The following is a 72,089-nucleotide window of genomic DNA, read 5'->3' as shown; positions in this document are numbered from 1 at the left end:
GATAAAACGACAGTCCAAGGCACTCGGTGTGTACAGCTCTATTTAATCTACCTAACCTAACTGATAGTTAACCGGAAATTTCCCCCTTAATGGCGGAGCCAATCAGCATTAGGCACATACATTGTCGCAACTCTCTTTATACCAACTCTACTCTAGGCTGCGTTCAGATTCTCCACCCGGTGAGTGATTTCTGGGTGACTGGGTAAATGGGCGGAGCTAATGAAAAGCTCCCTAGTGGTTTATGAAATCTGAACGCACTCTCAAACATTGGGTGTGTTTAGCAAATAACGCTGAGAAATAGTAACATAAATATCTCAGATTCAGAATAAATTACATAATAAATTAAGATAAACGATAAAGATAATACATAAATATTTTACTATGAATATTTTTATCAATATAACTAAAGTAGATGAAAATTAAATGTTAGTAGAATAGGACGAATCAATTTAAACAATGAAAATAAATTTTTATTTTAACAAATTAGATGAAGATATATATTGCGCATATCATCTATTATATGTATAAGCTTGTTTTCTATTCCTGCACTAGACTGCACTGGAACGTTCCTTCTTGTTTTCACTAACTTTCAAATATATATCTATTTCACTTTAAGTGCACACTAATTCAGGGAGTTCAGGAACAGAAAACAAAGAGTATATTTTATTAGTATCAGAAAATATTTAATAATACTAAAAATCTTTAACATACTAATCTCAAATATAAATATTTATATAACGATTTTGTGAGACTGTAGACCAAGAAACCTTACATTAATAGAATAAAAGATTAATATTTATTAATCTGTAATTACATAAACAGAATAATAAACAAAACGTTTAAACTTTACTTGGTTATTAACGTTTTCCTTTATTATATTTATACATTTTAATTTTTATTTACTATAATATTTTAAATTAAATTTATTTTTTTATTTTAAATTTGTTTTAAATATACGAGCTTTATCACAAATATATAGAAATTTTTATAGCGATACATTTTGGAACGCACCTTTACGTCACCCACCCGTTTCACCCGGCTCAAGGACCCATGTGGTTTATCCACTCTCTCGGGATAGACAGAGTGATAAAGTGAACGACCCACCTAATGTCCGGTAGGGGCACTCTAAAGGAATCTGAACGCTCTTTAGGTGCCTGGGTGCACTCGGGTGGGGAATCTGAACGCAGCCCTAACTGGAATGGGCACTGCCATATAACGTCCGCAAGCGGAAAACGTGATAGAAATAGCATGATGCGAGGAGCTACCTCTCTTTTTCTAAGCGTTCTCTGCGCATGCGTCAGCATTCATCTTACATTCCTACTCAAAAGTTAAATTTCTTCTTTGTTTTCATGTTGATACAGCATGTAACGGAATTCGTGGTAACGAGGAAAAAATTAATTTTTACTTAAAAAGTTACTTAAACACTTAAAAAAATATAATACAATTTTGCTTTTGTTTTATTTATGTATGTCATTCAAGTCGCTCGTTTACCTATTCTCATGTGCCGGTACTGCAAAACTTTTTAACGTGACTGTACTAACAAAGAGAGGTGGCCCTTCGAAATGGCTCTCTCTCGTCACGTTTTCTGGCGGCTAGTGCCCATTCCAGTTAGCGGGGATTCACACCTTGACGGAAAAGCAGAAAGCAGAAAGCAGAGAGCCAATTAAAACTTGCGCTGGTAGTATATAATTTCAAAATTCTGCTACAGACTGTACCTGTTTACTACCAGCGCGAGTTCTGATTGGCTCTCTGCTTTCTGCTTTCTGCTTTTCCACCAAGGTGTGAATTCTCCCTTAGCGGGGATTCACACCTTGGCGGAAAAGCAGAAAGCAGATAGCCAATTAAAACTTTCGCTGGTAGTATATAGTTTCAAAATTCTGCTACAGACTGTACCTGTTGACTACCAGCGCGAGTTCTGATTGGCTCTCTGCTTTCTGCTTTCTGCTTTTCCGCCAAGATGTGAATTCTCCCTTAGCGGGTATTCACACCTTGGCGGAAAACCAGAAAGCAGAAAGCAGAGTGCCAATTAAAACTTGCGCTGGTAGTATATAGTTTCAAAATTCTGCTACAGACTGTACCTGTTTACTACCAGCGCGAGTTCTGATTGGCTTTCTGCTTTCTGCTTTTCCGCCAAGGTGTGAATCCCCGCTTAGAGTATAGTTCAATGGGGGGTGCGCACGATTGGACACCGCACGATTGGACACCACCACTCACAGCGGCCGATGCCTAGAGTTTTTCCGTTGGTTTGGTTAGATAAGTCAAGATAATTGGTTGGTGTCCAATCGTGCTGTGTCCAAAAGAGTGTCACCCGTTCAATGGCTGTAAGTAGAGTCCTATATAAAGAGAGAAGCGACATTGATGTCCGAAGCTCTAATTGGTAATCTGATTGATACTTGATTGGCTAAGCGAGCAGCCATATTGTGACCACAACTGTTTGTAGAATAATACGAATGGTGTTTGATGACGTTAGAGCGGTCCCAAAATCGTGGTGGAGGACTCAATTGGATACTGAAGGTTGTGGTGGGGGTTCGATGTCGCTTCTCTCTTTATATAGGACTCTAGCTGTAAAAAACATCTACAGCGCCATCATCTCCTAAGCGACGATTTCAAGTATAAAATAACATATGGTGTGGTGTGTGGCTTTTATACGCGACAGTAATAAACATTTGTACGATTGAGTGATATAATACAATGGTAGTATATTGTTTTATAAATGGTTGTAAATTAACCAAATATAAAAGCGTAAAGGAGAAACACATTCCTGTACCATTTTTTGGGTAAGTTATTAGTTAATTGCATTGTAACCTAAACTTTTTAAATTTTTTTAAATTAGAAAATAAATTAAAAATGAGAAATATAATTCCTACAATGATTCAAGAAACATTAAGAAATCTAAGATTAGATACATTATTTATTAACTTTGACACACATATTAAAGATCTAGAAATATTAGAGAATCATAAATATGTAATAATAAAACTAATTATTACGTATTATTTGAACGTTAAATTAACTTATGAAGGTAAAATAATTACGTTGAATGAACACAAAAACTTCATAAGACGTAATTTAATTAAAACTGTTATTTTCATCGGGCAATAATTTATACTGTACACTTTATTACCTGAAAATGACGGTTCTCTAATAAAGCTTCCTTTTATTTATATGACATCACTTAGTTGGTTTTATTTTTAATTACTTTCTATTTTTTGCTTTATATATTTTATTATTATATATATATTAATTATATAATTTTTTAAAATATATCTTTAATAATAAAATGTGTATATTTTATATTTATTTCCTTTTAATTTAGTAAAATTAATTCTTATTTTACAAAAATATAATCGCATATTGGAGTGAACGTATAAATTCAAAGCAATATATTGTATTCCGTCTCTTTCTTTTCTGATCTTCTACTATTGCTGTCTCGCTTTTTTGTTTCACATTTCTGCCACTTAGGAGACGGAAGCGTTGCAGATCTTTCTTACACGAAAATATAGGAAAGTGGGGGGGGGGTACTACCAGTCCATATTTATATAGTCAAAGGTCGCAACTATAATGAACAAGACTGTACACGTTTTAATGTGTGCGATCTTTAAAACCAATATGGCGCCCCTCCCCCCAGACGCAAACTAGAGTCTCTAGAAGTAGAGAGTCTGTCTGGACACCTCGAGGTTCCACGTGATTGGATTGCACCTAAAATGACGGGCCGATAGCGCACGGGACCGATAGCCCATCACCACTCACAGTGGCCGATGCCTAGAGTTTTTCCGTTGGTTAGGTTAGATAAGTCAAGATGATTGGTTGGTGGGCTATTGCACCGTGCGCTATCGGATCCCGTCCTAAAATGGGAGCACCAATACGGATCCTTGTTTAATCCTTTTTAGCCAATGCGATAACAGCATATGACACGTTTAAGTAAACACTGACATATTCATCACCGACATTTTATGGCTCTGACAGACCAACGCGATTTGCGACACGCGACGCGCGATTATCCAATAGGCGTACGTTTTTTCAAAAAATTGTAAACGCCTATTGGATAATCGCGCGTCGCGTGTCGCAAATCGCGCTGGTCTGCCAGAGCCATTAGGGAGAGATGTCCAGACTCTCTACTTCTAGAGACTCTACCACAAACGTGCTTCACCTCTGTAGGTTATGCACCGTCCCTCTCTTTCTAAGGCTGGTATTCATAGTCAATTCTTATATTTAAGATCATCTTAAATATCACCTTAAGATGCCATCAACCAATCAGAAAGCCGTATTAGCATCTTAAGACGTTACTTAAAACAATCTTGAAATAAGAATCGACTATGAATACCGGCCTAAAGGGCCTCGCACATGAAATGCATAACGTAAGCACAACATGAGACCAATGAGCCAATGAGCATCTAGCATCAAGCCGCCATATTGATTTACATAACATTTTCATTGGTCCGTCGGTCTTATGTTGTGCTTATGTTATGTTATGCATTTCATGTGCGAGGCCCTTAAATCTGTGCATTAATACACACTAGCCGTTCGGAAAACACGGTGTGCACTTGGGTGAGAGCCAATTTCCCAACTACCGATTAATAGCGTTTTTGATTGTGAAAAAGTTAGTGCGCACCAGTGCGCACTCAGTTCACTGGACACTGGACAAGTTCCATGAGTTGCACTGAATAGTGCAAATGCAAAAGAACACGCCCAAATTTTCAGTGCAAGTGTCACTTGAGTTAATTATAATAGATCACGCGAAAAAGAAAAAATCAGTAACCTCGAAAAAGTAATCTCGTGCTCAGTAAGTAATGATTTTTGCTATATGTAATTAAATAGTATATAATCATTTTAAAAATGCTATTATATTACATAAAATAATTAATTATATTTTAAAAAAGGTATAAAATCGATGTGCTTGTATAAAAGATATAACACTTATGCCTGTTTCCTCCAACGTGGTTTAAAATTTGAACCCAGTTTAAACTCCGATCAACGACATTTTGCGTTCCACAAAGTTTTTACTGAAGGTTCAAATGAGTTAAACGGCGTTCACTTTGAACACCCATTTTTGGCCGGTTAATTGATCGGCGTTTAAGCAGAAGACAACGCAAAACGCCGACATTTGAGATTGTTTGAAGTTATGCATATTAAGCCTGTTCGTGTTGCTGCCCTTTTTGAATTAATTTCTTTGTTGTCTCTCTCTTTCTTACGATCGAATATATATTTATCTCATCTCGAGTGCAAAAATTTTTGGGGATTTTAAGCAACTCGAACAGACCTATTGTTATCTGTATTTATTCTTAGTTTTGAAGTCATTATGGCATATAATATTTTATCATCATTTGATAATATAATAAGATATATAAATAGGAGACCCAAAAGATTTAAATTATGTATGAATTATTTCGAGGATTCAGACAAAATAAAATTTAAAATATCTTTAATATTTATCTTTAATATCTTTAATTTTTATCTTTAATATTTCACAATATTAAAGATTATTTAAATATTTTTTCAACTTTTTTACTTAATTACCTCAAAATTTATTGCTGTCCAGATTTTTTCCGGAGTTCGTTACCTATGCCGCCGCGGTTTCAATGCCAGTTACCCAACCTTGCCCAACCTTTCTCTCTTTCCGTCACAATCATTAGCTGTGCACCAATCACATTACTTGACACAAATTTGATTTGAGTTAACACACACGAAGTGTACACCCAAGGACTTTGATTCTGTCCATGGGGAAATTTTCCAAACTGAGAAGTCGCTATCTTTCTACATACTTATAGTTCATGATTAACGTAACGACTAATAAGCTCTAGTCGTTACGTTAATCATGAACTGTAAGTATGTAGAAAGATAGCGACTTCTCAGTTTGGAAAATTTCCCCATGGACAGAATCAAAGTCCTTGGGTGTACGTTCAGTTGATCGGAACAAAGGTAAAGTTGAAGGAAAGCAAAACGAGTTGACCGAAGATTAAACTGCGTTCAAAATTGAACGAAGTTCACATGAACTCTGATAGCGAATTCGATTGGATGCACTAATGCGCACTGGTGAGCACTGAGTGCGCCCTCTTCTAGTGTGTTGTATTCGGTTGGCGTGCACTTCACTGGTTCAGAAACTATGGTGTGTTCAATTGATAATGCACTGAAAAGGTGCTAGTAAAAACGTGTTTGATTGAATTGCACTACTCTAGTTCAGTGATACTTTTATGTTCGATTGAACGCACTACACTAGTACAGAATGCACTAAACCGCACCGAGATTTTCGGCAGTGCGGTTCAGTGCGTTCCGTACTTATAGTTTAGTACAAAATTGATACAACGTATATAATAGTAGGAGATGGCAAAAATATGATGGAAAAAATATTGTTATTAGACGAACTATTAGATAGTTCAAGCAGTTCCAGCAATGAAGAGATAATGACAATATTAATGAAATGTGAAAATATTCCAAAAGTAAAAAATATGATGGAAATTATTAATAAATAATCTGACAAGGAGGTATGCTATAAGAAATTTCAACATATTTTAAATATTTGTTATTTTAGATTTAAAACATCTGTTATTAGTTTCAACATTTTCGTTTGAAACAAAGCACGTTTGATATATTGAATAATATGTATTTAAATTTGAAAATTTATAATACAACAACAGAGTATGGTGGGCGTAAAACAATAAATAGTGATATACAGCTGTATATCACTTAGCCCTCTTATGGTATGTTTTTTATATATTTATGTAATTAATATGTATATACATAAGTATTTAATAATATTATATTTACAGGTTTGCAGGAAACAAATGTGTCAAACGAGACATTGCATCTAGATTTAATGTAACAGAATCTACTTTTCATTCTATCATAACAAATGTTATAAAATATTTTAATTATATTGCTCCAAATATGATAAAGATGCCAGATACAAAAGATAGAAAAAGATTAGTTGCTCGTAAATTTGAAGATGTGCGTAATCTTTTTATGTTTAAAAAAATGCATAACAGTTGACTAATAATTTATTAGTGGTAGTAATCAATAGATTAATCAACTAATAATTATCAATAAATAGCCATAGTTATAATTCAAGTTACCAGTTGCATTGAGTTGGCTCAGAGTAAATAACTTCACCTAGGTTAGTGTAAATACCCGCACTCAGTTCAGTATAAAAATACACACTCCGAGCAAGTGCGCCTAGTAACAAAAAGTCACCAGCCACTGGAACGGGACAAGTGCACGCCAATCGAATTTGCTATGAGTTGAACTACATTGGAGGAAACAAGCATTACGGTGTTATTATCCATTTTTTTTACACATGCTACATAATTTACAGTTTTTGGAATCATTCTTCTAGTTTGGAAGATTGCAATTATTTCTTCTTCCTCGCTTAAACTAGAAGAAGATTCTAAAAATGTCTCCAAAATATTAAAAAGATCCAAATCCGGATTGCTCATTTTTTCAAATTTGAAACTTCGTTCGTTATTGCTTACAATAATGCACTGATGCTTGCATGCATCCAGTGCACTGAACTGGCACGGTCAAAATATCTCGTGCCACTTAGTGCGCACTGAGTGCGCACTATGCGAGTGTCGTGCGTTCAAACGAACACGTGACACTGGCCAAGTGCGCATTGGCGCTGCCAATCGAACACGCGCTTGACACTGAGTGCAGCCAGTGCATCCCAATCGAAAACGCTATTAAGTGACTGGTTAAGGGCCACTTTCACCAACGTCGATTAACTTAATCGCTGATTAGTCTATCGGAATTGACCAATCGCATTTATCGTTTTTACTTAACGACAAATACGATTGGTTAATTCCGATAGACTAATCAGCGATTAAGTTAATCGGCGTTGGTGCAAGTGGCCCTAAGTGTCAACCGTGATTGGTTATTTCTGGTCAATTCTACTTAACAACAAATACAATTGGTCAATTCCGATAGAATAATCAGCCGATTAAATTAACCGATGGTTGTGAAATCTGCCCTGAGACTGTTCAGAAAACATCGAGAAAGGTACACCGTGTGCCACCAAACCACCTGACAAAAAAGCAACTGGAGTCGGTGTGCGTTTACTATTTTGAAATGGTTCTTATTAAAATTTAATAATTACTTTAATAATGACAAATTTTTTGAATAGGATTATATTTTATCTATATATCATATGTAAGATTATATTTTACATTATACGTAACCTTGTAATTTTTAATAGTTTAATCATGAACTGTAAAAATTCTAAAAGAATATACGTCTATATAAAAAACAATATTAGTTTTTTATTTCATATAAATTTAAATTATAAATAAAAAAAAAATTTATTTGATACTTTATACTATAATTGTTTTGTTATTTAGAATGTAATTTTAAAAAATTACAATATTCTAATTTTATAAATAATGATTTTTAAAATTAACTTCTATTTTAACTTAAGTTAATTTTTTCTTAATAAAATTTTAACCGAGTTAAATTTTTATTCATATATCTTTTGACGTAACTAAATTAATTTTATGTGCTGTTAATTTTAATTTAATTTAATTAAAAGAATTTATTAACTTACCCAGTCTCTAATGTTTACACACTGGTACACAGGATAGCTTTCGGAAAGACACAATACACGAGGGCACACTATACCCCTACTACTTCTCCACTGAAATCACCAAAAGGAATTGCTCACAAATGGTATTTCCGAAGTCATACACTCGCGTATATACGCGTGACGTCCGCCCGCCCGCCCGACGCTTCCAACGACAAATGAGGATTGTCCTGGAACTCATGGCAGTGGCCGGAGTGGCCCCCCGTTCAACGACCTAGGCGATAACACAGCGACGGAAACGGAACGCCCACTCTCCCACATGCCGCGTATAGTCGTGAGCTAAAAGGTTGCAACACATTTTCTTTGATGATAGATGGTTCGATGCTTAATTGGTTGGATCCACAGGTAAGGACCAATGACGTTCGCCGTTTGATGAGCAAGTCTACATTTCAAAAACAATCGAAGAAAATGTGTTGCAACCTTTTAGCTTACGACTATACACCCATGGAATTTGATTCTGTCCATGAGAAAATTTTCTAAACTGAGAAATCACCACTTTCTACGTACTCGCAGTTTATGATTAATGTAACGATTAGAGTTTATTGGTCGTTACATTAATCATAAACTATAAGTATGTAGAAAGATAGCGACTTCTTAGTTTGGAAAATTTCCCTATGGACAGAATCAAATTCCATGGGTGTACACTGCCCGTTATTGATTCAAAGGGTCATAGTAGATGGCTGACTTAGAGACGTCATAGTCTAGCATATACAATATATGGTAGACCTTTGACTATATAAATATGGACTGCTAGTACCCCTCCACTTTCCTATGTTTTCGTGTAAGAAAGATCTGCAACGCTTCCATCTCCTAAGTGGCAGAAATGTGAAACAAAAAAGCGAGACAGCAATAGTAGAAAATCAGAAAAGAAAGAGACGGAATACAATATATCGCTTTGAATTTATACGTTCACTCCAAAATATGCGATTATATTTCTGTAATATAAGAATTAATTTTACTAAATTAAAAGAAAATAAATATAAAATATACACATTTTATTATTAAAGATATATTTTAAAAAATTATATAATTAATATATATATATATATATATATATATATATATATAAAATAATAAAATATATAAAGCAAAAAATAGAAAGTAATTAAAAATAAAACCAACTAAGTGATGTCATATAAATAAAAGGAAGCCTCATTCGAGAACCGTTATTTTCGGGTAATAAAATGTACAGTATAAATTATTGCCCACTGAAAATAACAGTTTTAATTAAATTACGTCTTATGAAGTCTTTGTGTTCATTCAACGTAATTATTTTACCTTCATAAGCTAATTTAACGTTCAAATAATACGTAATAATTAATTTTATTATAACATATTTGTGATTCTCTAATATTTCTAGATCTTTAATATATGTGTCAAAGTTAATAAATAATGTATCTAATTTTAGATTTCTTGAATCATTGTAAGAATTATATTTCTCATTTTTAATTTATTTTCTAATTTAAAAAAATTAAAAAGTTTAGGTTACAATGCAATTAACTAGTAACTTACCCAAAAAATGGTACAGGAATGTGTTTCTCCTTTACACTTTTATATTTGGTTGATGTACAATCATTTATAAAACAATATACTACCATTGTATTATATCACTCAATCGCACAAATGTTTATTACTGTCGCGTATAAAAGCCACACACCACACCATATGTTATTTTATACTGGAAATCGTCGCTTAGGAGATGATGGCGCTGTAGATGTTTCTTACAGCCAACTAGCAGTCCATATTTATATAGTCAAAGTGCTAGACTGTGGCATCGGTAAGTCAGCCATCTACTATGACCCGTCGAATCAATGGGTCATAGGGCCGTATTCATAGTCCAAGCTCAAGGCAGCGCTTAAGATAGTCTTGGCCAAGACCATCTTATTCAATCAAGATCGTCTTAAGTCATAAGAATTCATAGTCGCCAAATAAGGTGACCTTCGCGAAGAAGATTTTGCTCAAGTAATTCTTATTTGATTTGACATCGACTTGACGAAGATGATCTTAAGATTGTACTTATTTGCCGTTTGGCTATTTTCGTAATATTCCCTAGGACTCCTCCAATAGAAACGTTGCATTTAAGTAATTTGTATATTGTAATACTATCTTATATATTATTAAGCTATGATTTTAATTTCATTTGAACTGAAGAGTTAACGGAATCGGCAGGTAATTGTTAAGTATTATTAATTAATATTAAATATTGCAAATATACCAGGGATGGCCTAGAGTATTTCGCTCGAGCACAAAGAAATCCTTATGATAAGCATATTTACATTCGTCTTTCACCGTGATGTCTCTCAGTTTTTACGAGTGATCCACATTTTACACTGCCTGATAAAATTGCCAATAAAATAGCCTCCAGCACAATTCGTTTCTAGTTAGCCGATATTATTTCTGCATGAGTAGGCGCTCAAGATAAACCAAGGTGATGATGACAATTCAGCGACTAGCTGACTAGCTGAGCTGTATAAATATATATATATATATCTACTTATGTTCACACCGTCCTTCTGAAAAATAAATTTATTGTTGTAATGCAATGTACCACATGCAGAACAGTTTTTTCTGATTTGTGTCATTATTGATATTAATAGTTTAAAATTTAATACTACACTTAAGGTTTATAATAGCCGTAACCGTAAGAAATTGGTTAATCGTCGATTATTTTCTTATAAATTAACTATGATTGGTCAATTTCTTACGGTTACGGCTATTATAAACCCACTTTAAGTAATTATAAACCAGCCTTAAGAATGCAGAACTTTTTTATTATCACTACAGATTTTACTTCAGATCAATTAAAAGTATGACCTTGGCCTAGTTTACACCGAGTACTTGATACACGTACTAACTAGTAATTTTCTATTAAATTGTTTTGATTTTGGCAATAAATTTAAAAAATAGTATATTAAGTTGGTATGATATGAATCAAGATAATTAAATATATGTATTATGTATACACGTATTGTCGACAGTAAGATAAATTAATAGAAAGTTACGAGTTAGTACGCGTATCAAGTGCTCGATGTAAACTAGGCCTATGACCGGAGCACGCGAACCACTTAACCTTCAAAAGCCTTGCTTAATACGTCCTCGGACACGTCTTCGCGAAGATCGTCTTATTTATAAATGTGTGCGTGAAATAAGACAGTCTTAAATGACTATGAATTAATGACTAACAAGGTAGCCTTAAGAACATGCTTAGATGTGTTTATGAATCACATTAAGACATTCTCAAATAAAATCATCTTGAACAAGGCAAGCCTTGAGCATTTGCTTAAATCCTACCTTGTTTTTCGACTATGAATCTAGAGGGCACCTTAAGATTAAACTTAAGGTGATCTTAAGAATAAGTTCCGACTATGAATACGGGCCATAGTAGAGTCCTATATAAAGAGAGAAGCGACATCAAACCCCCACCACAACCTTCAGTATCCTATTGAGTCCTCCACCGCCATTTTGGGACCGCTTTAACGTCATCAAACACCATTCGTATCATTCTGCAAACAGCTGTGGTCACAATATGGCTGCTCGCTTAGCCAATCAAGTATCAATCATTTTACCAATCAGATCTTCGGACATCAATGTCGCTTCTCTCTTTATATAGGACTCTAGGGTCATAGTATAGTGTACAGTGCGTTGCATTGATGCCTGGGGTACCAATTTTAGGGACCACGTTTCTTTCTTGATTATTTTTATGTTCATGATTGAATGCTGCGATAATCGTTGACGGCAGCATTTGGTCATGAATGTAAAAATAACTAAGAAAGAAACGTGGTCCTTAAAATCGGTACCCCAGGCATCAATGCAACGCACTTTATATACATACCATCTATCCTGCTGCGAGTTCAACTAAATATTTCTCTGCTCTTTCCCTCTTTGCTCTTTTTTCTCCATCACTGCTTCGTATCCTTCTCCAAAATATTTCTTTTCATCTCTTTTGTTTTTTAAATTTTTTTTTTAATTTTTTTATTTTTTTTATCATAAAACAGCCTTTAATACTTCTATTTCTCTTTTGTATTATAAGATAAATTTCGTTTTTTTCTTTACAATTGATTTCAGGATTAAAATTCGTATATTCATGGCCAAAATTATTTGTTGTTTATTAGGGAATAAAATAAATCTAAGAAATTTGCAATTTTTAAATGTTGATAATTTTTAGTTTGCCTAAACAACACTTTTAAAACTTACATAAGATAAAATGAAATACGCGAGAAAAGCGCATTTTCCAGAAAATATGAGGGCCATTTGAAAAGTTTCCGGCCTCATTGACATAAAGTAACTGTAGAAAAAAATTTCTTTTGCCGTTCGATAGATGGCCTTGACATATGTAAACCGTAAAAATTTGAAGTCATTTTAATCATTACTTTCTCTATCGCAATTCTTCCAAAGTTGTCAGCTGACATTCTCTATTAACAATGGAGAAAATTGAGTATCGCGCAGTGATAAAATGTCTTTATTTGAAAGGGAAAAAGACTTAGGAAATAAAAAATGAGTTAGACTCTGTGCACGGTGAAGCCTCCCTTTCATTTACAACGGTCAAACATTGGGTGGCCGAGTACAAATGTGATCGTATGAGTATTTTAGACGAGGAAAGTTCCGGGCGCCCGAAAATTGCTACAACTGATGAAATGGTCGATTTAGTGCATCAAACTATAATGGCAGATCGTCGATTGACTGTTAAGGATATTGTTGAGGCTTGTGGGATATTATCTGAACGGATGCACAAGATTTTACATCAAGAATTGAATATGAGAAAATTATCCGCGTGCTAGGTGCCGCGCTTGTTGAGGATCGATCAAAAGCGCATACGGATGGACATGTCACGCGAGTGTTTTAGCCTGTATCAAAAAAATCTAGCGAAATTTTTGCGGCGAATGATAACCGTTGATGAAACTTGAGTATACTACCATACGCTTGAGACCAAACAACAGTCAAAGTAGTGGATTGCGGTGGGGAAATCACCTCCGAAGAAGGCAAAGGTCGCTCTCTCTGCAGGAAAAGTGATGGCAACAGTTTTTTGGGATAATCGTGAAATAATTCTTATCGATTACCTTGCAAAGAATGAAACAATCAACGGACAGTACTACGCTGCATTGCTGGATAAATTGAAAGCTATAATTAAGAAAAAACGTCCGCATTAAGCCAAGAAAAAAATCTTGTTTTACCAGGATAACGCTCGGGTTCACACGTGCATGGTCGCAATGTCAAAATTGAACGAATTGAAGTTTGAATTGCTTCCGCACCCACCTTATTCGCCAGATCTAACTCCCAGCGACTTTTTTCTGTTTCCAAATTTGAAAAAATTTTTTGGGGCAAAAAAATATAAATCAAATGCTGAGATGAAAAACGCTGTAAACCAATATTTTTCAAGTTTAGACAATCAATTTTTTTCTGACGGTTTGAAAGGGTGGAAGAAATGTTGGACCAAATGTATCGAATTGCAGGGAGACTACGTTGAGAAATAAATTTTGTTTTGCTTCGAAATATGTGTTTTTCTTAAAAAAGCCGGAAACTTTTCAAATAGTTCTTTCCAATAGTTACAGCTGATTCTTGAAGAAATGATTATTAAAATCGTCTTTACATTCTTTATTCTTCAAGCTACTAAATTTACAGATTTTGATACGATACCAGCAAAGTATAGTATTCCGCTACAAAAAGTTCTTTATAAGATGTATCAAAATTAGAGTAGGGGAGACCGAGGCAAATTGTTAGACCTTTTTTTCTTTTGTGTCTCCTGAGTCCTGTATTAATTAAAAAAAAAGCATGATCCGGTTTGAAAGATTGAACCTTCCCCTTCACAATGCCGATATAAATAGAACATGCAAATGTACTTGCTTTAAAGTACATATAAAAATGTCGACCAATGTCAAGAATTAAGAATAGCCCTAATATAGCCCGGGGTAATTCGTAACTAATCCGGGAATATTCCAAAATTTGTATTTTAAGTTGAAAGTCTGTAAAAAAGCTGTTGTTAAGACTTTCTTTTATTTAAAAAAGGATGTAGGTATACAAAAAACAAATGCAAACATACACGATCGCATGTTCTTTTATTCCATCGGTGTGACAGATTTTGTAACCTTACAAGTGTCAATCTTTAACGCTTTATAACTTTTTACCTGCTTAAAAGCGACAATTTTATATTTATATTCATGTTCTATGTACTAAAAGACACAATATTATCAAGTTTGAACTAAATCAATGAAGAACTTTACCTCAATGTTTAACTTTGCGTAGCGCAGACGTTCGTAACACAGCCGAAAGGTTAGGGTTACCCAACTTAGGTTAGGCGCTGCAATCATATTAACGAATCGCCCCGGTGCTCGGTATTACGAATAGCCCCAACATCAACTGTGCGCATTATTGCATATGATCGACAAAAATAGACATCACACAGCAAAAAGTAAACACGAAATGTTTCAAATACGTTCAACTAGACACGATACATTCAAAGTTTTCAAAAAAACCTTATTATCTTATTTAAATTTCGAAGAAATGCCGACTATCAGAAATTACTTCGACTGTCGCAAAACACATTTTTCACTATTATGACTTTAATATGACGCCGTTACCAACAAATCTTTATTAGCAACATCGTTACATTAGGACGTGTTTACAGTATTTAAAGTAAATTTTTATTATGTACCCATAAAAAGATATTTCCAATTATCGAATTACCCCCTCTAACGATTTGCCCCGGTCTCCCCTATATATAAAAAAGAAAATATGTACACGTTATTTGTTATCATTTTGCTAAAATATCACTGATTGTGAATGCATCTTAACTGAAACTATCGTTCTTCTTCAGTATGAAAAAAATCGTTATTACTTTTATTACGATAAAAAATTTTATAAATATAGATTAATTGTATTCTATGTGTGCAGTTGAAAAGTCTAACATTTCAACTTTGAAACTATCACTGTTCGAGTAATTAACGACCAGTACGTCTCGTATTTGTTGCTTTAACTTGGGTGTGCTAGCTTCTTTTTGCCGGAATTCTCCTTCCAGCTTCCAGAGAAAAGATTTACTCTCAATTTATCGATATTTTGACTGCTTGAGCTGATGCCCACGTTGCTGGAATTTTCCACAGACAGTCTAACTTCATTAATTTCAGATAACCTTTTATTTGTCTCAGATTTATATTTTGGTACTTCTGTAGGCGTATCTGAAAAATTTAAAAATGTTCCACAATTCTATTTTAAATTAAATTTTTGGACTTTTATTATGAATTTTAGATTAGTACAATACATTAAAATTAAAGGCTACTTTAATTAAAGGCAACTTTAATTAACAATTGACTCAATCGACAGAGTTGCTAACAGAGTTGTAAAAGAAAACAGTTTATTTTATTATAAAAAAGTAAAATTCTTTTTTTTCCTTTATCTAATAATATATTTGATCAATTACAGTATCTGATATAATTTATTTTAATTTTAATATAGATGGAATTATTTTTTTATTATAATGAATACGAGTTGTTGACAGTATTGCTGATAAAATTAATCGTCGATTAAAGTTAATCAAAGTTGGTTAAAGTAGTCTTAAATCAATCATTACAGAAGAGACAGTGAAATTATTTTGCAAAGATTCAGGAGCATTAATTAGTATTTTTTTGATAAAAAATTTGAAAATAAAGTTTCCACATAACAATTTTTTTTTTAACATTATTCTTTCTGTAATATTAATTTAATTGTATACATTGTGACGTGGCTGTTTTATCTGCCTCGCCGCTTCGTCTTCCACCTAAGCATAGCTCAAGGAAGTATGACCGGGTCGAGCACTCAGCAAGAGAGCGAAATCTCCGGCGGGACTGCGTAGCGTATTATTTCCATTTACTCATTCGCGGTTTATTTCATGTAACCGCAGGCACCTCGACGAACGTCGCCTAAGGACCAGCAGCGGCGAAGGAGACGGACAGCGGCCAGAAATGGAGAAGGCGGTCGTCCAAGGCCGGCGCACAGGAAACCGCCGACGGAGAGGAAGACGAGACAAGACGTAGCGACAGATAAGCGCCACGCAAAAGAGGCTTGCAAGTGGCATAGCGGATGGACAGGCTGGGGCGGACGAACGGCCAGGACTAGGGTCGTCGAATGCCGGCTGTCCATCAAGGAGGGTAGCGGCGTAGAATCGTCGCAGGAAGATTCGGCTGCTGTCAGCCGCGAGAACGACGAGAGCGGCGAGGATGTCGAATGCCGACGGGGACCACACAACACCTGCGGAGACCCAACACTGTGCTACCGTGACGTCACGGCTAGATAAGGGCGGCCGCTGATAGGCCGCGCTGCTTGACGCAAAGATATCGCGCACCCTGTGGGAGGGGTAACGCTCATCGATCGCGTATCGAGCGCGATCCTCTCGGCTTTTGCGTGCGACCCGGCGTTCGGCGTACACCCAAGGACTTTGATTCTGTCCATGGGGAAATTTTCCAAACTGAGAAGTCACCACTTTCTACATACTCGCAGTTCATGATTAATGAAACGACTAGAGCTTATTGGTCGTTACGTTAATCATGAACTGTAAGTATATAGAAAGATAGCGACTTCTCAGTTTAGAAAATTTCCCCATGGACAGATTCAAAGTCGCTGGGTGTACATGGTCAGAGAGGAACCTGAGAGGGGACAGGCTTCGAGTTTAGATGGAACCTTATTTTGAAGCGCCTCTATGTTTCGTGAAAAATGGACATTGAACTACGTAGCCAATGTCCATTTTCCACGTCGGTAATGTCCACGTTTAGGTGGTTCTCAGCGGTGCTATGTCCATTTTTACGGTTCTCTTCTGTGCTATGTGCAGGAGTAAGAGATGCATCAGTTGGATAAAGACGGATAATGGATCTCTGTCTGTCTTCTGTTTAGACCATCGGTTAGAGAGAGAAAGTATCGCGGTAGCAAACACGGAGCGAGCGGCGATGTTATCTCTACGGATACCCTCCTCTCCACTCCCCTCTCGCCTATCTCGTTTTCCGCGCTACGTTTTGGCCGTAAAATTCAGAAAGTCCTCTTCGGACGATTTCTGGGCAGGGACGTAGAAAGGCCAGAAAGCGCCTACTCTTTAAAAATGTTTTATATTTTGTTATATTTGTTGTAATGACGTACGCGCATATGTATGATTTAAAAATGACAATATGCGCGTGTTTAATATTGTACAAAAAAATAATAATGTAATAAAAGAATTTATGGATACCTGAGAATCATATTTTTATTTTCTTTCAAGTGCGATTTTACGTGAAGATAATCGATCTAATTTCAATACAACGTTACGAGGGCGACAATTTAATTAAATATATACCTTTTTAAAAATAATTATTTATTTTTATTAAAATATTTTGTAATTATTATAATAATTTTAATTATAATAAATAATTGTGGACTTGTATGCCCCTCCCCCCTCCTCTTATTATCGTCCCGCGACCACCTCTACCTCTTCCTCGTTCTCGTCCTCTTCCTCTTCCTCGTCCTCTCCCTCTTCCTCTGCCTCTCCCTCTTCCTCGAGCGAATGCCGCACTAATTATTTTCTCTAGATCTAAAGTCTGAAACAAAAAATTTAAAGAATGTGTAAAAGCATTTATTGAATACCGAAGAAAGATAAAACGATGCTTATATGTCAACTTTGTCATTAAAAAAAACCACATTTGCCTGTGTAGGTGAACCGTGGCAAACCAAGATCATGTTTCGACAATACGCTCGTTTTTTAATAGCGAAACTATAGCCGCATCTAGAAACTCGTTTATATTTAATTAATACTTACAATGTTACGAATCCTGTCGTCGCCGTTTCGGCTGACGCCGTTGGGGTCGTCGTCGCCGCCGCTGTCGACGTCGTCGTCGACGTCGTCGTCGTTGCCGCCGCCACTGTCGACGTCGTCGTCGACGTCGTCGTCGTTGCCGCCGCCGCTGTCGACGTCGTCGTCGTCGCCGCCGCCGCTGTCGACGTCGTCGTCGTCGTCGCCGCCGCTGTCGACGTCGCCGCCGCCGCTGTCGATGTCGTCGTCGTCGTCGCCGCCGCTGTTGACGTCGCTGCCGCCGCTGTCGACATCGTCGTCGTTGTCGCCGCCGCTGTCAACGTCGTCGTCGCCAATGTTTGTTCCACTGAAAAAATAGAATTTTTAGAATAAATAACAATATTTTACTAATATAATTGTTATAAGTAAAGTACATAGACGTGTACTTACTGGTTCCTGCTTCACAGTGCTCGTCCTTACGGTTTACGGTGCTCTGCGGTGCTCGCAACAGCATGTATGATCTTTTTTAGATGTGAAGTGTACATTAACTTACAAGAAAAAATATTTAATGTTCTCTTATATTTATCTTTTAACAAAAATTTCTATGTTACACAACACAGACACACACACACACACACACACACACACACACACACACACACACACACACACACATACACACACACACACACACACACACACACACAGCACGCGCGCGTGCGCTCGGAACGTGTATGATGCACAGATTGAAATCAATATGGCTACGATTTTATTGAAATAATACTCATAACTTGTATAATTTTTAATAAAACATTTATATACATGCGCGCGAATTAACTTATATTTGCATCATACTCACGTAAATGAGAATCTTAGCAGCTTAAAAAGCTGAGCCCCTTCACCACGTCAAGGTGATTCTCACGAAGGGGAAAAAATGGGAAGCAACAATCAGTTGAAAGTTAAATTTGTATTTTTTTTTAATTATAGAGAAAGAATATGCAAAAAGTTAAAAAGAGCGCATCTCTTAGTTTGTAAAATATATAATCTATATTTGATATTTTCAACGTAGAACGCATGTTTATAAAAATCGAAATTCTTTAAAACTATAAAATTACAATTATTGTTGGTGTTTTTGTTATTAAGCATGTCACAAAGATCGCAATCACAATTGAAATAATTGCATAAATCTGAGACTAGCAGATGTTATCACAGAGAAGTTTACGTAGTAAACTTCTTTGAAATAACTGATATAATATCAGTTATTTTTTTTTCTGAAATATTTTGTATATTTTAATACACATACGTGTATTAAAATATTTTTGTATCTTATTATAAAATACTGTGATTTTTAAAAATCACGGTACGTAATATATGTATATACATATATACATATATATTATATGTATATATAAACATATATATATATATATATATATATGCATTTATGCATAATTTATTGCCAACATATTTAATGTATTTCCTTTCATTCTTTTTTGCTTTGTGTCTTGCATTACATCATTAGTAACTAGTAAATGTATGATTTCACAATGTCGTAGCATGACCACATTAATCTTTTATTTGTCCTGTGATAACATCTGCTAATCTAAGATTTATGCAATTATTTCAATTGTGATTGCGATCTTCTACGATACTAAAAAATGCATATTAATTTTACACATTACTCGAAAATAATACTTGCTGCACAGTAATATGATTTGTAAATATATTTCACTCTGTTGAACTATTATATAAATACAATATCATAATATACATGCAGCAATTATTTTTTCTACAATGATGAAACTATGAAGAAACAAAGAATAAAAATAAATGGAAGGAAATACTTTGAGATATATAAAAATTATTTGTTTTTTATTTTCATGCGTTTTACGTCATTTTATTTGTTCAATAATTTCTGCATCTTTTTACGAGATTCCTTGTCCGTTTTTTTAGCACGATTATTGTATCGTGTACGTGAATATAGTTTTACACGGATTAAAAGTTGCAGTGCTTCCAATCGATGTTTATAACATGAATTATCTTCATAAAACCATTCTGAATACGTATTATTCGTTACGTTTATGCATTCCTTTTTAATATTTTGTAAAACTGCTGTAGATAAGCGTTCCCAGTTACAATCAATTGCATGTAATTGAATTTCGATCACTTTGGCAAAAAGAGTTGTCGGTCGTATCAACTTTGTAACTGAAGGAGCATCTTCATCAGAATTTGAAAACTCTCGCAGCTCTATATATTTTTCGTTTGCTGTGGCGTCATCCATTGGCGTTTTCGTCATAATGTTACGACAATTATCGCATTTAGTTTGTGCAATGCTTTTCCGTGCTACGTATCCAGCAAAATATGCAATAGCATTGTTATCGTAACTACTCAATGAACTTTTATTTCCAGTAACATTGGTATTATCATACTCTTCGACAATATTTACATCGTCATTAAATAATTCGTCCTCGGGATCAATTTCGTGTTGTACAGAAATATTATTTGCAGTCATAGAAGTGTCAATTGATTTAATTAAATTTGTGGGTGAATTAATAAGGCACTCAGCTTCTGGACACTGCACATTTCCTTTGTCACTTGTATGGATATATCCTATGCATATAATGTGTCTTACATTACATCGGATTATTCTTGCAGTTGGATTATTATTAAATCCACCACGTTGTCTGAATTTTGAAAATAAGTGTTCAACAGAATCTTGGTTACACAATCCTGTCGCAAGTTCAAACGTTTTATTTTCTATTTTTATATCATTATATGTTCCCAAGAGAGCTTGTATGGTCACAATAAATCCTTTTAAGCATGGAATTTTCAAAATTTTATCAGGTGACGTCGACCATCCTGAACACCATGTGATAAATTCTCTTAACAAATTTTCAATATCCGGATTTTTATCAGAAAGTAATCGTTTTCCTCCAAATTTCATATTATAACTGTATGAATTGCAAGCATCAATTACATTGTTCATGCATTCTGTGAAATTTGCCGTCGCTTCCCATGTATCGCTTTGCAATTCTTTTCCATAGCCCGCTGTTCTCATTGAGGCTGTAAATCTATTACTCAATACTTGGAATGGTTTTTTGACGTTCATTAATTGAAAATTATTGGGGTAAAGATGCGCTTCTGTAATATGTGACAATAAATTTGATCCTCCTTGTGCAGCATTATCAATGCGCCATGTCTCTTCATAATCGTTAAAAGATGCTACAACTTCTGTACCGCAATATAAAAATTGGTGTGTTCTTAGTAAACTCATTAATCGTTTTACTAAATGTGGAAAATCAAATGACGCGTAATATTTTTTTCCTTTATGAATAAAAAATGGATTATCTGTGCTTACACCAAGTTGATTATAAGCACTTTGATTAGATGATCCTTGACCACATGTCAAAATTCGTACATCAGCATCTGTATTGCTTAGTCTGTGTAAACATTCTTTCAATAAATATATTATTTCTTCCGCTTTCATGCATTTTCCAGGAAGAAAATATGCCAATGGTTGACGCCACGGGTTACGCGCGTTAATACTATCTAAGCAAAAGACAAAAACACATTTAGCATTTTCGTTTCTTCTTCCTAAAGGCCCAAGATCTACAAGTCCTTCTACTTGATCTAAATGAGGTGAATATTCTTGATATGATTTTATTGACATCTCGTCCCATTTCGTCGCAGACAAGTCTGCGAGTTTCTCTTGTAGTTTAAAAAAAACAAAATCGCAAAATCCTGGCACAATATTGTATTCTTCGTGCCATCTTCTAATAGTTCGTTCACAAGGGAACGTGCAACCTGCCTGTCGTAAGCGGCGCAATGCAGAAGCAGAGTAATAAAATAATTGTTGCGCAAGACTTTTCTCTTCTTGCGTATACGGTGCATTAGGTGTGTGCAGTTGCAAAGTTATCATTGCTTGAGCAACAGGATGTAAATTTTGATTTTCAATAAAATTTTGTATAATTTTTTTTTGGCTCTTTTTACTTGTCGTTTTTCTATTTGAAATTTGTCGAGTACGCAAACAAAATTTTAACTTTTTAATAATTTTACGCAAACGAAGATTTTCTCGCTTTAAAAGTTCCACTTGTGCTACTTCTGATTTTGATTTCTCGCTTGCATGCTTCCCCCTTTTTTCTTCAATTACAGGTATATCCACATTACACACATCTTTTATCTCCGATGGTTCCTCATTAATCCATTCACTTACATTTTCTTCTTCATCCGAAGAATAAAAATACATCTCTTTTGCACGTTGGTACGTTTTAATGTATCGGTAATTTGGAACATTAATTTTGACGTTATCATTATTAATTGTTTGGGACACTATTTCTGTGTCATTATTGAAATTTATTTCGACGTTGTCAGTAATAATTTCTTGTGACACTATTTCTGTGTCATTATTTATATCTATTTCTGCCGGTAACGTTAAATTTTGGTTCGTACCTGTATTTTTTGTTTCCAATTCGTGTTGTGAGTAGCCGTTAAATTTCACTGGAACAGCATCTCTTTTTAACGTCTTAAAATTTTTCTTCTTTGTTGGTCCTTCCTTGAAGGAACTTGGATCGAAATGATCTTCACACAGACCGGCACGACGTAGTGAGTTGGCAGTCCATTTTGCCAAAGTAGTATTTCCTGAAATAAAATTATGAAACGAGATATTAGTATTGTAAAATGTTGTACAATCGGTGTGCCGCGAAAATGTTACCGAATTTAAAAGTAAGCAAAAAGAGTTAAATTAATAAAAATACATGTACCGCACAAAGTAAAAAACATATTATTTTTTAAAATCTGAAAAAATTTGAGATAAATAATATTGGAAAGACGTTGTAACCAAAAAGTATAAAGTTAGTCATTTAATAAATTCACTTTGACAAATTAACAATTGACAATTTTTAACTTCTTAATTATCTCTTCTCAGTTTTTTGCTCATTCTTTTACTTCTTTGCTCGCTCTTTCGCTTTCTCGCTCGTTCTTTCGTTCTCTCGCTCGCTCTTTCGTTCTCTCACTCGCTCTTACTCTCAGCACCATACCGCTCATGTGTCTATTGCTGCTTGCAAACAAATCTTCCCGCGTCTTGCACGTAGCCGAGTAGTCTTATCTTGCCACACGCTTAAGGTCTCGACATAGGCTTTTGCATAGCTTCATAACCGTATCTATAAGGAAATTGATTGGTCCGTTAGCACATGCATAAAGAAATGGACCAATCAATTTCTTTATGCATACGGTTATGCAGCTATGCAAAAGCCTGTATCGCGGCCTTTACATTTGGCTCAGCTAAATCGGCAATTATCAGTAATTATTATCTCGTTAATTATAGAAAAATGGTAAACGACTTGTTTGGGCAGTTTGACTTGCTCTATCAGCTCGAAAGGTGATCTGGTCATTACCAGACACTCTGTACTTTAAACAAATGTCTAGTAATTTATATAATAAATATGATAAGGAACTTACCGCTGTTACGTATCCATAATTGACATCTAGCATCAGTAATTGCAGGAAATCGAAATAAATGTGTTCCCGTTGAATGTCTTTTATTACGACAATTTTTATACATACACTTGTCGTATACGGTTTCCACACGCTTTTCACTCATTGTTACACTTTTTCGTTTAAAGAATTATTTGCACAAAAAAATACTTTAATTGAAGAAATATAAGAAACAAAAAAAGAAAAGAATACGAATTAGAGACAGAGCGTTAACTGAAAAGAATAAGGGTAACAAACTTGATTTATTGAATAAATCAAGAAGTGTTACTAAATAAATAAAATAAAAAGTATAAAAGAACTTATAGTTGCAACCAAAAACGCGATTTGGTACACAAGCAAAGAACTTTAAAAACACGCTATCGAAGTACACTGTCTCACTATGAAACGCGGACTGCGTCGAACAATAGCGAGCTTCGTCGTCACATAACGTCGTCGCGCTATTTTGTTTTTCTTCTTTTCTAACGCTTAATTTTAAACGTTTACGAGAAAGACGAATCGAACTGATAAGATTCTTTGTATCATAATTTATATTTCAAAAAATACAGCTTCAATAGGCAACTTTTTATAATTCGGGAGTCTTAAGAAGTCATATCTGAAAATAAATTTTCTATACACATCTTATGTTGCTTATAAGTTTATTATAATTCACCAAATTTTTGTATGATAATTTTATAACAAATTGTATAGAAAGCAATGCTGGAAAAGAGGCAAATGTTTAATAACCGTACACATAATGTTATTTCTTAATAATACAAATGTACGAGATTATGCTTATTATTTATAATAAACCCTGTTGCAAAATCTTGTATGTTCTTGTCTGAAGTTCGTATGAGAAATTTTTCCTACAAAATCTCACAAGACCTTCCTTACAAAAATTATACAAATTCTTGTGAGATCTCTTTCAGTATTTATAAAAAGGATTCCAATTTACTTAAAAATTCAGTGAAAAATTTTCACGATGCAGGATACTCTTCAATATATGCATAAAATAAAAAATCGTATACAAATTATGATTATTATAAATATACAACGGCTATGTGTATCAACAACGTACACATGTTTTTCTACAAAAAAAGCATTCACAATCTACCGATCGAATCGGTCCGTACGTGGTTAAAAAGCGACAATACTATAAGACGACGCGAGCTCGGCGAGCGCTCTATTATTCCGATCATTCAATGTTCGACTGTGGTTCAACGATCGAGGCAAGACGCAGGACGAGCACCGCAGATCTAGTAAGTGTATCTATATACTTATAAAAATATATAAAAAACATATTATTACAGTAAAACATTGTTAATTATATTGTAAAAATATTATTTTTTTAGTACAAAAAACATCGGTGACGACGACAACGATGCCAACACCGACGACGGCAGCGACGACGACGACGATGACAACGACGACGACGTCGACGTCGACTGCGATGCCGACGACGACGATGACGTCGTCTGAGGCAGCGATGACGGCGACGACGACGATGACGACGTCGTCTGAAGCGGCGAGGACGACGATGACGTCAACTGCGGTGACGACGACAACAACGTCGAGTGCAGCGGCGGTGACGACGACGATGTCATCTGCAGCGGCAGCGACGACGTCGACAGCGACGGCGATGGCAGCCGATAAAGCGACGATGTCGACGGCAGCAGCGGTGCCATCGGCCACGAATTTAATAACTATAAATGTAAGTGTTTATTAAATATAAAACTAAACATGTTTTTATATGCGGTTACAGGCTGGTTTTCATAGTCTATTCTTATTTTAAGATCATCTTAAGTAATAGCTTAAGATGCTAATACAGTTTTCTGATTAGTTAATGACATCTTAAGATAATGCTTAAGACGATCTTAAATATAAAAAGCGACTACGAACACCGGCCACAGTTTCAGTATTGAAAAACGAGCCTATTGTTTTTCATGATTTTGGAGTCGATCATGAAACTTTTTCCTTAGGGCGGAAACGTGAAAAGTGAAAATCTTTACCATTGAAGTTAATGGAGAAATTTTTCACTTTTCACGTTTCCGCCTTAGGGTAAAAGTTTCACGATCGACCCCCTTGGTTCACCCACACAGAAAACTGTAGATGCTTTTAATGATACAAAGTTAGCACAAGCATCTTTTTATCTTTCTTTTTTTTTTGTTTCAGACTGCCGATTTGCAAACTATAATTTACGCCGCTATTGCGGGCATGCGTACAAGAGGGAGAGGAAGAGGACGTGGAAGAGGACGAGGAAGAGGAAGAGCAGGAAGGGGTAGTGGCAGGGGTAGAGGCGGTGGTTGCGGGACAATAAGAGGAGAGGGGAGGGGCATACAAGTCCACAATTATTTATTATAATTAAAATTATTATAATAATTACAAAATATTTTAATAAAAATAAATAATTATTTTTAAAAAGGTATATATTTAATTAAATTGTCGCCCTCGTAACGTTGTATTGAAATTAGATCGATTATCTTCACGTAAAATCGCACTTGAAAGAAAATAAAAATATGATTCTCAGGTATCCATAAATTCTTTTATTACATTATTATTTTTTTGTACAATATTAAACACGCGCATATTGTCATTTTTAAATCATACATATGCGCGTACGTCATTACAACAAATATAACAAAATATAAAACATTTTTAAAGAGTAGGCGCTTTCTGGCCTTTCTACGTCCCTGCCCAGAAATCGTCCGAAGAGGACTTTCTGAATTTTACGGCCAAAACGTAGCGCGGAAAACGAGATAGGCGAGAGGGGAGTGGAGAGGAGGGTATCCGTAGAGATAACATCGCCGCTCGCTCCGTGTTTGCTACCGCGATACTTTCTCTCTCTAACCGATGGTCTAAACAGAAGACAGACAGAGATCCATTATCCGTCTTTATCCAACTGATGCATCTCTCACTCCTGCACATAGCACAGAAGAGAACCGTAAAAATGGACATAGCACCGCTGAGAACCACCTAAACGTGGACATTACCGACGTGGAAAATGGACATTGGCTACGTAGTTCAATGTCCATTTTTCACGAAACATAGAGGCGCTTCAAAATAAGGTTCCATCTAAACTCGAAGCCTGTCCCCTCTCAGGTTCCTCTTTGACATGGTGCGTTAAAGAAAGCGACCGAGGGATATCGGCCTAGCTACCGGATAGCGAGAGTGCCCGGCCCTAGCGAGCGTGTCCAGCAGGGAATCCCCGAGGGCCCAAGGAACCAGGAGGAGGACCGGAGTCGTCGTCGAGGTGACCCTCTGACAATTGTGTAAAGCCACGGGCTGTCGGTGTCGATCGGCTCGCGTTCTGAGATGGAGCCATTAGGTTAGTGTGTGAGTGCGTCCGCCGCGTGGCGATTGAACGCACCTTGTTTCTTGGTGTTTGGCTGGCTCTCCGCCTCAAGCACGAGATCTCGTCGAGGCACCCAGCTGTCGGCTGCCGCGTGTGTTTGAGCCGTCCCGCCGTGGAAATTCACGGACGACCGGCTTCCCGGGAAGCCGCAAAACCCTCGCGCACGTGCGCGAGTTGTGTTGCGGCCGTGATCGCACGACCGCCCGAGCTATCGGTGCGTTGTTGTCTCGCGTGTGTTGGATTAATTTCGTAGCGCGGTTCCGGCGACTGCGTTGTCGCCGGCACGAATCTTTTACCGTACCTATTTTGTCTTTAAGTTATTCGGTTTGCCCTAGCGAGGGCACAGTATATACAGTAGCGACAGTGCGAGAAAAGTATGGGTCAAATTTCTTCTGCGCATGCGTTGGCTATACAATCAAGAATATGGCTGACTGTCATAACAATATCACATGATATCATATATGTAGTCAAGCTGCACTAAACTGCGACGATATGTAGTCAAGCTGCACTAAACTGCGACGATATACCGGCAAATAAAATAAGTGTAAAAATTAGTAAAGCTGAGGAAAATTTTATATCATAATTATAATTTTATTATTATTATTTAAAATGAATGCAAGAGGAGGCTATTCTTGTGTTTTTGCTACATGCAAAAATATTTCTGGACGGACAGAAAATAATTCATAATCTTACTACAATATCTATTGTACTTTACTTCTTATTTTTTCATTTATTTTGCTTTCAAATTTTTATTAATTAATTTATTTATTTCTGAGTTTTAACTGATATATGTCAACTGCTAACCCCATTTGCAACATCCTATACTTTCGTGCAATGGGAACTAAATGTTTATTATTAACAATTATTAATTATGATTAATTTATTTGTAACAAACCGCCTTTCCGCTCCCCCCTCGGACCGTCCACCGTTCCAGCCTGTCCGGCCAAACAACCGCCGGACAGCGAAAACACGGTGCACAGCGCCAATAAGAATTCAAACACCGGCGTAGCGCGCGTTTACGCATCCGCGCGTCGACAGATCTCCGCGCGCACGCGCTCGACCGGAGTGGCGGCCGTTGGACCGATCTCGAGCGGCGGGGAGTCCCCCACCGATTCCGTACCGTTCCGTACCCCCGCACCGTCTCTGCCCACGAGACTCGGGTATGTAAGCGCTGCCGCTCCTAGAGTCGAGGCTTCTTCTTCTCCGTCTGATCTCCCGTCCGAGAAGGAAGTCTATCCCGAGCGCTCAACGGAGTTAAGTGCCTTAGCTTCAGTCAAGCGATCTTGACACGAGCCATTCGCTTTCCTAGACCGCCGGTTCACGGGCTTAAGGGAGACTTCTTGTGTGACGGGCCGTTTTCAATGCAATTTTTAAGAATTAATTTAAAAAAAATGGTTAGACCTACAGATTTAATGTTTTATACTTAAACTTATTCATCTTTTAAAAAGTACCTCAATTTTTTTCAAACTTTTTTACTCAAAATTATGGAAAATACAAATTATTTAAAAAAGTAAGTTTTAAAATTCTCCTCCATCGGGCGCCACGATTGATACGGTCCTGGTCATCTGAAATACATAATTTTTTTTTTATTTTTTTCGTAATGAATGTGGCTATCGTGTGAACCAAAAGAAATTAATTTGAAAAAAAATTGACAAAATGGCGGCACTTAAAGTGTAATGGTCTGATTTTTACTATAAAATTCTAACATTTCACAGTCCAAAAAAATAGTAATTTTAAAGATATCGAAAATATTTTGGTTCACACCATAGCTACATATGTGCACAACATTTCTGTAAAATTTGAAATCGATCAGCCAAGTAGTTTTTGAAAAATCATGGCGCCCGATTTGCAAAATGTCGTTTTGAGAAAAACGCGTTTAAAGTTTTGCAGGCCCTTTTGAGGTAGATAATGAATAATTTCTGTAACTTACCCTTAGTCAGCTATGCCAGGGCCACATAAGAGACCTTCCTCAACTTCAAAAAATTCGTGTTGATCTGTTTTTGCCTGTCTCTTGGTAATTCTGGCCTTCTTTGCCTCATGTGATGTGTGCTGCTCCGAACGTTTGACGCGCTCGTTGTCTCTATTATCGACGAAAGTTTTGGCATTTTGGCCGATTTTTAATCCCATTATGTTCATGATTTTTAAAATTGAATTAAAACTTTTATTAAAAATACATACTGCCAAAAAAGTAGCAATTTCCACCGTTTTGGTCCCGCAGTGCAAATGTTTTGGTGCAATTTTCCAAATTAACCAATTCAGACTTTCATTATGACTTTCATTTTTTCTCTTGTAACAGAAATTTTAAACGATATTCCCCTAAGGGATCACAAAGAATCGTCCTAAGCACCATCTGACTAGGTGTGAGAACACTACCTGATACGCAACGATGTGCTCGCCGCATGGAAAACTCGGTCGGCGCGCCATATGGAGGCTGCGTCCTTTATAACTTCGTCAATTTAATGAATTTCGTCTCAATATTTTAAAGATGTCATTTTTGAGATGTCAAACTATAAAAATATGAAAAAAAAAATTTTTCGATTTTTTTGACCCGTCACACAAGAAGTCTCCCTTAAGTCCATTTTGGGCTCCATCAGGAGATCCTGGTAGTCGGCACTTCCCCGATCCGCCGTCCTGTCACGGTATCGACTCACGACTTGGGGTGTGGAATTCCGCGCCTCCACCAAGAGATCTTGGCGTGAGTCGATTACCACCGCCGAACGTGGTATTAACTGCAGCGCGTCGCGATCGGGCCGAAGTACAGCTGTACCGCACGCGCGTCGTCTACGGCCGTGGCCGCGGCCTTCAGCAAGGCCACGGTACCAGCGCGTCAACAAGGATTCCGTATTCCGAGAATCTCGGCACCTGTAAATAAACACCGTTATAAGATACCGCGTTTAAAATCCGACCGTTCCGAATCGCGCGTATACATACCGTCCGTCCGTCCGCGCGTTCTGATTTCCGTTTGTCCATCCGCGCGTAAATTCTAAGTTTTGTTACGTCCGTCCGAGCGCCGTGGCCAGAACGCCACGCTTCTGTATTGTACCGACCATACGCGAAATGATAGGCTTGTTTTCTATTCCTGCACTAGACTGCACCGGAACGTTCCTTCTTGTTTTCACTAACTTTCAAATATATATCTATTTCACTTTAAGTGCACACTAATTCAGGGAGTTCAGGAACAGAAAACAAACAGAAAGATTCGCTTATTTATCCAACAACACCAGTCTAGTTCTCTTAGCGACCTCAGTCCGCGTCCTCGTCCGCCGAACTCACGCCGCTCCGTGCGCGAAAAAAGACAGGTCGTTACATATTTAATATTTTTTAGAATAACACCAAATACCTTGGAATCTTTCAAGATACGTAGAATCTTTCAAGATACGTATTATCTATTGCGATGAAAATACTGCTACGTACTGCAAGAGTCAATTTGTAAATAATTTCATACAAAAAAATGTGAAAAATATAATATTGGATTTTTTATTACTTTGTAAGTGGGAATTATTTAGACTTTAGAGTATTAATGATAATTAAATAAATTTTTATCGTTATTTTATTATTTTCCCTATTCTTATTCTAATACCAGATAGCATAAATTTGTATACACATCTAAAATTGGGATATAAAACATCTTACAGACTACTTAAGTTATAATATTTTAAAGACGCCTTATATTTCGATTTTAAACTTGTATTGCCTAAGATTGCCATTAAATTGTTAACTTACAATTATCACACTTCACATACTGTGTTATAATGTTATTAATTTATTCCAGAAATACATTGACATTAAAAAAATAAATCTATTTTAGTATATATAGTTGTATATTGAAAATCATATATAGGATTTATTTAAATTGTAAAAGTAGTTTGCAAAATATTGTAACGTCTCTTGTTGTCGTTTAAATTCAGCCCTCCTATACAATCTTCAAAATGACTGACAGTAATATAATAAAAGTAATAAATATGATAAAAAATACTACAAATTTATTTTGTATATAACGTAATATATCAATTGTAACTTTGATTAAATTTTTAAGTGATGATAAAATATTTTTATGTTTGCATACATTACGTTATCTTAATTTTTAATATAGTTGTTAAAATTAATGAACGATTACGTTTTTGTCAAAATAGAAGTTATCTTTAAAAATATAGTTATATATACCACGAAATATTTAGTTTATTATTAGGAGTATAAATAAGTTTCCGCCGTTTCACAAAAAATGGCGCCACTAGTATGTTATGGTTGAAATTGTCTGTTGTAAAACGTTATATCGTAAGGTTGGACATCTGGCAACAACATAACCTTAAAATATTAGCGATTTTGTATCAGCATCATATACCTTTTTCGTGTGAAAATGTCGAGTTTTGAGCCGAATAAGCATCATTTGCGGGAGCTTTTGATTTACTTCTTTAATTTGAAGAAATCTGCAGCCGAGGCGCATCGATTGCTTGTAGAAGCATATCGTGAGGCTGCCTTAAGTGAGAGAAGTTGCCGTAAGTGGTTTCACACGTTTAAGAACGGTGAATTTGACGTCGAAGACAAAGAACGTAGCGGAAGGCCGAAAGTGTACGAAGACGCGGAATTGGAAACATTAGGCTTGTTTTCTGTTCCTGCACTAGACTGCACTGGAACGTTCCTTCTTGCTTTCGCTAACTTTGAAACATCTATCTATTTCATTTTAAGTGTACACTTATTTAGAGAGTTCAGGAACAGAAAACAAACGGATTATTAGATGAAGATTCGTGCCAAACCCAAGAAGCACTTGCACTTACATTAGGAGTGACTCAACCAGCAATTTCACATCGCTTAAAATTATTGGGAATGATTCAAAAACAAGGAAACTGGGTTCCATATGAACTGAAGCCGAGAAACGTTGAACGCCGATTTTTCACATGTGAAATGCTGCTTGCCAGGCATAAACAAAAGGGTTTTTTGCATCGTATAGTCACTAGTGATGAAAAATGGATCCACTACGATAACCCAAAGAAGAAGAAATCATAGGGATCACCTGGCCATACTTCAACATCGACAGCCAAGCCGAACATTCATGGAAAAAAGCTCATGTTGTGTATTTGGTGGGATCAGCTTGGTGTCGTGTGTTATGAGTTGCTCAAACCGAATGAAACCATTACTGGGGCTCTCTACCGAACACAATTGATGAGATTGAACCGAGTACTCAAGGAAAAACATGCCCACTACTACTCCAGACACGACAAAGTTATTCTTCTGCATGATAATGCTCGTCCACATGTTGCGGCGCCAGTCAAAACCTACCTGGAAACACTCAATTGGGAAGTTTTACCCCACCCGCCGTATTCACCAGACATTGCTCCTTCTGATTACTACCTGTTTTGATCGATGGCGCATAGCCTGTCTGAGCAACACTTCACATCATATGAAGATACAAAAAATTGGGTCGATTTGTGGATAGCTTCAAAAGATGAAGCATTCTTCCGACGCGGTATCCGTATGCTGCCAGAAAGATGGGAAAAAGTAGTGGCTAGCGATGGACAATACTTCGAATAAAACATTAAATACCGTTTTTTCACAATAAATGCCCAATTTTTGATAAAAAAACGGCGGAAACTTATTTATACTCCTAATAAAATAATAAAAAAATATTAATTTTATTAAATTTTTAATCAAAGTGACGATGAAATATTTCAAATTTTAACTTTTGCATATTTTTTTCCGAATGTCCAGTAAGCAAGGAACGAAAAATGTTTTAGCCAGAAAATTGAGAGTCGCATTGAAGTATTAAAAATTGCACGGAATATTGAAGACCACCAGGCATTAGGCCTCATCAAGTACTTGAAAATAAAATGCTGCCAGTTGAACAAGTACCAGCTGTAAAACGGCATAGTCCGTGAATCTGAAAATATATTATTATACATGTATTAATTATCATATAAAATAATACAAATATATAAAACATGTTGTATATTATATAGCGCTCATAAATATTTTTAAAATAAACTGTTGTTTTAAAAATAAGTAAATCAAGAAAATATAATCTAAACTGTTTAAAAGTTTACAAAAAACCGAAGCATTATAATTTTTCTGTAGATTTTGTTAATTCCCCCCCCCCACCCACCCCGCAAAAAAATAAAAATTTATTATAAGAATTTACTTTATAAATGTATTTTTCCGATAAATTTATCTATATTCTTGCAAATAAATTAAGAAAATCCGCAAAAAAAATAAGAAAAAACAGTTTTTCTTCTAAGTTTTTGAAACAATAAAATTTAATATAAAATTTTTTAATGTTACATTTATATTCAAGTTTTCATAATTGGTTTAACTAAAAATTATTTTTTTTATTTAAAGATGTATTATATTTTTACAAATGTTTTACTGTCTATACTTAAAAAAATTCCCTTAGAACACATATCTTTTTTTTATTAAAATAAATTGTGATTTAAGTAGAAAATTGCTGGTAAAATGTTTTTTACTTTTAAGTATAATATAGTACAATCTGTAATTTTTTTTATTTTTTTATAATTTTTTATTTTAAAAATAAATGTAATACATCTTTAAAAATTTAATAAACCTAAAAATTTATTCAGTTAATAATATTAATATAATATTGTATCTCATTATTAGAAAAGTGATACTGAAATCAAAAGAACACTCTAAAAATTTTAAAGAAAGCCTAATTCATATTTTAGCTGAAAGAAAGCAAGCTTTATTTATGATTTTGATGTAGAATAAATCGACTTAGAATTATTATGGAATATATTCTCAATTAATAATTAAATATCTATTTAGTTTTTAACTAAAAATGAACGAAATCGTTTATTAGTTGATTACTTGTTAGTAAAAAGAGTCATTTACTTCCTTTATCTCTATTTTCTCAATTATTTATGTCTTTTTACCAAATATCCTATCTCATCACCAACTAGATTTTCAGAGAGGTTAATTTTTTTTACTCCTAAATATTAACTAAAAAATTGAATTAGTATTCAAATTACAAAGATTTAATACAGAAAAACCCATAAAAATTTTTTCGAAATCTATGGGTTAAAATAACATTTAATAAGACATTATAAACAATTCATTTATTTTACATTAAAATAGTGTTAGTTTAGTTATTTTATCACATTGCAAATCATTGACATAAAAAAGTGTAAATTAACTTTTCATTAATGGATGAATTCTCATCCAGCATAGTGTTAATTATAAAAGGCACTTTAGGATTAATTCTCTTTATTCAAATAAATTAATACTAAACTTATAAAAAATTTTTAAATTTTAATATCGCTAAATGTTTATTAGTTTTTGTATTACACAAAAACAAACACATTTTTCAAATTGACTGACACAATTTTTCAGAAACTACTCAAGTACGTTTAATTTTTGCGTATATAATATATATTTGTTTATTGCCTGAATTAAAATTAAAAAAAAATATTGCAAATTATTAAAATAACATGGTTTTAAAGAATAAATATTGCTTTTTTAAATATTGCTTTTTTAATAAATTTAACTTATATAAAAAAAAGTGAATTTATAGATATTGTAATAACCTTTTGGGCAGCAAACAAATATTGTTCACTTGAATTAGAGCAATGTCATAACTAAAAAAACAAGGATTCCATCAAAAAATGAACTATAAATCATAAAAATATTAAATGATTAAAATCATGAAAATATTATTTCTTTATACGTTTTTGGAGTATTTAGTTATAGTAAAATAAAAGTATTATTATTTCTTCATTTACTGTACTAAATTCTCATCTATGATAAAAATAAACCACTAAAAACAACCATTTTTGACTTATGACACTTTTAATGCAAAATTTTCTTTTTGCATGTATCTTTCTTATAAGCTCTAATTTTATAAGCTTATTTACATAATTCTACCAGTAGTAAGAATTCTAAAGATTCGTTATTTCTTGCACAACTTAAAAAACATTTTTTAAAATTATATCGTTATTCTAGCAAATGAGTAATATGTGTTTTACAATATTTTACATAAATACAAAAGTCGCCCCCGATAACTTTAGTAGTTTCTGAGAAATCTTATCAGTAAAGTTGAAAAATGTATTTATTTTTAAATATTTGTAACGCAAAAACTAATAAATATTGATCATATTAAAATTTTAGGTATTTACTTAATAAGTACAAACAATGTATGTAAAAGCATGGAGAAATAAATGTGTATAATAGTTTCTTTTTCAAAAACTTCCAAAAAATGCAAAATTTTTCGTGCGCCAAACTAAAATATCTTGTTATAAATTTATGACTTTCATTAGCAATATATTCTATTTTATAGTTTCATTATCTTAAAATTCTTATTAATTTACCCATTTCGATGGAGTGATTTTTGTTACGCGCAGTTGAAGAAGCCAAGTAAAGGGTAAAGGCTAAGAAGCCTATTGAATCGACACTAGTGCTGATGGACCAGACACCCTTCAGCAGCGCATTGCTCATATAATCAAAATGCACGTTTTTCTTCCTTCCTTCCTTTGACAAGGCAGGAACGAAAACTTCTTCCAATAACCTTTGACAAAGGGCACGAGTTTCTTCAACTGTCCCCGAGCAGAGATTGAATCTATAAAAATAAATATTACTGAGTCACGTAAATAGATTTAAGCATAAATTAAAACATTTCCGGCAAATTATTTAAATAAAATATCTGATGATAGTTTTTCTCTCTCTTTCTCTCTTTCTTTTTGTCATTGTTTATGTTTTCGTTACTCTCTTGTAAACAATAAAAGATAAGAAAAGGCACAGATAAATCTATACTGTAATTAAATCGCTAATTTGCCATTTTGAGAGCCAAAAGAGATAGTGTCATCTATGCGCTAATACATCCTAGTGCTCATTTTTAAAAAATGACACGTAAGCAATCTATGTGTAATTTAGATGTCTGTTGGTACAAACCTGTCTTCTATGCCGAGCATGCTACCAATGACTCTCCAGATATGCACTACACCCTCCATTTCCTCAGAAGTGGTTTTTATCCCTAGATACTCCTGGCTTACTAAAATGTATCCAATAAATCCGAATTGCGTAAGTATCATATCATATTGCGTTGGCTTAAAACCAGCCTTGGTACTGGCTTTAAACGCACAACAATGCTTTCGTCTCACAATTTTTATTGATTCCAAGAATCTATAATAAATATTATACTATATACGTACGTATTCTGCAGCAACTACATTTAATATTAATACAAAGTATATTTAATATAAATAAAAAGTAAATTTCTCTCATTATATTGTAATATAACAAGAAAATCAATTATTCACAATCATTTGTCATTTAATTTAGTTTGCTTGTGTATATGCTGGTACTGATTAAGCGATCAAAAATAAATTGTGCAAAAACATAAATTGTGCACATTTATTCCTAACCTTTCACGCGCTAAGTCAATATTGTGTCAAGACAAACGAGTTCGATCCCAATTATTCAAATTGTTTGTAAGATATATGAGTACATATGTATATACACAAAATTTTTATTATGTAATTTATATTCATATAATTTGAAATTACATATCTTTGATAAATTTTTATTGTTATAGTTTAAAATTCTTAAAACATGTAAGTTTTCTAACAGCTTTTAATATTCATTATTTATTAACTCTTTTATTTAATAAAATATTTAATAAAATCTTTAAATAATAAGTTAATTTCTTTTATTTGAATCTTACTCATTAGGTTGGCCATTGGGATCCTTTTCAAGCCAAATTTTTGTATGCAGAATTGTTTCTGCATATCTTTTATACGCCAGACAAGCAGTTCTCTTCTTCCTGAATGCAAGTACATTCAAAACGCTTGGTATTGCTAAAAGGGACAATAGGCCGCAAAGTTTTGCTATCATCATAGAAAATATATTGTTGCAAAATGCTTGCTGTCCTAATCGGAATTTCTTCTCGTCGTAGAACGACGGTAATTCTGGTTTCGCGTTTTCGAAGTCCATTAGAGTTTTTGCTCCTTCATTAATAATCATTTGTAGACGTGCCTCCATATCTGAAATTAAAATTTTTTTTTGTAATAGTGCATAAAATATTTTTACCTGATAAACGCAAATCTTTTATGTGTTACGACTTTATATTTTTAAACGATGAATAATTTAAAACCGTGAACGAGTCATTTTTGGTTGTGCGAATCGTAACAATTTATTTTATTCTTATAGTCAAGACAAAATTGGTAGAATGCTTTGAATGTACTTGTCCTTTTTCAGCCACTTTACAGTTCTTCAGAGTTAATTACATTTTTCAATTATTTTATTTGTCATGCTTATTACAAGTATAAAGTTCTACGTGAGCGTCTATCTATAAGATGTTGTCTTTTGTCCATTACATAAAAATAAGCCTAGTTTTTTTCTTTCTGTATACTCATAACTCATTTTAATACAGTTGATTATGGAATTAGACTGTTCTATCGCGTTGCATCGAAAGAAACAAACTAGTCTCATTCTTATATAACGGACAGAAGTTTTATAGATAGGCACTCACGTAGAAACTTAAATTATATTTGTAATAAGTATGACAAATAAAATAATTAAAAAATGTAAGTGACTCACAAGTAAACCTACCTTTGCCGGACTCACCGATTTCATTGAAACTTTGCACATTTGTAGAGTAGGCGAAAATAATAGACACGTATTTTTTTTTATCGGCAATGGTCAACATTAAAGGGGTGAAATCGACCCCCAAAGTTGAGGGTATTAGGGAATCATTATGATGTTACACATAAAAATAATGTACCGATCAACACGAAATTGTTACAAAATGTTTTTTATGTTAAATAGTAAAGTTTATTGTATATATATATTTGGTATTTGTTTCATTAAAATCGGAGAATAATTTCTTCTGTTATATTCAAAATACTACAAAAATAAGCCATTTTGGGGGATGTTTTACCCCTTGCAACAAGGGTACATGGAAAGTCGGACATGTAAACTTTACTATTTAACATAAAAAACATTTTGTAACGATTTCGTGTTGATCGGTACATTATTTTTATGTGTAACATCATGATGATTCCCTAATACCCTCAACTTTGGGGGTCGATTTCACCCCTTTAATGTTGACCATTGCTGATAAAAAAAAATACGTGTCTATTATTTTCGCCTACTCTACAAATGTGCAAAGTTTCAATGAAATCGGTGAGTCCGGCAAAGGTAGGTTTACTTGTCAGAAGAAATATAATGCGGCTGAAGAAGGACAAGTACGTCCGAAACGTTTTGTCAATTTTGTCTTAACTATAAGAATAAATTGTTACGATTTGCACAACCAAAACTAGTTTGTTCACGGCCTTAAATTATTCATTGTTTTATTAATACAAATGTGAAAAGATTGATGTTTATATTTTTAATTTAGTTGATACTTTTTTTCCTTTGTGCGCATGCAAGTTATACAACTTATTATGATTATTATTATTTATTTAACACCTTTTCTTTTTTCCTTAAAAGTGCATTATTAAAACGGAATATCTTTAGAAAATTATTTTATTGAAGCCTAATTGTGGACAATTTTATAATCTTTCTATTTAAAGGATTAAAATTATAATTTGTCAATTAAAATTCTTATGTTAACTTCTTTTCTTATTGTCAACTCTATATTCGATCAAGGTGATGCTCTAAAAAGAATTCTCGCTCAAATCACCCATTGTGCAGCACAATTGGGAATTTCCAAAGGCACACTTGACTGAACAAGCGGACACATGTGTGAATGAAGTCGTGCGAGCGATCTCACGAATTGATTATACGAGGTGTGTTCAAAAAGTATCGCGAATTTTGTGTTTTTTCAAAAATTATTTATTTATTCATGAATATCTATTTTGTCCCCTTCAAAGTAATCCCCATGAGATATTATACACTTGTGCCAACGGTTTTTCCAATCTTCGAAGCACTTCAAAAAATCATTTTTTTTTATCTTGTTCAGCTCCTTCGATGCCGTCTTTATCTCGTCAAGCGTAGCGTAACGTCGTCCTTTCATGGGCCTCTTCAGTTTAGGGAACAAGAAAAAGTCACAGGGGGCCAGATCTGGGGAATACGGTGGCTGCGGCATCATTAGTGTGTTGTTTTTGGCCAAAAGTCGCGCACAAGCAACGATGTGTGAGCAGGGGCGTTATCGTGGTGCAAAAGCCAATTTTTGTTCTTCCACAAATCCGGGCGTTTCTGGCGGATTGCTTCGCGCAAATTGCGCATAACTTGCAGGTAATATTCCTTATTGACCGTTCTACCCTGTGGCAAGAACTCATGATGCACCACGCCCCTGCAATCGAAGAAAACTGTCAGCAAAACTTTCACATTCGACCGAACTTGGCGCGCTTTTTTCGGTCTTGGTTCGTGCGGCAGCTTCCATTGAGATGATTGAGCTTTGGTTTCCACGTCATAACCATAAACCCACGATTCGTCACCAGTTATGACCCTCTGGAGCAAATTTGGGTCGTCGCGGACAGAGTCCAACATCTCATTAGCAATGTTCATGCGATGCTGTTTTTGGTCGCAATTGAGCAATTTTGGTACGAATTTCGCGGCGACCCGTCTCATGCCCAAATCATTGATAAAAATCGAATGGCACGAGCCAATCGATATGTTTAGGTCCTCAGCAACTTCTCTAACGGTGATTCGACGATTGGCCAATACCATTTTCTCCACTTCATTAATTTTTTCGTCTGTTGTTGAAGTGCTCGGGCGTCCGGCACGCTCTTCGTCGTTCACATCTTCTCGGCCTTCTGAGAACATTTTGTACCATCGATAAACGTTGCTTCGGTCCAAGGTAGCTTCTCCGTATGCCACAGTCAACATTCGGAATGCATCCGCGCACTTAATTTCGTTTTTCACACAAAATTTGATACAGGTTCTTTGATCCATTTTTTTGAATAGGTAAAAATCGAAGACGATCCAAAACACGTGCAAGCAAAGCAGCTGTCAACAATTAAGTGAACATTCAAAATGGCCGAGCTTGTCGGCATAAGTGAGAGACATGAGTACCAACATAACGCCACAAAAAGATCGAAATTCGAATATACGTAACCCGCGAAAATTCAAAATTCGCGATACTTTTTGAACACACCTCGTACATGGTCCGCATGTAGAAATGCCAAATTAACATCTCACGTGCGGGTGCACGTGAACGGAATTCGAGGAAACTTGTAAACTTTAATAACTTGACATAATATATGCATATACGGCGTGATAAGGTTCCTTATCTCGTATTAATTGAAAATAGCACGAGCGAGCATATCTATTGGTCGAGCAAAAATAATATTACCGCAATTGTATTTTGTACTGACGATTAAAAAAATGTTATTTAATACTTAAAATTAGAAAGAAGATAAAAAGTAAGTTAAACTAAAATAAAAATTAAGTCACAAAATTATTTCCAATTTTTGAATAATTAAAAATGTGTTTGATTTAAAAAATATAGAATCTACTCGTAAATAAAACCTTTAGATCTAAAATTCATGTTAGAAAAAACACAAATAAAACACATTCATAGATTTATATTTTGTCTAATATAAAAAAGAACTTATTTGAAAAATACGTATATGTATATGTAAAATATATTGTAATATATGATCGTCAAAATATATATGGAATTATATAAAATGTTATTGAGTGTAATTGCTATATTCTAAAATTTTATGTAAACTGTAAACAATTTAAAGATTGTTAACAAGACAACTGTAAACAATTACGTTTTCTAAAATAAGTTCCAAAATAATTAATTTATTAAAGTTAGTGAAAGACTCTCGAAATTTCAAATAATTGAATCTCGTCAAGAGGGCCAATGAGAGTTAGCGCGGATATAGGTGCGCGAATGTTTATTTCTTGTCCACGACAATTTTCAACTAATTACAATAATTCCGGACGTTTCGACTCATTTTGAGTCATCTTCAGCGCAATATATATACAAAATAAAATCTCCTCATCAGTTAGCAAAACGGGAGGACATCGCGTCACCGGCGGTTTGCCAAATCCGCTGTGGCATCTTCCCCATGACAGTGTCGCAAGAAATGACACTTTTCTGTTCAATTATCAGACGTTTTTTACACAGAACTTGTTTAAATTGATCAAAATTGATTGACTCATCCATTCTTGACTAATGAGGACGATAGAAGCCTTGGATAGGATTAAATTTCGTAAGAATAATTAATTCTCTTGTCACACTCGTATACACTCGACAACAGGTCGTGCTCTCTATCGAAAGTCCAAATGTATACTGGCTGTGTGTTCGGTTTCAAAGTCTTGTTACAGATTCGCACGCAAAGACACGCAGTCGGGGATACATAGATCAAAATAAATACATAAATACGGTCTATAAGAAAATACAAGAAAATATGAGTAAATAGAAAAGTCGTTCGCAGCTTGTCATAATACATAAAAATACCCAGATAACAATTTGTGACGGCTCACGTCACCCTCACAGCGTGATATCACGTATGCTTGCAACATCGCAGTCATATTGCCCTATCAATGTGATAGCGGCACGTGTGCGTGCATGGAAGGTGGCATTATGAAGTCATGCGTAAAAAGATATATGAGTGATCGAAAAGAATATTTTATATATTCTATCGTTGTGTATGATTGTATATTTATCATGGTGTATTTTTCATGGTGAGAATTTATATCACCCTCACGTGTGATACTCACACGTATATGCACTAACACAATCACTTTGCCTGCACAACGTGACGGAGTAAAAAATGACCAAAATATTAAATCGTCATGCATTTTAGAATTTTATATAAATGTTCTTATTAATATAACAATATATAAAAAATATATATTTTAGTATCATAGGAAACATTTTATATATGATTTTTTTGTAATTTTTATTGCTAATTAATCAGAAATTATAGGACAAATACAGTTTCCTTTTTACTATAATTTTTTAATAATTTTCAATATGAAATTTATATATAACATACATAATTTATATATAATATAGTTTTATATTATGTACACATAATACATATAATTTTTTATTTAACATATTAAATTATTTATTTATTTATTTATCTATTTTAAGTATTTTCAATTTTAATTATAAATTTAAAAATATTACGTATTATGTAATTTACAAAATTGTGCTTCCTTTTTTAACTTTTAAATTTTATTCCATTTTATTGTAAGGCAATATTACAATCCAGTTTCTAAGTTTAAACTTGCGCGCACGTTTATTCTGAACGCACCGCAGTGACTGTAAAAAAAAAAGTTCCATTCGCTGGTTGGCTACGTGTACAGTACATACATACATTGATTGTGCTTAGGGTTTTGCTCATGCAATCCTATTATAATTCGTTAAGTTAACTATATTGCAGAGTAGAAGGTTGAACGAGTCCGTACCAATTAAGAAAAAGAAGAAAGTGATTGGAGGGATAATTAAATTATTTGGAGGTATGTAGATACATGTTTATTATTGTATGTTCGGGTAAATGTTAAGATTACTCCCACCACCTCCGATTTTTAGGTTCATTTGACGCGTTTTTGCACGAAATGAACGAATCTGGCAGAAAAAAGTGTCGGACTGACCCGCGAATCGAGATATCAAGCTTTAAAGTTGACGACTATTTAGGTTAGGATATCTAATCTAACGTTTGACTACGAAGATATTCGATTCGCCAGTCAGATATTCGGAAGAAACGTATACTTGTAAGTCGCGCTAATGGCGATGAAGTTTGTTATATCACGTTAATAATAATAATGTTTGTTATATACCGTAATACCAATAATAAAAAATATATATATATAATTAGTGTACGTTTTTTAAGATAACCCTATGTATAATTTTAATATTTTTATTTATTATTTTATAATTTAACAATAAAATAAAATTCATATCGCTTGCACGCGTGTGGCACTCACGTGTGTAGACGATATGAATCTCAATTGGTGCACTTATATCAGATTCACGTCGCCCGCATGCGTGCGGCATTCACACGTGCGGGCGATATGAGCCTCAAATGCGGACATATCTGCATGGTGCTGTGCAGGCACACTGTGATGATTATTACGCACACGTGCGCGCACCGTGCACTCACTATGCAGGCATTTTGTTATCTGGGTAATTAAATAACGAGAATCTGATCTTATAAATTATTGACTCTGTTACAGTTTGTTAAGTAATGACAGATATGCATGATGTAAACAATCAGTATCTGTTTGCAAATTAAGGCTATTATTCTGTGATTGTATATGTAACATTTCTGATGTAAGTCGCCTACCCAAAAACCGCTCATTGTCTAGGATTATTATGTTCTCCCAATCAAAGTCATGGTTGAAATTTAATCTGTGTTCAGTGATTACGGAGTGGCTGTTTGTATTCCACTTAAGAGGATGCTATAGTGACGTAAATTACCGACACATTACAGTGTTCATTAATTTTCGAATTGGCTCTACAGATCACAAAATTCTTTTAGAGAATAAAAGTACGCACCAAAACAAAGTGCGGGCTGGTAAATTTTACGAGAAAATCGAACAAAAAGTTAAAAATTTATTTATTTTCGGCTCACGAATCTTTCGATCGAGGTTAACTTTTGTCATTTACTAACGTTCTGTAGCTCGTATGTATGAAATGAGACCAGGCCGCACTTTAGAAAACTCTAACGAACAACACTGACTGTGTGTCATTCTAGTCAAAAGCCTAACAAAAAAGTTTAACATGTAAACAGCTATACGTGTACAAATTTCGCTTAGCGCATGTAAACAATGGCAAACAGAGTAGTGACTGTAGTTGATAGGTCTTTTCGCAGATGGCGAAATAATCGAAAAACAAAGACAGATCTATGCGTTGGATACAAAGAGCGATAGCCTGGTCTCCTTCAAAAAATGATCTGCAATGCCGACGTCGAGGAAGTTCTTCGGTCACTATAGCATCCTCTTAATATGGTTACAATGTTCAGTGATTCTTGTTTTCAATTTTCGGCCCGTTTGCCCTACGTATGAAGCATCGCAATTCTTACACATAATCTTGTAAACTACATTTTTCTTATGGTTATTTGGGAGAACATCTTTCTGCACTTTAATAAATCTGCTTAATTTATTAAGTGTGAAAAAAGTCAATTTTACATTAAGTTTCTTGGTAATAGTCTTAAATTTCTCGGAGATTGAAGGAATGTATGGCAGTAAAAACCATGGCGCTCTATTGTTTGTGTTAATATCTGTGTTCTCGTCTATCTGATTAATTGTCTTTTTATTGATAAGCGATTTAAGGCGGCTGTTTATTGTCTCAAAAATAAATTCTACAGGATAATTATTGATTAGGAGTGTGTTTACAATAAGCTCAATGTTCTTACTGTGGAATTTAGGGTCAGAGCATTTTTATTAGAGCGCTGAAGATGACTCAAAATGAGTCGAAACGTCCGGAATTATTGTAATTAGTTGAAAATTGTCGTGGACAAGAAATAAACATTCGCGCACCTATATCCGCGCTGACTCTCATTGGCCCTCTTGACGAGATTCAATTATTTGAAATTAATTTATTGTCCAAAAATTTATTTAAATACTTTATCCAAATATAAATTATATAAATAGCATGTTTTTGCATTTTATATGATCATCATTTTTTACGCAAATACTATTGTTTATCACTGGCAATTTTTCTAAAATTGTTCACAATAAAACTACCATTATTTAAACTATAATATAATCCTTATTCTCTTTGTAAATAACACTGTTCATTAAATGTAACTTGTAATTTTCAAATAATAAATTTCTAATTTTAAAGTAATAAGTTTCAATTTAAAAAATCACTTATGCACACTTTTGTATGTCTAATTAGATAAAGTAGAATTTATTAATTGATTTGATTCCAAAAGAAATGTCAAATTTTTACTTAGAAAAACTTATTGAGTCTCACTTCAGTACCATTTCTTCTACATTGTGCATCTAATACTATAGCAAGAAATATCAACAAATATAAATCGAGGTCATACCATTCTACTCATATTTACTTTACTCGTACACATACTGTTCATTATTAAATCTAACTAATAATAAAAAATACCTTAAACTGCTATTTACTATCTTTGTTTTAATTCTTAAACATATTTTTAATACTTTTATTACTTCTTATATTATTTATACAAAGTTTTGTATAATATTTGCACGTCTTATTATATATGTATATATATTTTTACTAACTACTCTCTAATCTTTTTTATGTTATTTATCCGTAGTTTTTGTATCTGTACATATATTTTGTCATTACCATTATTAGCATTAATATTATTTTTACAGAATATACGTATATTAATTATAGCAATTGTTTAGTTTTTTAAGCAGCATCACTGTTGATACCTGATACCTAACCTCTCGAAGTGCTGCATTCTAATATTTTATACAAAGTTTTATATAAAACTTTATATGGTGTATTCTAATATTTTATATAAAACAATGAATAATTTAAAGCCGTGAACGAGGTTTTTTTGCTTGTGCGAATTAACAATTTATTTTATCCTTATAGTCATTTACATAACAAAACAAAAGCAATTTTTTAGAAAAAAAATAAAAATTTTTTTGTTTTTTTTTGCTGCGATGTAAAAAAGCAGTTTTTTTAAACTACAAATATTATGTTTTTTTTTTATTATTTTTTTGCAGTTAATAGTAAATTAAGTATGCATTATTTGAGTTGAAAACATTTAGACCGATATTCATAGTCAATTCTTATATTTAAGATCTTCTTAAGATACCATCTTAAGATATCATCAACCAATTAGAAAATTGTATATTAGCATCTTAAGACGCTACTTAAGACAGTCTTGAAATAAGATTCGCCTATGAATACCGGCCTTAGTGTATTCTTTTGCAACTCCTTTAACGTTTCAACAAACTTTTGCTGTCAAACTTTTACTACATAATACCATTGCTACACATCATCGGCAACTTATATATGGAATATGTGGAGAACTCCACACTCGGATTAATCCGAGTGTGGAATTTCCACACTTGAAAGGCTCTAGTCGAATAAGGAGAGTCGAATCCCTCCTCAATGGATTTGTTTGAAATTTGACCCATCCTTTTGTCATTAAAGAAAACTAAGGGATCGATTCTGTAACCTTAACAATGTTGTTATGGTATCATTGCGCAGTTATTACTTGATACAAAAAATCTACGCAACGATACCATAACGACATCGTTAAGGTTACAGAATTGACTCCTAAGTTTCCCAAGTTTTCAGGCTTCAGGCTTCTTCCTATTATTCATAACTTTAGAAAAATGTTTTTTGGTAAATAATTTTTTCTCTGCGTGTTTTTAATGAATTGATGTGAAATTTTAACTGGTAATAAATATTATTTAGATTCATAACTATGAATTTTTGTCTTCCATTTTGACAGGAAATTCAAATTTAACAAGCCAAAAAAATATTTCAACTTGTAATATCTCGTCTCTCATAAGACTTGCTACCTCTATATTTTAATGATAGTTGCATTTTCGTACAAACTACCTCCTTGATTTTTTTCAAAATTTTTTTCCATGCAAACACCTTTAAATACCTCAAAAACCACTTTTTCACTTTTTTCGCCTAATTTTCAGGGTTATTTTTGCTTGTAAAGACTATTTCGTGGCTTTGTCCAATAACATTTCTATTCTTCTCGGGAACAGTCTATCATCAAGCATCATTAACCAATAACTTAAAAAATATCACGTTTTTACTTGTTTTTATCATTTTCGTATATTTTAAGCTTGATTTTTTAATCTATGTTTACATCGATTTGCTTATGCAACTAGATAATTTTTGCTATTATTCATCATAATCGAAAATGCTACCAAAACTTTTTTAACTCAAGAAAAACATATTTCAACCGGTTTCCACGATGCCATTCTAGTAAATACAAAGTTATGTCGTATTAATGTTAATTGTAATTTTCCACTTAGCAATGTTACATAACACACTCGATATATTACATTTACATTGTTGAGTAAGAAAATATATTAACATTTATATAACGGTAACTTTGTATTTGCTGGGAATGTTTTCAGTGCATAAAATCCTTTAATCCTCTCAATGGATAACATCTAGTTTGGGAAACACTAAACATTTACAGTTCAAATCAAGTCCAGCTATTAAAACAAAGGAGATTATTTATTTGCTGTCTGCAATCTTATTATGAAATAATTTTTTAACAATTTTAAAAATTATTCGACCTGTAATACAAAATCAGTATTACGTAAAAAGAAAATATGTCATATGAAGAAGGATTTGATTCATTTTCAAATATACAAAGAACGGGTTTAAGAATGATACTAGGTGTTATATGCAAGGGTCAATAAACTAAAACATTACTAATTGAATATAATAAATGTTTCTACTTGTAATTATTGTCCTTTTTTGTTGTAGAAACAAATTTCAAGATCTGTAATAAAATTCCGTAATGTTGGTCTCGTAGAATGTTGTAAGAAGACGTTTGGTTTCGGAGTTGACAAAGAAGAAAATTTTTGGAATTTTGGTTGAAAGGCTTAAATTGCACAGTTACAAATTCAGCATATTAAAAAATTAACAAATAAATAAATAAATAAGACGACAATAAGTTAATATAAATACAAGTTAAGTTTGTCAAAATATAAAATAAAAATATTAGCAAATAAAAACTTAATAAAAACTTAATTAGAACTAAATAAAATAAATGCTGAACAAAATATTATAAAATGTAAATTAGAGTCAATTTGAAATTAAAGTAACAAGAAAAATAATTATTGTATCTATGAGTTCTGAAAATATATTTTCTTGATTTATATTAGCATCTTTAAATGCTCCAAGACGAATTTTAAAAATATGCTAAATTTGTAACTGTGCAGTTTGAGTCTTTCAACCAAAACTGATGTTCCGAAACTTTTATCTTCTTACAACGTTCTATGAGACCATTACATAAAAAATACGATCCAATACACATTTTGTAATAATTTGGTAATTTTTGGGTAATTATCGAGACAAACATTAAATAACTATTTCTGCATCACTGGTAATTAGTTACACAGTATGTATTTTGATATGTCATAAATACGACAAGACGAACATTATTGAATTTTACAGATCTTGAAATTTGTTTCTACAACAAAGAAGAATGACAATTACAAGTAGAAACATTTATTATATTCAATTAGTAATGTTTTAGTTTATTGACCCTTGCATATAACATCAAGTACTGCTCTTAAAATCATTCCTTGTTTGTATATTTAAAAAAACTAGATTATTATGCATTGAAAAGAAAAAAAATTTATGCGCTGGGGGTCAATCATGTAATTTCACGTGGAACTTTTCACGTTTCACTTTTCACTTTTCACGTTTCACTTTTCACTTTTCATTTTTCATTTTTCACTCATAGAGAGTTCACGTGAATCTTTTCACGCACAGCGATTATGTATGAATAATGCGCAGAAGTTTAGTTTGCGTTCCGAAATTCACTATTAGAGGCTCTGTCATTGCAACTATCAAGCGATCGTGAAAAAGGTTTCTACCTGCTTTTACAGTATAACTTTTACTGTAAAAATTTTATTATATAAAAAAAAATTGTAAAAAAAATATTCATAAATAAATAGCAATATTTCTTAGTTATATTGCATAAACTTAATTTACAAATATAACCCAGATAGCCAAACGTTCCTTGGCATAATAAGAAAAATGATTGCTTGACATACATTTCCTTTAAGGTGTCATAATGTTGCTATCACCAAAGCAATACTCATTTTGTTTCGACTAATGTAAGAGCATTATATGGACAACAGTTGCTTTCGTAAACAAACACAATGTTGTAGTATATTTATTGTTATAAAAGTTGCTACAATATGTTGGAAACTATTGTTGCAAAATGTTTAGTCATATGTTTCCATCAACTTAATGGAAATATAATTACTATAAAATAATACATATATATAATAATATACTTATACTTATATATATTTTATATATTTGCGCACGTGTAATATTTAAATCTGTGTCTGATAATTTATTTTTTTTTATTAAGAAAGCTTATACACACAAAATTATTGTAATCGCAAATTATGGAATATTAATATAAAATATTACAATAATAATTTGAAAATATAAGAATACGACCACATTAAAATGATATTTAAAATAAGAATTGAATAAAAATATAGCGGAATAATTATATTTCTTTGTTGTTGGGCATGGTTAATGGTGTCTCAGGAATTTCTGGTTCCCAAAATCCTAAAACAAATTATTATATATTTTACATAATTAATGTATTAATGTTTCAATGTCCTATTCTTAACAGTTACACTATTGAGTTTATTTCTCTTGTGGCAAGATATATAAGTATACTATCAATTACTTGACTTTCTACTTAAAACTGCGATTAACTAATGTAGAATGTACTTTATGCCGCGGCCGTCTTGCGCCTTGTCGTATAAAATAGAAACACGCCTTAAACGTAGATAAAACGGCCAGTGATGCCATACTTGGGAGAGGCAACACTGAAAACGGCGCACGGCGCTCGAGTGCTTGTAAGCAAGACGTTCTGTACGACACATACGGCACATGTGCTTGAATTGATCGAAGGGCTATTATATCTAGGAGAAGCGAGAAAACACGAAAAATTTTCAAAAAATATAGAGGAAAGGAGAAACCACACACACACACACACACACACACAAATCTTCGGCGTTATAGTGTTCATTATCGAGCCTGAAAAGTTTACGTTCGCGCGTGCTGTGTTTATAAGCCGCCACGGGCGGATTGAATTTACGAAGCGGAGGATACAATAGCTGCTTATAAGAATATAATGTAAGTAAATGACACATATATTATTCAATATTATATTTATCAAATAATAGTAGATAATGTACGCGTTCATATTGCTTGAACTTCCTTTTTGCTGTAGCCAGTATAGAAATAACCTCACAAAAATAGCAGTGAAATTCACATTTTTGTCACGTGGATTTTATATGAAAATTCATATAAATGTAGAATTGACGTGATAATAATGTGGATTTCACGAATTGTTTTTGTAGAAAAGAAAATAAAATGCATCTACACTTGACCTTTATTCGTGGCATTGGCTGTATAAGATTGCACTATTTCAGAAGCTATCTTTTTATTTTATATTAGAAAAAAAGATAAACTTTGAATTAATACAGCCTAGTAAAGCCAGTGCAGGAATAAAAAACAAATCCACAGAATCTAGATGCTAGAAGTGCAAGCAATGCAAATAAACTGATTATTGTATATGCTAATTGTGTATTTTTTATAATTTTAGATATATGTGAAATAAGCGTATCAAGAGTGCATCAGAAAGTGTGACTATTAGAAGAGATTTACTATACGATGTCGCAGTTATTTACTTTGTTTCTTTTATTGCTATACGAGCTACACTAGATCGCATTAGTTGACATAAGCTCTGTTTTTTATTACTGCACATATCATTATTATATTCCTTTGATTTATATATATATATTTTAGCAATTTTATTAACACTAGTTAAAAAAATTTTAGCCATCTCAGACTTTATCTTCAGATATCTAAAATAAACGATTTTGAGAAAAAAGCAAGAAAAACTACACTAGTTAAAAAAGCTCCACTTTAATATGCATATATGTATGTACGGTACTCGTCATTAATTCGTTCCAGGTCCTTAGCGAATCGATATAAGATATGTAACATATTCTATATCAAGTATAGAAATCGGGAACTAATTAATGGTGTGTACGTGTATTCTATTAATTTCTTTTTATGTTTATTTTCTAAGTCACCGTTCTATTATTACATTGAAAATTATTTTTATTACAAATCAAAGCATTTGCGAAATTATTGCGTTTTATAATTATATCAAAATATATTAGACAGCATATATATAACTAGCTTAGGTTTTTATTTTTGTAATAATTTGTTTTTTGTAGGTAAACTACTTCAAATTCTTAAATTGTATGACATTAAAAGACAGCGTACATCAATGTGTAAAAGAATCTATAACAATGCAAGTAGCAGCGGAACTGACATGGTGGGGTGTTCCTGATGTTAAATTCCCATTTTACAATACGGTTTTATGTCAAGCGATTTACCGTATGTATACATATATTTGTTATTCCGTTGTTATTATTACACAATATTGATTGTGAAACCAAAAAATTATTATATCTATTATTTTTCAGAAGCCGTAGGATCGAATCGGTACTACCTTAAACCAACCAGGGAAGAATTTCAAAAAGAAGTTGTGGCATCTTTAAAAGTTGCAAAACAACGTTTACGAAATGCCAGAGAAAGACATGCTGGAATTCAAGGAAGGCGAAGAAACTTGCAGGCTGCTGCAGATTTGTATGACGAATTGTATGACGAAAACGTTAGCAATCACGAAGACGAAAACATTAGCAATCACGAAGATGATGGAAATCAAAGCGAAGATAACGGCGAGCACATTACAGACGCGGAAAATGAAAACAATAGCGACGAGCACTCTAATGAATTATAAATTTTTCTACGTTTTGTGTAGTATATATATATCTATATATTAGATTGCTATTAATAAGTTTGATTCTTTATTTTTTTATTTTTTTTAATTAGACTTTAATAATTGATATTTTTAATAGCAATATAATATATAAATATTAATAGCAATATATTAATAGCGTTATTATTATTAATAGCAATATAATATATAAATACCTATATGTACCTAAAAGAGGCTGCTTACAAACTTACAATTAGTGTTGCAATATAAAAACCAAAGCAAATATTTTATGAAGCTAATACATGTTTATAATACAAACTTAGAATTTATATTTTTTTAATACAAGTTTCTTTTTAGTTTTTTTTACATAAGAAGTGTTAGCAACAAACATTTATTAAATAAATATATATATAATTAAACATATTATGCGTATACACTTTTTTTGTTTTAAATTTATAATAAAATATATGTAAAATATATACACAGAAATTTAATACGTTATATAAGGTTTTTAAATACTTGTAGTAGTAACAATGTAATTGTAATGTCACTTCTCTCCTTTGACATTACATTGATCCACATTGTTACCGCTACGAGTATTTAAAAGCCTTATATAATTTATTAAATTTTCGTGAAAGTGAATAACCTATTAAAATCCTTAGTCTTTTATTAACGGCAACGGTTTCCTTTAAAATGTCATCAAAGTACTAGTAAATGTTTTGGAGACGGAAATTGTTTTTATCATGTTGTTCTTTAGTTTCCACCAATTTTCGTATAATTCATTTTTAAAAAGCAACTATTGCCATGATGTTGCCATCAAATTGCTTTCAATTGTTGGTGCCAATAAAAAGACAGCAATTCAATAGGCAAAATCGAAAGCCGCTTTCCTCAATATGGAAAACAACTTAAGCAATATAATTCGAGCAATTTGACAGCAACCTGTGGGCAACTGGCTATCTGGGATAATATATATTACATTTATTTTTAATGATCCATATATTGTAACAACTATTTTATTATGTAGTAATCTAATACTCAAAATTACATTGTAATTTAATTCAAATATTGTTTTTCAAAATTAATTTTAATTAGTTTTTTATGTGTGCAAATTTTAAAGTAAATTAATTTTATTAGTCATTAAATTTAACTTTGTTTAATTAAAAAATATTGAATAATTTAGAATACGGATCTTGATCAAAACTGAATTCTCCGCTCACACATGTATTTTCCAAATTTATAAATTATAAACACTTAATTGATTAATATTCTATTTCACAAGACGCACCTTTCTTATATCATTGTGTATCAAAACGCGTTTAAAGTATATTTTTATCTAAATTTGCATTTGATGAAACCTCATTCTATATAATTATCAAAATATCAATTTGTCAAATATAAATATCAAACCTAATTACATCACAAAAGCATTATTTTTATTTATGTACGTATTACTTTATCCTATCAACGTAATGCAATACCAAAAAGGTTAACCTCTTCAATAATACCTCTTCAAACTGTTACCACACTGTTACCATACTTTCATTCTTATTTCAAAATACATACAATTTATTAATTCCCTAAATTTTCACCTTTTCGCCATCACGGCTGATGGCGAAAAGTTCACGTCAAAAAGTTCATATTTCCGCTCATGAGTGAGTTACATGATTCCGTGGAATCGTACATGATCGTGCTGTTCACGTGAAACTTTTCACTTTTCACGTTTCCGCCCTAGGGAAAATGTTATATGATAGACCCCCTGGGCACGTATTACGCATTTGTTCGGAATTGATTCCGATCGGAATTATTCCGTTTCTCACTAAATTTCTATTGTGTTTTCTAGGGAAAACGGAATAATTCCGATCGGAATTGATTCCGAACAAATGCATAATACGTGCCCTGAAAGCATTTCCAGCAAATATAAAGTCATCGTTATGTAAATGTTAGTATAATTTCTCAATCAACAATGTAAATGTAATATATCGAGTGTGTTATGCAACATTGCTGAGTGGGAAATTACAACATTAATACGACGGTAACTTTGTGTTTGCTAGAATGGTATCGTGAAAACCGATTGAAGTACGTTATTCTTAAGATTAAAAAAATTTTGATGGCATTTTCGATTATAATGAGTAATAGCAAAAATTATCTAGTTGCATAAGCAAATCGATGTAGTCATAGATTAAAAAATCACGCTTAAAATATACGAAACCAAAACAAGTAGAAACGTGATATTTTTTTAATTGATTACTTAATGATGCTTAATAATGGGCTCTATTCCCGTGGAGAATCAAAGTTATCGGACAGAGCCACAAAATAGTCTTTACAAGCAAAAATCAAGAAAATTTGCAGAAAAAGATTTAAAAAAACGGTTTTTGGGTATTTAAGAATGTTCTCACGGAAAAAAATTCTGAAAAAAAATCAAGGAAGTAGTTTGCACGAAATTGTAACTATAATTAAAATATAGAGGTGTCAAGTCTTATGAGAGACGAAATATTACAATTTGAAATATTTTTTTGGCTTGTAAAATTAGAATTTCCTGTCAAAATGGAAAACAAAAATTAATAGTTATGGATCTGAATAATTTTTACCACCAATTAAAATTTGAAATCAATTTATTAAAAACTTGCAGAGAAAAAAATGATTTACTAAAAAACATTTTTTTTAAGGTTGGATGATAGGAAGAAGCTCGGAACTTGAAAATTTGGGAAACTTAGTTTTCTTTAATAATAAAAAGATGGGTCAAATTTCAGACAAAACCACTGAAGGGGGATTTCGATCCTGTTTATTTGGCTAATAAAGCCTTTATTAATTTTTCTAGCTTCTCTCTCCTCCCCCCCCCTCCCCGCCAACAAATAGCAGAACTCCACACTCGAAATTGTACTAAGTTGCCGGCTATGCTACACATGACAGTGTGTCACATTCTTGATACATAAATTTTATTCTCTTTTGAAATATATAATATCCTCTTTCCATGCATGAAAAAACCATATACTCGCGTAAATGCAGTTTCTCAGCATTACGTAGTTCTTATATGGTTTATTAAGAGTAACCTTGAAAAAGTACTGCTGTTTGAAGAAGTGCGTTAGTGCACGTACTGTATAATTTTTTGTTTGTATCAGTGTTTAATTTAATTTACATTTATAAATATATTTATAAACATATTTATAATGTATACTTCTATCACTTATACTCGTATTACTGATATATTTATAGCATTATGATCTAGCTCGTGAACTCATTAGTTTGTATTGATTTTAAATCTTTAGGGTATACAGAGTATTTCTTAATTTAATTTTTAATTAATATTACATTATAATTATTTATATATTTTTTCTTATGGCTATATAATATTTAAAAAATGTATGCTTTCTCTGTTTTTGCCAATCTTTTATTAGTAGCTAATCAATTGTAAAAATACACTGAAATATATTGTAATTTAGTGAAATTTTGTTCATAAAGTTTTTATATAGTAATTCTTTTTTGGGCAACACGATACAAAATTACTTTTCTAGTTGAAAACTTTTAACAGTCATTGTCCATGTAACTTTTACTTTAAATTATAATTATAACAAAGATAATTCTAATTATATAGAAGAAAAATTTAAATCGAAGAGAAAAGATCTATTAAAATCAATATCTATAATTTTAAAATACATTGTAAAAAAATAAAATTAAAACTAATTTTATTTAATGTTATATAAATTTGTGATAATAAATTTATTTGTATAACGATATTTTGTAAAAGTTAATTTCAATAGATCTGACTTTCTAATTGTATTGCAATTAAGTATAAAAACTACATATCTTGCAAAATTACTGACCTTCAGCAAGAATATTCGAAGAATTTTTTGCCATCTTGATTGGTTTATCTTGATATTTAGAACACTGCGTTATAAATAGATAGCGAATGATATAAGGATTAATAATGATTCAAAGTAAATAATTTCTCTTTATACTTTTTTCTTCTTTTTTTTTTCTTGCTCCTATTTCCCTTTTTTTCTCTTTCTTTTTCAACTCTAAATTTTGAACAATCGCAGCTGATGTGTCTTTGATCTCACAAATTACACTTTTAATCAGAGGCGGCGACTTACGAATCTACCACGTGTGGAGTAACGGCAAAGAGATCGTTGCGCGGTAGTCTCGCAAAGTAGGGGTCTCTGCTGTTCTCCCATCGGGAAAGCGGAGGGATTGGTAGAATATCTACAATACATTTCCTTATGTAAAGAAAGTGTGGAGTAGCCAGAAGGGGGACATTGGATCAATACTTTAACATATATAAGGGAGAGGGGAGTAAATTGGACCTTGAAAGGCGCCTGTTGGTTGAAATGCTTGCGATTCCGGGGCGCCCCTCACGTCCCCTCATAGGCAGGATCACAATGGGGTTTTCACCGGTAACCCATACAGCACAAAACTTGCAACAATATTGTTGCAATGTTGCAGCAATGTTGCAACGTTGCAGCAATGTTGCAACAATATTTCTGCAACCCTCTGTGCTGTATGGGAAGTGTCCAGCATAACCTTCCCATCTGCCCCGGGAAAGGAGGTATCCATGAGAATTTCCCCATGGGAAAAAAAAAATGGTAAATCGGACCTAGCTGCAGTTTTTGCTCTTTATAAGGTGCAAATAAAGTCCGATCGTAAAACTGAAGGTGCCAATGGAAAGATAATTTAATTTCTTTCATTTTTGCTTTAGATTATTTTGATGTATCTCTCATCTGTGTTGAACTATAACGGAAAATGTAAAAATGCTTTTTCCGGTCCAATTTGGAATTATTGGTTCCAAATCAAACATTCTCATTTTTATCAACTTTTAAATAAAATTTTAAAAGATTATAACGTATTTTTTTTTTAATATTGAATAAAAACAAGCAATTTGACAGTAAAAAATAAAAAAAATTTATTACAAATTAAACAAATTAGTAGTAAACAATTTATATTAGATGTTTCCCGGTTATGTTATGATATTGTTACTATATAATTAAAGTTGAAATTCATAAAATTTAATTATTCCGAGTCTGATGACTTCTCATACAGCACAAAGAGATTACAGGAACATTGCAGAATGATTTCATTGAAACATTGTAATATTGCATTTTGATTGCGAAACATTGCTGCAACATTGCTGGAAGATTGCAGCAATATTAAGATGGGGAGGGCCCCAACTGCCTACAAAATCGATTGCCTACAGTGTCGATTGCCAACGCACGTTTGCCTACAAATCTTTCGTACACAAAATCTTTTATCCACAAAATCGATCGTACACAAAAATTTTTGCTTACAGTTCGATAGCCTACAAGGTCTATTGCGCACAAATATTAAATTAAGAAACGAATGTACGTTTGCACACATAACATTATTGCCTACAGTTCGGTAGCCTACATGCTCCATTGCGCACAAATATAAAATTCAGAAATAAATATACATTTGCACAAATAACATTATTGCTACAGTTCGGTAGCCTACATGCAGGGATGGGAAGTAACTCGTTACTTGTAACGAAGTTACAGTTAGAGTTACCTGTTTTTGGTAACTGTAACTTAACTTCGTTACTTTTTTTCAACTGTAACTATAAACTTAACTTAGTTACATTATTTGTGTAACTAGTAACTAAATTAATAGTTATTTTTATAGTTACTTTATATATTTCAAACTCATTTGCCAATTTAGATAGCATTTGCAAACATCACCCGAGTGGCGTCGTGTATCATTTTATCTTTATTTAACAATCGGTAAACAACAAGGATAAAATGATATATATGAGGGTACTCAACTGATGTTTTCAAACGCAGCTTTAATGTAATTGGTGATTGGTTAGACCTAAAAGATTACACTAATAGCAGTAAGCGCTCACTCAACCACTGAGTTTGCTGAACGCAGCCACTGTTGCTCGATGCAGTGACAATTCTATGTTCTATGCTTCTTATGTGATCCGAGAGAGATGATATGATGAGAGATGATGTGATCCGAGAAAAAGTTCTGTCTAGAAAGATACACGTGACAATGAACGGTTATATGTTATACATTTGGCAGCCCCGTACCAGTAGTCATAGGTTACAAGTTATTTACATGTAGATACACGATTGTATGTACATACAGTCGTGAGCTAAAAGATTGAAACACATTTTCTTCGATGGTTTTTAAAATATAGACTTGCTCATCGAACGGCGAACGTAATTGGTTCTTACTTGTGGATTCAACCAATTATGTTCGCCGATCGAGGAGCAAGTCTACATTCTAAAAACCATCCAAGAAAACGTGTTGCAACCTTTTAGCTCACGACTGTACTTGTAGGGCCCGGATATTCAAGTACGATTCCGGGATGCTCGCGAAGAATCACTGCGTGTTGTGTGATCGTCTGGCTGGTCTATCGTGTACATACGTGTGATAATCAGCCAGCAGAGAATTGGTTACTAAGAATGCCTTTGAGTCTAAATTCTATACTTAGTCTTAAAGTTAGTTTATAATAGCCGTTACCATAAGAAATTGATCAATCATAGTCAATTATTCTTTTATAAATCAACTATGATTGACCAATTTCTTACGATTACGGCTATTATAAACCAACCTTTATCCTCAAAAAATTTAGAACATAATTCACATAGTTTTCATCTGTACATATAGGTAATTAATATTTAATATATGTAAACATGTCACATGCAAATTATGCGTCGTCAATAAAGACTATAATAAAGACTTAAGCCTTTAGCCTTAAGAAATTGGCCAAACACAATCGATTATTCTTCTATAAATCAATTATTATTGGTTAATTTCTTAAGGTTAAAGGCTTAAGTAGTCTCTATTGTAGATAACGCTTTACACAATTAAAGATAGAAAAGACTTTACGTGGATGCTCTTCAGTAAAAGTCTCGTATTTAAATTATTAATGTTTTATAATATTACCAAAAAAAAAAACAGAAAAGTAACTGAAAAGTAACTTTAAGTTACTTTTTCAATAACTGTAACTGTAACGAGTTATTTTTTAAAGTCAGTAACTTGTAACGGTAACTAGTTATTTTTTGGAAGACAGAAACTGTAACTGTAACTAGTTATTTTTACAAAGTAACTTTCCCAAGCCTGCCTACATGCTCCATTGCGCACAAATATAAAATTCAGAAACAAATGTACGTTTGCCCACAAAAATTTTTGCCTACAATTCGATAGCCTACAAGCTGTATTGCGCATGAATATTAAATTAAGAGACAAAGTTACTTTGATACACACACACACACACACACACACACACACACACACATACACACACACACACGCACGCACGCACGCACGCACGCACGCACGCACGCACGCACGGAGAGGAGAGGGGGAAGCCTACGACTCACCCCTTATGTGACTTGTGCGCAATAATGTCATGTGTGCAAACGTACATTCGTTTCTTAATTTAATATTTGTGCGTAATGGAGTATGTAGGCTATCGAACTGTAGGCAAAAATTTTTGTGTGCAAACGTACATTTGTTTCTGAATTTTATATTTGTACGCAATGGAAGCTATCAAACTGTAGGTTATCAAACTGTAGGCAAAAGTTTTTGTGTACGATCGATTTTGTGGATAAAAGATTTTGTGTACGAAAGATTTGTAGGCTAACGTGCGTTGGCAATCGACGTTGTAGGCAATCGATTTTGTAGGCAGTTGGGGCCCTCCCATTAAGATGTCCGCTTTTTGAAATATTGCGTTGAAACATTTCATTTTTCCAAAATATTCACATAAATATTATTACACCACATAATTCCAATGAACAAGATAATATTTGTGTAACATTTTAAAAAACATTTTTTGCAAAAAAAATCTTGGGAATCTTTTTCGGAAATTTCCAAGCGGTCACCTATCCAAGTTGCGACTCTGGTGAACGTTGCTTGACTTCCGTGATCGCTGCGAATTGATCCCTCATTATGACCTGCGAACACTTTATGCTGATATGTGTATATAATTGGTAAATCAGGTCAATATACGTTATTGAAAAAATGAAATATATAAAATTAAAGCACAATATTTATATAAACAAACATAAAATTATAATTTTTTTTACTAATTTTGCAAATGCAGAATAGCATTTAAAATAATTTTTTTGTTATTTGTTTAAATAAGAATGTAATTAAAAAATATATATTATTATAATACAATAATTAAATTAAATATAAAAAAAATTTTATTAAAAAAACAATTAAAAAATATTGTTTGTTCATTAGGCTGTAGATCGAGGTTTCTTCATATATGGATCTATTTTGTCTATTGATATAAATATTTATATTGCTTAATAATACTATGATGCACACAGCACCACGGGACCGCATGCCTTTTTCTAGACGTTTTAGAGTCAACATTTGAAGGATGTCTGCAGACGTCTATGCAAAGTCGATTTGCAGTGAACTTTGAAAGCCTGATTTGAATAAGTCAACTTACAGTCGATATATGGACGGTTGTACTGTTAGGGAATGTAGAGATTCAGCGGAAAGTTTAGTAACGTTGCCCGACCTTAGTTTGCTAAATGCGGATAAATAATTATGGATGTGTTAAATTAATATATTAATGTACGCAAATATTTGCTTTGGCTCTTTATTGCCATTACTTTATTAAAAAATTATGATATTGCAATGTTTCCGGAATATTACTGTATATGCCATGCGATGTTGCAGGCATATTGTTAATTTATGTTTCTGCAATGTCTCCGTAATATTGCATTGTAATATGCAACATTGCAACATTGCTGCAATGTTGCTGCAATTTTCTGTGCTGTATGGGTTATAATATTTTACTAATTTAATATTTCTAGGACCAGATTACCAATGCTACGATCAGGTTGCAATCCGATGTGAAAGTCCGATTTGAACACAAGTTTCTTTCAAACTTTGGAACAATTTTTACAATAAACCGCAAAAGAGATCCCGTACAGCACAAAAGCTTGTAGCAATATTGCTGCAATGTTGCAATGCTTGCATATTGCAATGCAATTTTGCAGAAACATTGCAAAAATATTTTTTTGCAATATTACTTCAGCAATATTGCAACATTATTTTAAGAAATATTATGAAAAATATAATAACCTATTTTATTGTATTATAAATGCATGGTCATTATAATAAGAATGACTGTTATAATTTAATTATAATTATTTTTATTATCTCCAAATTTAATTGCATTCTTAAATGAAACATGTTATATTACGAGTATTATACATATAAATTGGCATATTAATCTTAATATATCAGTAATACTAAAACTTCCCATAACAGATTGATACGTTTTTTTAGAACAATTTTAATTACTTTGTGTGTTAAAAATATTATGTCAAGTTGTATGTAATACATGAGTAAGGTCTTGCGTACAATGAAGGAATAGAAATAATTATTAAATATTAAAAACAAAAAAAATTAGAAATTCAGATTAAGGAGGGAAAATCAGGAAAAAGTAGAAAAAAGTTAATTTTTATAAATTTTTTTGCGGCACAAGACTTTCAATAAAAACTATCCATAACTTTTCTCACATATTTCTCATAATTCGTAGATATAAAAAAAATTTTTTTTAAACCAAATAGTTTCAATATGGCAACATAATGACGCTCTTTCTCGAAGTCCTAGTTTTCGAGGGAATCAATATAATTCAAAAAATATAATTCAAAAAATATTTGATCAATACAGCTGAGACGGTGCACGTTTATTTTTTACTAAATTTTCCACCAGATAAACCTATAAAACTTGTAAGAATAACTATTCAAACAATTTTTTTTACAAGATAAAAATAAAATTTTTCCGTAAAAATTTGACATTTTTTTCAAAACTGCGTAGAATTTTTATTTTAGTACTTTTTACTATCGGATTAAGGTTCTTCCAGTTTCATCCAATTTCATCAAGCAGATTTTTTCGATTTTTTTATTTTAGAATGCGATAGAAAAAGTACTACATTGTACGCGCGCCATTTAATTTCTTCGAAAATCAGGACTTGGAAAGCGAGCGTCATTACGGCGCCATATTTGAATTAATTTGTTTCAAAAAATTTTTTCTACATCTACAAATTATAAGAAATATGTGAAAAAGTTATAGACAGTTCATTAAAAGTCTTGTGCCGCAAAAAAATTTAAGAAGATTAGCTTTTTTCCGCCGATTACGTGACCTTCCCCTTTTAAATGTAAAACGCACAATATAATATTTTATGCCTTATATCTTTGTTGTGCGCTCGAACGCACGATGTCGGACCTAAGTCCAATTGACACCGGGAAGGGGGGATAAGGGCCGATGAACAGACTTATTGAAGAAAGAATCCGTTTGGAACAAAAGGGTTTATTTCAGTTATTCTGTCCGTTATCACTCACGAGCGTAAGCTCGTATAACAACGTTTAGGTCTCGAACGGGCGAGAGTGTACGCTCGAAGCTGTGACTGGAGTGTTAGTGTTGGTCTTTCATACTTGTGGTTCTTGAGGTGGTTGACTACTTCTTGTGTATTGCTTACGGATTGATGCGTAACGTGTAGATACGTAAAAGCTACTCCGCTGCTCGATTGTCGGGCGCCCGTACAGCACAAAAGCTTGCAGCAACATTGCTGCAGTGTTGCAATATTGCACGTTACAATACAATGTTGCAGAAACACTGCAAAGATATTTTTTTGCAATATTACTTCAGCAATATTGCAGCATTATTTAAAAAATATTATGAAAAACATAATGACCTATTATATTGTATTATAAATGCATGGTCATTTAATAAGTATTACTTCTATAATTTTTAACTTTTAAGAATTCGTAAATGAAATACGTTATATTATTATACATACAAATTGGCATATTAGTCTTAATATATCAATAATACTAAAATTTCCCATAATAGATTGATGTTTTTTTAGAACAATTTTAATTATTTTGTGTGTTAGGAATATTATGTCAAGTTGTGTATAATCTATTAGTAAGCTCTTGCGTACAATGGAAGAATAGAAATAATTATTAAATATTAGAAACAAAAAAATTAGAAATACAGATTAACGAGGAAAGATCAGGAAAAAGTAGAAAAAAGTTAATTTTTATAAATCTTTTTGCGGCATAAGACTCGAAAATAAGTCAATGAACTGTCCATAACTTTTCTTACATATTTCTTATAATTCGTAGATGTAGAATTATAAGAAATATGTGAGAAAAGTTATGGACAGTTCATTAAAAGTCTTGTGCCGCAAAAAAATTTATAAAAATCAGCTTTTTTCCGCCAATTACATGACTTTCCCCTCTTAAATGTAAAATGCACAGTGAATATAATATTTTATTCCTTATTTGTATCTATTGTGCGTTTTGTTTAATATTTATTGCTAATTTTTTGTATGTCTAATATTTAATCCATACAATACATAAGTTTGCAGCAATTAACATTCCATCGTTACAGCAATGTTGCTGCAAGTATTTTTCCATTGCTGTACGCTGTGTAATGTTTTGCTGCAATATTGTTGCAAGTACTCCTCCATTGTGCGCAGAGCATAATATTACATAAACGTTATTACAATGTTGCTGCAACATTATGTAGCAATATTGCTAAAACGGACATTTTAACGTTGCTGCGATGTTGCTGAAACATTGCAGTAATATTTTGCAACGTTTCTGCAATATTGCAATCTTGCGATAAAATATTTCTGCAATGTTGCTGCAATATTTTTGTGCTGTACGGAATCACAAAATAATTGATATTTTTTAATTCTACATTCTTTAATTATCTTAAATCAATTATCTTTCAAATTCTTAACATCTTTTAAATAATGATTTACAAGAGTTTTCTTTTTCTTTAATTTTCTCACGATGGCTAAAAATACATATTGGCATCTATTCTGTGAATGATATAACAGAAAACTGTCAAACTGTTGTCACATGTTCGGTATCTTATAAGGACTTTACATTATAAACATTGGCACTCAAATCGGCTTAACCGTATTCATTTAAATTAAAAAGATCCAATTTGGAACAAGATCCGATTTATCCCACTCTCCTCTAATATTGACAGATAACAATATTTTTGAAAAATTTTTATCACTTGTGAATTGTTTAACGCTATCTTTTGTTAAACATATACTTAAAAATACATAATACACAGTTGTTAATATTGCTTTTTAGAAACTTTTTACCATATTCTTTATCATTAAATTATTGCATATTATTGCACGTAAAATCATAGCACTACTACGTTATTTTAAAGCAAACGTGGCACTGCGAATTTTATTTCTGCGAATGAATTTCTTTATCAGTGAATCAATATTTAAACTCTTTGCTATGTCAGAGTGTATACATGTAACAGTGCTATGGAATTTAATAGAATTTACAGCATTGTGGACGTAGATACGTTTTCAATCTCCTTAATTAATACTGAAAACAATCTTTGAGATGATTTACCGACAATTTTCTAAGCAGTTGTCATTTAAGAAACATTTATGAAAAAAAGTGTAATTGGTAAAACGTGCTCCTATGGTAAAAAGTGGGTACAACCATTAATAATCACTCTGTATATAATTTAGAAAAAAAATTCATTTAATTTTAATTTTGTTCTTTCGGATTCCAAGTGTGGAATTTCACACCTGAAAAAATTTCAGTTGTGGAGTACTCCATACCTACTACGCTAAAGTCGCCGCCCCTGCTTTTAACCATCCCAATTTATATAACTTTAAATTATATAGTAAAAAAGAATTCACTTTGACGCGAGCTTAATTTGCAGAAGTTTGAAGTTGCAATTAAAAGTATCGATGACATGTGCTTCATCAGGAGAGTGGAAATGGGAAGACTTCACACCTTTTTTTTCTAATAATTCATTTTAACACCCTTTTTATAATGCGACGTTCAAATACAGCGTTATTTGTTTTACGTTATATAATGCATGTCCAAAATTATTTTCGAATGTGTTAGGTAAGTGCGGCGCGTGATATCACATCGCTTTTACATGAAAAAATAAAAAGATCTTCCTGATTGCGAATCAAATGTAACAGCCGCCTGGATGCACTCGCAAGCTGTTAATTACGCGACATTTTCGTCGCTCTCAGTTCCTCGAAGGGAAGATGATTTGAATCTATGCATTTATGTCCACTGCACTAACGACACTCTTACAAATCACAATTTGTCACCAAGAAAATCGTGCGTCTCTGTTTCAAATTGATCTGTCGCAGATGGTCAATAACACTGACTTTGCTTCGTGAGAATGTATGATGCGTCCTAACCGGTGAGAATCAATTGCACGGCTAGTTGAAATAGACAGAAAAAGAAAAGTCCTCTCTACGTTGCTTTTAATCGCGGCATTATTTTACGCGGCACAAAGCACCAAAATGTTCCGTCACGATAGACATAATAGTGAAAGCACAAGTATAGAGCTGCATGTATATTACTTTGATTGTTATCCGCTATCATGCATTATTTATACATTTTAATAGATAAATGTTCATTTTTATGTCAGTAAAAACTATTATAATTTATTTGTTAAATCAATTGTTACTAAATCTATTACAAAGTTTGTTTTGAATAAAAATTAAATTGAAAAATACTTTATTGACGCTGAACTCGCTGGATATTGTTGATAACAATAAGCAAAAATGTATTGCTTGTGAAATATTAGTAAAGGATAAGAGGGTAATATGGCACCCATTTTTATTTTATTGAATAACTTTGTTTATAATTAATATTTTCTATTGAAACTTGAACGATTACATTCGTTAAAGCGTTGCTTGACAGATTCTAGACTCAAAGTAATAAAATATTTATTATTTAGGACGTGATTTGTAAAAATCTAATGCACTGCATAATCGTTGGAAGAAAAAACGTGATTGTAATATGACTATCAATAAAAATAATTTTTAAAAATTAGTTTAGTTCAAAAGAAACACAATACTTTGTTACAAAATTATATATTTTTAATTCAAATGAGGCAGGAAGAGCTTCAGGGCCGTGCAGGGTGTTATGCGCTAATACAAAATAAATACATATGTAAATAGAGTAAACGTTTCAACCGTTTAATAACAAGTTATCTTCAGTACATTGAATCTATAAAATCGAATCAATTAAATAGTAAATCATATCATAGACTTAACGCAACACAAATCAAGATCATAAATTAAGATCTTACCGGATATATCTGCAATATCAGCTTACGCAAACGTACCACATTGAAACGGCTTAACAAAAGATGTTATAAAGCGTCTTATTTTGAGATGTATCCTCGAGGAACGAGCGAAGAGACAACGTTTTCGGAACATGAATCTAATTGTAAGTAAGTCCGATAACAAAGGACAACAATATTCAATGTCACATGTAAAAAAATATTAAATAAATAAATAAATAAATACGGATAAAAATAAATTAATAAAATATAATATGTAAAGAGCAGTACAAGTCTAAATAATAAAATTGTAAAAAGAAAAAAACTAAAATAAAGTTAAAATATATAAAAAATTATAAATAAAGAGCTGTGTGTACAAATCAAATAATAAAATTGTCAAATGGAATAAATAACATGAAAGGAATAGTATAGATCATACCTATGAGTTCCGAAAACTATATCCTAAAAGATGCTGGTACGTACATCACAGTGTTGTGAAACGAGTAAAGTAAGAGAATTGTCGAACAGAACGATATGACCACGTACGATATTAACACGTACTGATTAGAAAGTTCTAAATAACCTAATTGTAATTGATTTGAATATTAATGGACTGCCAATTAGTAAGAGCAGTAAAAGTCAAATTTGTCTGATATTAGGAAAAATCTACGAAAGTAAAGCATTCACGCTTTTTGTCAATGGTGCCTCTATCACGGGTTCTCGACACCTACATCTTTAACAGATTTTTCGACTCCTGCAAAGAGTACCGCGAATTTGAACGGACAGGAATCGCTTTTCGTGGAAAAATTATGCAATAGAAATTAGATGTGTAATTTGTGATAGTCCTACCAGATCGTTTGTTACGGGCACTAAATTACACAATGGCTTCTTCGGGTGTAGAAAGTGTATGCAAGAAGACACCTGTAACAATCATCGCATGCTATTTTTAAAATTCGATTCACCTCCTTGAACCAATCAGAATTTTAAAAATAGATTGCAAGAAGATCACCATACTGACACGTGCCTATGGTGTCACGTTTCCCTTACAAAAAAACTACAAGAATGCAAAAAAATTATTGATATACTATATAAAAACTGCAGTTTTTCAACAGTATTCTAGTAATTTTTTCGTATTCTTGTAGTTTTTTCCGTAAGGGTTCCCTCTGAATTACATGCATTTAGTGTGTCTGGGAGTTACAAAGAAACTATTACAATTTTGGACAAGTGGATACCACACATCAAAATCTAGCGGACAAAAAATAACACAGTTGTCTGGCAAATTAATTACTATTTCAAAATGGGTATCAAAGCTAGGAATTTCCTCGAAAATCACGATCACTGGATGACTTGCCTGGATGGAAAGCAACCGAATTGAGGTTGTTTCTTCTGTACGTAGGACCAATCCGCTTTGCACAATATTTTCTCGCAGGATAGTTTACAGTATTTCATTTTACTACATTATGCTATTCGCATACTATGTCACCCAGTCGATTGCTTACACAATAACGAATACAGCAGAAATCTATTGATTTATTTTGTAAAATTATGTAAATTGTTGTACGGAGAAGATTCAATTATTTATAACGTGCATAATGTGATTCATTTAAATGAAAACGTAGTAAAATATGGACCACTCGACAATTTCTTTGCGTTTTCTTTTAAAAACTACATGCAGTCAGTAAAGAAAATGCTCTAAAAAGCCGAAAAGTCACTGCAGCAGTTGTACAATAGAATCTCCAAATGATCCAAATTAAATACCGATTTTATAACTATTGGCAACGAATCCACTTATTCCATGTTGAAGAAAGAATTTCGAGAAATTCTTCCTACAAATTGCAAAAGAGCACACATCGTGCAATTCAATTTAAAGACTTGGCTTTGACAGCTAAGAAACCCGACAATTATTGTTATACGAAAGATAACATAATTGTTGTTATTAAACAAATTTGTTACAATGAAGATACTCCCGTCATAATTGCGAGAAAATTTTTAACAAAAAATTCATTATCCCTGCACTCGTATCCATCCGAAAATACAAACGTGTATATTGTAAATAATTTATTGCAGTTAATGATATGGCCAGTTATTGAAATTTCGAATAGAGCTATTCAGCTTCCATTCGGGAAAGACTCATGGTGCATTATGCCATTGCTACATTCATCATAGAATTATATTACAAATCAGTTCTATCTAATGCTACCCGATCACGTACTAATAAAAAAAGTACGTATAATCAATTTTTTATTTATAAATTATGACAATATTTCAATATTGTACGTATTCGACTGCATATACATATTTTTTAAAGTTGAAAAGGTTTAAAAATGTTTAAATGTAAAAATTCCTTCCATAATAATTGTCAGTTATTGTGTATTGGTATATTAGCGTCATTAAAAAACGGCAAACAAATAATTCCATAAACAAATATTAGAATTCGCCACCTAATGACGTAGATTACGTAGAAAATAGAAGTAGCTATAATGTTCAATAACATAATATCGCCTTTTCATTTAATAATCATATGCAATCAAAAATTAATGTTTTAATTTAAAAATTTATACATTTTGCAAAATGGTTGAATATTATGTTTTATTGTACGATACGTACTGCATATCTGTATCAGGATCATGAATTGATTTCGATCAAAGTATTTTTCAAAAAACCTAAAAAACGTACAGAATTATCTAAAGCGTGTAAAAAAAAACAATTTACTCCGTTAGATGATTGGCAGAAACTGTTGTTCCAAAAAAATTTGGACCGTTTTGTGCGTTTTATGATTTGCAATAATTTCAACAAATACAGAAATGAAACAATTAACACGTGTATTTATTACAAAAATGTATTTCAAAAGCTTGCAGTAATGCACAAGTAGTCGAAAAGACTATGAGCAATCTGTTGACAACAAATGATGAAAATATCTTTGTTTTGATAACTAATAATAAAAAAATTAGAAAACGAAAATTTTTTTACGATTTAACGGATAAAGGTATCCGGTCAACAGGTAAGTATCATTCTAATCTGCAATTCCAGGCCATATAATATAAGCTTAGAATTGCTGATTAAAATGATAATTACATAAGTACTAAAAATATACGAGTAAATTGTATTCAAAACTTTAAACGCATTTTGCTCGAAACTGTGTTTTTCAAACTGGTGACCACGATTTCAGACAAACTAATGAATCGATTGAATTCACCTTTTACCTACATATTCAAAACACTTCTCTCTATCGTTGGAACTAGCAAAATTAAATTATATTACTGAGTGCACTTCTTTTTACGTTAAACTTTCAAAATTTTGAGTAATTTTTTATAATTTATTTTTACATGCATAATAATTATTTTAAAAATAGTTTAATTTTAATCATTCTAGTCCCGACGATAGCCAAACATCTGTAGATTAAGAATCTTTTTGGATTTCTTGTTTCAAATAACTGAGTGTCGAGATATTATGATCACCATGAAACGATGCGCGCTCGAACACGTCGCGCAAAAAACGTTATAATTATTACAATTATTACAATATTGTTATTTTTACTTGTAAAAAATTCTAATTAACAACCAATAGCATTTGTATAACAATCACATTGCAGTGATGGTCATAATGTAAGCGACTATGTTGATTCTGAAAAGAATAGGACTGATTACTTCCGCGCAACCGTTAACATTTATTGTTTTGTCATCCGTCATCTCTAAGTGCATACAGGATGCCGCAGTGCGCAAGTTACAGCAACAAAAAGGGACTCCGAGATTTCTGTACTCTTCGTCTGAAATTCTATCTTGTTCCGCCATTTCCTCTCGAGACGCGTAATCTACTTTTCTCGAAAATAAATTGCAAAGACATATTTTTATCAACCTTTTTTATTTTTTTATCGAAAAGGGAAACACTTTCTAAAAAAATTATTATCGGAAATATAATAAGAAAGCAATAATAAATTACAAAATGTCGGAGTTACTGTAAATATAAAATTATCAATAAAATGTTTCGACTTTAAAGAACAAATTAAATAAGAAGTGAATAATATTGTAGGGTAAATCGTGGCAGACAGATTATACTTCTATAAGCGCTACAATATTATTTATATATTATTTATTATATAAATAAATTATTATTATTATTTAATATTAATAGAAAGTGGTTGTACGTCGATTCCTGATAATATTATACAAAAAGTAAACAATATTATTTACTTTAATATTTTAATTTTTCGGTAATATTATAACTTTTAAACGTAATAATTATATAAAGTTTATGAATATTTTATGCATAATAATTTGCATTAATTTTTAAACAAAAATGATATTTGTACAACATTTTCATAATATTCTACGGATATCGAAGTAATATACCACGAATATTATATAAAGCGAACATGTAATATTATTAGAATATTCTTGTAATATTAAAAAATATTATATAATCTCGGAATATTATTTTAATATATTATATTAATTTTTAATGACATATTAGGAATATTGCAGCGCTTATAGGGACAATACTGTTAATATAATGATTACTTGTCACTCGGCAAACATTTTCTGAGGTGATTTCAATATCTGCAATCAGGCAGGTAGATATAATATTGAAGGGTTACCTGTCAGTCAAAGAGAAACCAATCGGTAATTGTAACACGAATTGAATCTCGTCGATCGCGTATTTATACGACGTAGTAGTGGTGTACAGATGCATGGAAGCGTTAAAAATATTGATTAAATTTCTTGTCTTACACAGATGTGATATTATATCAAAACTAATGTAGTCGTATTCGTAGCCGTACACCCAATTATCATTATTAAAAGACACTTTAGCAGCCTAGTCTTTGGATAAAAATTCGATTTGCGCCTGCAAGAACGTATTCATTTAAGAGGTCATAGAGAGAATTAGAATAAAAAAAAATTAATAATGTAATTAATTGTATTGTTATATAGGGTAATTCAAAATAACATATTGGTCCCGAAGCTGGCATATTCGTAATCGAATTCTGAGACAATTTTTCTTTTTGCAAAAATTTGTCCGGAGCTTATTATAGTTTTTAAGTTACAAGAAAAATTATTTATCGTATGGATGAATGGATGTGCGTCGTTAGTGTGCCGGGAATTTTAGCGTTATAAGAAAAAGACTGGCGTCGCCGCTCTCAGGTTCCTCTCTGATAACGCTAAAATTCCCGGCGCACATCCATTTAGGCCGGAATATGAACTAAAATTACATCATGGCTGTGTTCCGATATAACTGCCAGTACTGGCAGGGGGGAAAAATCCGTTCCGTTATTGGTACGCAGAGCGACAGCATCTAGTAACATCAATGACGTCATGAATGGTAGCCATATTGCCACTGTGATTACTGCAGCTTCCAAGGTGAGGTAGCTACAGTGCAATATGGCTACTATGCTGTTCCGAAATACGATGCTATAGCAGTGCTGGCAGTAATGCAGTAATATTGGAACAGTTGTGACAGTGTACTGTCATGACGTCACATTTACTGCACTGCCAGTAAAAACGGAACACAGCCTATTTTGCGACACTGTCGATAAAAATGGTTCAAGTCTGTGCTAAAATCACGTAGTAGGGGTAGTACCCTCACTACATGATTTTAGCACAGACTTGAACCACTTTTATCGACAGTGTCGCAAAATGGATGTAATTCTAGTTCATATTCCGGCCTAAATAGATGTGCGTCGTTAGTGCGCCTGGAATTTTAGCGTTATAAAAAAAAGGCCGCCGTGGCACCTCTCAGGTTCCAGGGCTTCCAATCTCCCGTGTATTTCGATGAAGCCAGCGTTAGTGGCGTCCTCGCTGGACCACCTCAAGTAAAATGGAACTACTTGCTACTAAGCAATATCTGTCGGTAATATTTAGGTATCTGTCGGTAATATTAATATAATAATAATTAGGGAAAAAAGAAAACATTACGAAGGAAATACTGGTAAAAATAAAATTGTCATATTTTATTTTGCATAAATGTAAAATACAACATGTGTTATGTATATTTACTTAATCATACATTATAGATTAAACATATCGAAATATAAACAAAGCAATAAATTCAATTAACAATGAAATAAATTAACAATAAATCAATAAACAATACGCAATAAATCAATTTACAATACAACTTGAACAAGAATTCTAATCGCAGCTAAATCTTTGTGCTTGTGGTTTTATTTATGTGATTTTATACACTTTCCTGAAATTCAATAAACTGTTCGCCGAATTGTTTTTTAGTCATAATAGAGCCTTACATTGAACCCTGGCTGAGGTGATATTTTGTACAATAAATTCTTTGCAGTTTTTTCAGGGGGGGGGGGGTTAATATTAATTTCAATTTTAATAATACGTGATATTACTCAATCTTGTTCAATGTAGGGCTGTGTTATGACTGAAAAAACAATTCGGCGCACAGTTTATTGAATTTGAGGAAAGTATAAAATCACACAAATAATACAAGCACGAAGATCTAGCTGCGACTAGAATTCTGGTTCAAGTTGTATTGTAAATTGATTTATTGCGTATTGCTTATTGATTTATTGCTAATTTATTTCATTACTAATTGAAT

At 32.8% G+C, this 72,089-nt stretch overlaps 4 protein-coding genes and 1 long non-coding RNA gene across 7 annotated transcripts in view; 3 read left to right on the top strand and 2 right to left on the bottom strand.

Annotated features, from left to right (window-relative positions):
• Positions 1–25,350: 25,350 nt before the first annotated feature.
• LOC120359760 (nucleolin 1-like) lies at positions 25,351–26,347 on the top strand. Its single transcript, XM_039458680.1, has 2 exons — positions 25,351–25,467; positions 25,929–26,347. Exons 1-2 carry the CDS (start codon positions 25,354–25,356, stop codon positions 26,115–26,117), a joined length of 303 nt encoding a protein of 100 aa, XP_039314614.1. The 5' UTR covers positions 25,351–25,353; the 3' UTR covers positions 26,118–26,347.
• Positions 26,348–32,710: 6,363 nt separating this feature from the next.
• Positions 32,711–55,637, bottom strand: LOC105204899. The gene is made up of 5 exons (XM_039458582.1): positions 55,301–55,637; positions 36,770–37,088; positions 35,998–36,228; positions 35,418–35,665; positions 32,711–32,983 (listed from the first exon to the last, which is right to left on the bottom strand). Exons 1-5 carry the CDS (start codon positions 55,332–55,334, stop codon positions 32,775–32,777), a joined length of 1,041 nt encoding a protein of 346 aa, XP_039314516.1. The 5' UTR covers positions 55,335–55,637; the 3' UTR covers positions 32,711–32,774.
• LOC120359741 lies at positions 42,130–42,778 on the top strand. The gene is made up of 2 exons (XR_005576531.1): positions 42,130–42,471; positions 42,545–42,778. It is a non-coding gene; the product is annotated as an uncharacterized LOC120359741 (long non-coding RNA).
• LOC105193411 lies at positions 49,499–51,804 on the top strand. Of its 3 annotated transcripts, none has more exons than XM_039458584.1 (4): positions 49,499–49,819; positions 50,292–50,331; positions 50,932–51,094; positions 51,184–51,804. In XM_039458584.1, exons 3-4 carry the CDS (start codon positions 50,959–50,961, stop codon positions 51,498–51,500), a joined length of 453 nt encoding a protein of 150 aa, XP_039314518.1. In that variant the 5' UTR covers positions 49,499–49,819; positions 50,292–50,331; positions 50,932–50,958; the 3' UTR covers positions 51,501–51,804. The 3 variants fall into 3 exon arrangements, with proteins under 3 accessions (XP_039314518.1, XP_039314519.1, XP_039314517.1); XM_039458583.1 differs by having other exon boundaries at positions 49,500–49,819; positions 50,292–50,733; XM_039458585.1 differs by lacking the exon at positions 50,292–50,331.
• Positions 55,638–71,454: 15,817 nt separating the features above from the next.
• The window catches only part of LOC105207276 (nuclear pore glycoprotein p62), a 2,119-nt gene continuing 1,484 nt past the window's right edge, over positions 71,455–72,089 (bottom strand). The window contains exon 4 of the mRNA XM_011176704.3: positions 71,455–72,089. This exon is cut by the window's right edge and continues 484 nt beyond it. The gene's annotated coding sequence lies outside the window, so the exon portion shown is untranslated.

This window comes from Solenopsis invicta, chromosome 16, assembly GCF_016802725.1.
Source record: "Solenopsis invicta isolate M01_SB chromosome 16, UNIL_Sinv_3.0, whole genome shotgun sequence".
Lineage (NCBI taxonomy): Eukaryota > Metazoa > Arthropoda > Insecta > Hymenoptera > Formicidae > Solenopsis > Solenopsis invicta.
Note: the sequence above shows the minus strand (reverse complement) of the source record. Positions and strands in the feature narration are given on the sequence as shown.

Coding starts and splice junctions, on each gene's coding strand:
- LOC105204899 (XM_039458582.1), bottom strand. CDS start 55,334: ATGGCAAAAAATTCTTCGAATATTCTTGCTGAAG. Junction 37,089..55,300: donor TTCGAATATTCTTGCTGAAG/GTCAGTAATTTT, acceptor TTTTAATTTCAG/ATATGGAGGCACGTCTACAA. Junction 36,229..36,769: donor CCCAATGGCCAACCTAATGA/GTAAGATTCAAA, acceptor TATTTATTATAG/ATTCTTGGAATCAATAAAAA.
- LOC105193411 (XM_039458583.1), top strand. Junction 51,095..51,183: donor TTTATGTCAAGCGATTTACC/GTATGTATACAT, acceptor ATTATTTTTCAG/AAGCCGTAGGATCGAATCGG.
- LOC120359760 (XM_039458680.1), top strand. CDS start 25,354: ATGTCATCTGCAGCGGCAGCGACGACGTCGACAGCGACGGCGATGGCA. Junction 25,468..25,928: donor CGAATTTAATAACTATAAAT/GTAAGTGTTTAT, acceptor TTTTTGTTTCAG/ACTGCCGATTTGCAAACTAT.